Source organism: Canis lupus, chromosome 36 (assembly GCF_003254725.2).
Source record: "Canis lupus dingo isolate Sandy chromosome 36, ASM325472v2, whole genome shotgun sequence".
Taxonomy (NCBI): Eukaryota; Metazoa; Chordata; class Mammalia; order Carnivora; family Canidae; genus Canis; species Canis lupus.
The window spans coordinates 29,828,381-29,900,469 of record NC_064278.1 but is presented as its reverse complement, the minus strand read 5'-3'; the positions used below and the strand labels follow the sequence as shown (position 1 = coordinate 29,900,469).

The 72,089-nt window shown below is 37.8% G+C and overlaps 2 long non-coding RNA genes across 8 annotated transcripts in view; one reads left to right on the top strand and one right to left on the bottom strand.

The window, feature by feature from the left end:
* The window catches only part of LOC112668297 (uncharacterized), a 21,263-nt gene extending 6,368 nt beyond the window's left edge, over positions 1-14,895 (bottom strand). Inside the window, exons 1-2 of the long non-coding RNA XR_003141631.3 lie at positions 13,823-14,895; positions 8,201-8,265 (exon numbers count right to left, since the gene is read on the bottom strand). This is a non-coding gene — a long non-coding RNA (uncharacterized LOC112668297). The remainder of the gene's footprint in view (positions 1-8,200; positions 8,266-13,822) is intronic.
* A 17,030-nt stretch (positions 14,896-31,925) lies between these two features.
* Positions 31,926-70,183, top strand: LOC125754444 (uncharacterized). Of its 7 annotated transcripts, XR_007408693.1 has the most exons (8): positions 31,933-32,013; positions 41,165-41,294; positions 43,499-43,736; positions 44,476-44,593; positions 54,728-55,005; positions 56,741-56,875; positions 63,642-63,762; positions 69,448-69,702. It is a non-coding gene; the product is annotated as an uncharacterized LOC125754444 (long non-coding RNA). The 7 variants fall into 7 exon arrangements; XR_007408694.1 differs by lacking the exons at positions 44,476-44,593; positions 69,448-69,702 and adding an exon at positions 69,773-70,183; XR_007408692.1 differs by lacking the exon at positions 44,476-44,593 and having other exon boundaries at positions 69,448-69,698.
* Positions 70,184-72,089: the final 1,906 nt, after the last annotated feature.

The following is a 72,089-nucleotide window of genomic DNA, read 5'->3' as shown; positions in this document are numbered from 1 at the left end:
CTAGTTACTAAGTTTAACTTCCAAAGGAATGAATAGAAAAGAGCAGTCATTCCAACATTAAAAAAAATATATATATATATCTCATGAAGAAATAAAAGCTATCTGAGATGACTACCATGAAGGCAAATAAGACTAATCTTTTTTTTTCTTTTAAAGATTTTATTTACTTATTCATGAGAGACACAGAGAGAGGCAGAGACACAGGCAGAGGGAGAAGCAGGCTCCATGCAGGGAGCTGGATGTGGGACTTGATCTGGGGACCCCGGGGGTCACGACCTGAGCCAAAGGCAGATGCTCAACCATGGAGCCCCCCCAACCCTAAAGAGCCTTGAAAGACATCACGATGTAATTTCATTTATTTTAAGAAACAGGGGGATCCCTGGGTGGCGCAGCGGTTTGGCGCCTGCCTTTGGCCCAGGGCGCGATCCTGGAGACCCGGGATCGAATCCCACATCGGGCTCCCGGTGCATGGAGCCTGCTTCTCCCTCTGCCTATGTCTCTGCGCCTCTCTCTCTCTCTGTGACTATCATAAATAAAAAAAAAAAAAAAGAAACAATTTTTAATGTCATAAATTATAAAATAATTTTATATATAAAAAAACTTCTTTATTTTAATCATTTTAAACCTTTAAAGATTATTATCTTTTCACATTTAGGATAAAATTTAGACTCTGTACTGACAAATTCCTTCTCCCTTACAGCTCTACTTTATGTGTTTATACTTTCTGATTTTATGTAAATATATTTATCATCTTTCTCAAGCTGAAACTTATAAAAGAAATGAAGTTATAGACTGAATTTTCGTAGTTGCAGAACATACATTTTTTTTTCTGAAATGAATAAACTTGCATATTTTTAAGCTTCAGCTTCTATTTTCCTCTTCTTAAATTTGATATCTTAGTCCTTGAGAGGGAAATGACAATGTTATATAGGTTTGAAAACCGGCATCACAAAAAAGATACAAGTTAATGGGTGATTTTAGTTAGAACTCGGTTGAAATGCATGATGGCAAGTCTAAACTCAATAGGAAAATAATCTGTTGTCAAACTCAGATAAATTTATCTGAGCCCATTCTGATTCAGAAAATTTGGAGTGGACTTTAGGAAACAAATTTACCAAAATATTTTAATAAGAAAGAAGAGAGAAAGTTTCAATATCGTTCTCAGCATTTAGATTATATTTAACCTTTAAAATTGCTCTAGAAAGGAACCAGGACTCCTAGGAGAGGTGCGTGATTCCAGGACTGGGGTATAGGAAATATACGAATATAAAACATCTTTTTGGTGCTGGCGAGTGACAGGATATTCAAGGAGTGATGGAGACGCGTCAGAAGGCTACAGGAGCCTGAGCGAGCAGCCACTGGCCAAATCAGGGACATTTTGAGAATCAAACGGGCTGCAAGGAGCAGACTCAACCTGCACAGGGCTGAGGAGTGGAAAATGTTTGGGATGGGCCACTTTTAAAAAGGAGGCTGGTGCTGCTTTGTCTTGCATTAACTCTGTGTCCCTGGTCAACTCAGTCTGAGGTAAATGCCTTCCTTTCCAAATGAAAATCTTCGTCTGAGTTTACACCCAGTTAAAAATCTCTAAGTAGAAACAACTTCTAGAATAAAGGGGCGAGGAGTGCACTAGAAGCTCTCTCATCAACATTTTAACTAAACCAGACAAAATTACTAAAAGCCATAATTTAAAGTCTCCGGAAATTGTCCTATATAGCAAATGTAGAAACATTCATCCAAATAAACCGTCTAAATCTCAGTGGTCTATAATCTTTGAGCCGTTCACCCTTCTCCGCCTCCTTCCCACCCCAAGCTACATCTTACAGGAACTATTCCAGCTCTGACACAGGAAGGTGCAGCCGTGTGAGTGAGTTTTCTCTCCTTCCTCACGTCCCACTCAGGTTTGGTGTCAAACTAGGAAAACTCCTCACTCTGGGGTGAGGAGAAGGGAATGGGCGGCCTTTAAGAATGCCTCCCTCTGTGTCTCTGCCTCTCTCTCTCTCTCTCTCTCTCTGTGTCTCATGAATAAATAAATAAAAATAATCTGGATAGATAAAATCTTAAAAAAAAAAAAAAAAAAAGAACGTCTCACCCTACCCCAAGCCCCGTGCTCCAAGAAATTCTCTTCTAAGAAGGGGTAGCTGAGAACCAGGGCAACCTTACTGCAACCACCTCTTACTCCTGGGACACAACCAGTCAGAGCAGGATGTGGAGAAGAACTGAAAACATTCCTAAGCCACAAAGAGATTGATCAACAAAAGGCAGAAGTTGCAATGGCACAAGGGACTTAGGCACGACCTTTGACCAACAACTGGCTGAGCAATGAGCTCTGACCTAGGCTGTAGGGACTGAATGTTTGTATTCCTCCAAAATTCCTCTGTTGAAACTCCAACCCCCAAAGAGGCTATATTTGGAGACAAGACTTATAAGGAGGTAATTAAAGTTAAGGAGGTCATAACTGTAGCGTCCTGATCCAATAAGATTGTTGTCCTTATAAAAAGAGACACCAGAGATTATTATTCTTTCTCTCTCACCACTGCGAGGACCTAGTGAGAAGTTGGTCATCTGCAAATCAGGAAGAGAGCTCCCACCAGAAAGTGGGCATACAGGACCTTGACCTGGGGCTTCGAGACCCAAAACTGTACAAGAAAAAAAAAATCTGGGACGCCTGGGTGGCTCAGCGGTTGAGCATCTGCCTTGGGCCCAGGGCGTGACCCCGGGGTCCTGGGATCGAGTCCCGCATTGGGCTCCCTGCATGGAGCCTGCTTCTCCCTCTGCCTGTGTCTCTGCCTCTCTCTCTCTCTCTCTCTCTCTCTCTCTCTCTGTCTCATGAATAAATAAATAAAAATCTTTAAAAACAAAAAATCTGAGCAGGGATATCCAAGGTCACATGGTCATACTCAAGAGGGAAATCAACCTCACAGAATCAGTTCAACCAAGTCACTAAGCAAATAAACAAATGACCAGTCCAAAAAACAAGATGACTCAGAAGTGGAAGAGTCAGCATCCTGTGTTGCTGAGACATGTTTTCTAAAATATCTCATTTTCAAGAGGAATATATCAAGTCATGCAAAAAAAAAAAAACAGAAAACTGTGACCATACACAGAAAACAGACAACAGAAACTGCTTTTGAAGGGACCCAGATGTTGCAGTTAGCACACACAGGCTGCAAAGCAGCTATTACAATTATATTCAAAGAACAAAAACGGACCAAGTCTAAAGAATTGAAAAAAGGTATGGTAACAGTATCTAATTAAATAGAACATATAAAAAAAGATATAAATTATTTTTTAAAAAGAACCAAATGGAAATTCTTTAGCTGCAAAATATAATAACCAAAACGAAACATTCACTAGGTGGCATCAATATTAGATTGAACTGGCAAAAAAAAAAAAAAAAAAGGAATCGGCAAAATTAAAGATAGAGTAAAAGAGAGTAGGTAATCTGAAAAACAGAGATAAAATGAAAAGGAAAAAAAAAAAACAGCCACAGAGCAATGTGAGGTACCAATAAGCACCCTAACATGTATAGTGGAGAACCCTAGAGGAGAGAAGGGAAAAGGGGCAGGAATTATGATAGTATAGGTATGAAGTGTATTTTCATAAATTAAGAGGAAATACCTAGAACTATCACTAGGTGATAATAGAAAAAAATAACTAAGATTATTAAAGCAATTGCAATTTTGGACTAGAATATCCACCAAATTGAACAGAAATTGGGTAAGAAAGAACAGAGAGACAAGAAAAAAAAAAAGAAAAGATATGAGACATAGAAATAAAAGGTAACACGGCAGGAATAAGTGCAACCACACCAATAATAACATGAAATGTGAATGGATTAAATATTCCAACGAAATACAAGACTTTAGACCGGATAAGGAAAAACAAGAGCCGATCTGTATATTGTCTTAAGAAGATAAACATTAGATCTAAAGATGCAAATAGGTTGGAAGGAAATGGATGAAAGACAGAGACCATGGGAAGAGCAAACCTCGGAAGCCTGGAGAGCTTGGCGAGTACCAGGAAAAGGGACTGTGGACCAGAAACGTCCCGTTTGTAAGGAGGGACCACGAAAACCTCCTCCATCGGGAGCGAACATGCATGGCCCTGCAAGACGTCCCACCACCCATGAGGAACCTCGACGGAAGAGGGGGGGACACAGCCAATTCCAGGTGATAACTGGAAACCTGCAGACCCTGTTCCTACTGTTCCTAGGGTTGGGTTAAACCCTAGTTGGGGGATGGAGCCCACCTAGAAACCAGTGACTAAGACAGAGGGAAAAGATCACAAAGAAAATCAGAAAACACTTAAGATGGGAGACGGGCAAGCTGGCAGGGAGCAGGGTCCTCGCCACACCTGCTCCCCGCCCAGGCGACCTAGGGGACATCACGAAACCCGGACACCTACCAGTCTGCCCTGAGGTGTAGACCGAGGCCAGCCCCACCTACAGGGGGAAGGTGTTCGCCTCTAACAGGTAGGAAGGAGGAAAAATAGAATATACAAGAACCCAGGGTGGGGGGGGAGGACCAGGCTGGAGGGGGGATCTTGGGGGCAGAAGAGCCCCAAGGGAGACGGGGGAGCCTGGGGACAGGAGAGCCCTGAGGGAGATGAAGGGACTTTTCTAAGCCATTAGAAAGGACAAATACCCACCATTTGCCTTGACATGTATGGACCTGGAGGGTATGATGCTGAGTGAAGTAAGTCAATCGGAGAAGGACAAACATTATATGGTCTCATTCATTCGGGGAATATAAAAAATAGTGAAAGGGAATAAAGGGGAAAGGAGAGAAAATGAGTGGGAAATATCAGAAAGGGAGACAGAGCATGAGAGACTCCTAACTCTGGGAAACGAACTAGGGGTGGTGGAAGGGGAGGAGGGCGGGGGGTGGGGGTGACGGGCACTGAGGGGGGCACTTGATGGGATGAGCACCGGGTATTGTGCTAAATTGAACTCCAATAAAAAAAATTTCCAAAAAAAAAAAAAAAAAGAAAGAAAGAAAAAACTTAAGATGACTAAAAATGTGAACCTGATACACCAAAACTTATAGAAAAGCTAAAACAGGCTCAGAGGAAAATCTATAACTACAAATTTCATATTTTTTTAAGTACCTCAAATCAATAATCTTTCCATCCTGAGATATTGGGAAAAAAACAAAGAGCAAACTAAACTCAAAGCGAATAGAAGATTAGAGTAGAAATGAATGAAATACAAGCATAACTTATTTTATTGCTGTTACTTTGTGTTTTGCAAATACTGCACTTTTTACAAATTGAAGGTTTGTGGCAACGCTACAAGAGCAAGTGCATCGGTACTCTTTTTCCGGTAGTATTTGCTCATTTCATATCTCTGTCAACTTCATAATTCTTTAAATAGTTCAAACTCTCGGGCAGCCCTGGTGGCCCAGTGGTTGAGCACCTGCCTTCAGCCCAGGGCGTGACCCTGGAGTCCCGGGATGGAGCCTGCTTCTCCCTCTGCCTGTGTCTCTGCCTCTCTCTCTCTGTGTGTCTCTTGTGAGTAAATAAATAAAATCTTAAAAAAAAATATTTCGAACTCTCTCATTACTATCGTGTTTGGCATGGTGATCTGTGATCAGTGTTCACCGATCTTACTACCATACGTACTTTGGGGCTCCGTGAACCGTGTCCAAACGAGATAGTGAACTTAATTAATAAATGTTGCATGTGTCCTGGCCAGTCCACTCAGCGGCGGTTCCCCTGACCCCCTCTCCTTGGGCCTCCTTATTCCCTGAGACCCAACAATACAGGAATTGAGCCAATTAGTGATCCTACAATGGGCCCTAAGTGTTCAAATAAGAGAACGAGTTGCTCCTCTCTCACTTTAAATCAAAAGCTAGAATTGGTTAAGCTGAGCAAGGAAGTCATGCTGGAAGCCCAGATGGGCTGAAACCTAGGCCTCTTGCACCAATCAATTCTCCAAGTTCTAAGTACTAAGGGGAGGTTCTTGAAGGAAGTTGGAAAAGTGTTACTTCCGTGAACCCGGCAAATGATAATAAAGCAAAACAGTCTTTTTTGCTGATCTGGAGAAAGTTTCAGCAGCCTGGAGAGATTAAAGCCACCAGAGCATTCCCTTAAATGCAAGCCGCACCCAAGGGAGGCCCCTGGTCTGTTGGGATGTGGGCAGGCTGACAGCCGGGGAGGCTGCAGAAGGCAAGTCGGAGGCCAGCGGAGGTTGCGTCGTGAGCTTTGAGGACAGAAGCCGTCTCCACACCACGAAGGTAGGTGCAAGGGGAAGCAGCAAGGGCTGACTGTAGAAGCTGCAGCGAGTGACCCAGAAGGTCTGAGTACACGTAGCTAATGCAGGCGGCTACACTAGACAACAGAGTCTCAAAGTGGGTGGAACCGCCTCCTATTGGAACACACGATGCAGGAATTCCTACCCAGCAAGAAGTCGGTTCCTAACGTCAAAGTTTCAAAGTCCAGGCTGCCTCCCTTAGTAGGGGACGATATAACCAGCGACTTTAAGTTGAAGCCCACGTGCCCTGACCATTCGGAATCCCCTATGGCTCCTAAGAATTACGCTCAACCTCCTCCACCTGTGCTCTTGCACGGAGCGGTGAAGTCTGGGTCACAGAACATCTGTGTGTAACAGGACTTCCTGGATACTTTTTTTTTTATGGAAATATAGTTGACATAGTGTTAAGTTTCAGATGTACAATAAATATTTTAAACCCACTGCTGGGACCTACTGTTCAGAAAATAAAAGTTTGTTTCAAAATATTACCCCTAACTGACAAAGGCACCTTGTCACCCAAGCGTTCTGATGGAGACGCACGACATTAGTATCACTTTCATACCTACTGACACAACATCCACTTGGCAGGCCATGGGTCAAGAAGAAATTTCAACTTTCAAGTCTTATTTTTTTTTCTTCTTTATTCAGCTGTATAAACATGGGACAGGGGGCCAGCCCAACCCGTCCTACCATGTATCACTTTGTGGAGACTAAAGCACCCCACATACACTGCCAAAAAGCTGCACCACCTGTGCCCCTGTACCCTGGATCCGGGCCTCCTCAGCCCCTTGCCCCTCCAAGGTATCTGAATGGGACAAGTGAGGGTCGGCTGAGCATCCACAGGGAAGAAACAGGCATTGGAGGTCAAGCCTGGTTATTTAAGAAATCTGTCTCATAAAGCTATAGCTGCTATGGACAGTGATTCCTTTGACGGATCTGGGCAAAGCACATTAAAAACCTTCTAGAAAGATTCACCGTCTTAGATGCCATTAAGAAGATGTGTGTTTCGTGGGAAGAGGTCAAGATATCAACATTAACACACGTTTGGAAGAAGTTGATTCAAACCTCATGGATGGCTCTGAGGGGTTCAAGGCTTCAGTGGAGAAAGCAACTGCAGATGTGGTAGAAACAGCAAGAAAACTGGAATGAGAAGTACAACCTGATGATGAGACCCAAGTGTTGCAGTCTCATGATAAAACTTTTTTTTTTTAAGATTTTATTTATTTATTCATGAGAGACACAGAAAGAGAGAGAGAGAGGCAGAGACACAGGCAGAGGGAGAAGCAGGCTCCATGCAGGGAGCCCAACCGGGGACTCAATCCCAGGTCTCCAGGATCAGGCCCCAGGTCGAAGGTGGCGCTAAACTGCTGAGCCACCCAGGCTGCCTGTGATAAAACTTTTAAAAGATAAGGAGTTGCTATCTATGGATGAGCAAAGAAAGTGGTTTCTTGAGATGGAAACTACTGCAGGGGAAGATTGTGTGAAGACTGTTGAAAAGACCACAAAGGAATTAAAATATTACATGGATTCAGCTGATAAAGCAGTAGCACTGCTTAAAAGTCCAATTTTGAAATAAGTTCTACTGTGGGTAAAATCCTGCCAAACAGTATTCCATGCTACAGAGAAACTGTTCATGAAAGGAAGAATTAATTGATGCAGCCAACTTCTTTACTACGTTGGTTTAAGAAGTTGCCACAGCCTACCCAACCTGCAGCAACCACCACCCTGGCCAGCAGCCATCATCATCAAGGCAAGACCTTTTACCACCAGAAAGATTATGACTTGCTGAAAACTCAGATGATAGCTAGCATTTTTTTTAGCAATAAAATATTTTGTAATTAAGGCATTTACATTGTTTTTTAGACATGACACTGTTACATAATAAACTACAGTATAGTGTAAACACAGGTTTTATATGCACTGAGAAACCAGAAAATTCATTGGACTTACCTTACTGCAATATCTGCTTTATTGTAGTGCTCTGGAACCAAATCCACAATATCTCCATTGCACACCTGTAGAAAATAGAAATACAATGAAGAAGGCCAACGAAACCAAAAGTTGGTTCTCAAAAAAGGTAAAATAGAGAAAATTATAGGTAAAAATAGACAAGTTAATTAGAGTCTCAAATTACCGATCCTTTACAAACTTCCAAATTATAAAAAAGGAGAGAGCACTTCCCAATTTATCCTATGTGACCAGTATTATTATGACACCAAAGTTAGGTCAATATATCAAAGAAAATAAAACTACAAGTCAGTATCCTTTTTGAGTATATATGTAAAAATCCTCAATAAAATACTAGAAAATTGAATCCAGGAAAATATATAAAACATTATACACCGTGACTAAATTGGAGTTATCCAAGAAAGTGAGCTCAGTTTAAACATATGAAAATCAATCAATGTAATACATCATCTAAGTACAATAAAAGACAATCTTCATGTGGTCATCTTAATGAGTACAGAAAAAGCATTTCATGAAATCAATGCCCTCTCTGAATAAAACACTATACAAATTAGAAATAAAAGTGAATTTTGTCAACCTGGGAGAGGATATCTATTTAACACCCCCAGCTAACATCATACCTGATGCCAAAGACTAAATGATTTATCCCCAACACTAGGAAAAAACAAGAATGTTCTCTCTTTTCACTTTTATTCACCCTTATTCAGGAAATTCTAGCTAGGACAATCAGGTAAGCAAAAGAAGTAACAGGTATCTATATTGGAAAGGAAGTAAAGCAACATTTGCAGATGATAGGATTTTATTTATAGAAAACCCTAGGTAATCTGTTTAAAAGACTATTAAATAAATGAGTTCAGCAAAGTTTAAGGACACAAGGTCAATATACAAAACTCAATTATGTTTCTACACACTAGCAATGAAATTGAATGAATAATCAATTCATTTTTTATCATAAAAAGGATAAAACCATTCGGCATAAACTTAAAGGAAATACATTTCTTGAACACTGAAAACTACAAAATATTGCTGAAAGGATTAAAGAAGATCTAAGAAAATGGGAAGTCAATGCATAGTCATGAATTGGAAGACAATATTGTTAGGATGACAATACTCCCCCAAATTTATCTATCTTCAGTATGCTTCCTATCAAAATATCTGCCTTTTTTTTTTTTAACAAAAATTGACAAGGTGATCTTAAAATTCATATGGAAATTCAAGAGAATCATAATAGGCTAATGAATCTTGGAAAAAAGAACTCAACTTAGAGGACTCACATTTATGCATTTCAAATTTTAGTAGAAAAAACACTTAGTACAGAGGTGTAGTGATCAGGATGGTGTGGTGCTGATATACGGACAGATACAGGTAAGTGGAATAGAACTAAGAGTGCAGAAATAAACCCTTACATTTATGGTCAACTTATAGCATTAAAATTATTATGACTTTATAGTACTAGTAACATCTATCACCTCAGGTATGAGATCATGGTTCGCTCTACTGTAACAGAAGTAGCATAAAATAAAAGCAATCTAAGCTTTGTCACAGAAGCTTAACTTGCCATTCACAAAAGAAAATAAAACTAGAGAATAGACAAGAAAGGAAAAAATAAAATGAAAATTTTAGTTAATACAAAAAAAAAAGTTTGTTTAGTTACAACTAACACAGAAAAGTGTTTGTTCTTAGAAAAGATTCGTAAAATCGAAATAAACTAATAAGCATGACAGAGGAGAGAATAAGAAACCCCGAAATTATATTCTGCTCTGAAATTAAAAGGAAGATATCACTGCAGATACTCTAGCTATTAATAAGGGGATTAAGAGAATATAATGAACATTTTTAACCCAATAAATTTTTATAAATTAAATTAGATGATTTAAATAAATAAATTTACCACGTGGGCACAGGAAGAAATAGAAATAATAATCTTAGAGCCCTCCATGCAGCACCGATCCATGGGAGGATCAACAAGCCGCAGGCGGAAGGCTGGTTACACTGAATGTCTTCCTCTCTGAAAAGGGCAGTGTCCCCCCAAATGGGATGTATTGTGGCTGTAAGCTTCCTTCCTAACCAGCAGGGCCTCAGCCAGCACCACCTTCCCCGAGTTCACGGAGTTTGCACACTACCAGTTTGGGATCCCACACAACCTCACCTTGGGCCAAGGGATCCACTCTAGGGCAAGGAAGGTAATCACGGGTAATAATTATGGTTCACTGGTTCTAATACACACAACATCGCCCGCAGGCTGCTGTCCTTATAATAAGGGAACGGTTTCTGGAAATATGCCTAAATATCTACTTGCCTGTGAAACCCTGAGAAGATGGTACACTATCCTTCAGTTCCATTTTCTAATATGTAGGCCACCTATGGACAGAAAACAAGGGGTCGAAATAGGACTCCCCATGCTCTCCAACATGCCTGTTAATGTACCTGGGGAATTTGGGCTTCTTTTCCCTATAATATGAAGTTCTGTGCTTCTAGAGGATTTGGTTGGCTGAGCATTTTCATTAGGGGGTCTCAGTAATGGTCTCGTTAAATTTAAAGCTATTATGGCCTCCTCTTTACCCCAAACTCCTCGTGACTATTGATTAGCAGGCAAAGAAAAGAGTTAACACGTTGGCAAGATTCACGGACTCTCATCATCAGAAGAGGTAGGTGTGTTACTATATAATGAGGGCAAAAAGAAAAACAGTAAGTAACTAAGTGATAAGCCAGGATCTCACTCTATATTTATATAGAATATATTCTATTCACTGTTATGGCTTTAAATGGACAGGAACACCAAAAGTGGCTCTATACAGGCATGATAACTAGGGATTTGGTCACCCCAGGTATGACTGTCAGGTTCACTCCAGCAGGCAAGGCTCTCAAACCAACAGTGATTTTCCTTGAAGAAATGGAAATGTGGAATTTGTGGTAGAGATAGAATGGGTATCAGTAACAGGCTTATTTAAAATCAGGGGTATTATGTGTTCCTAAAACACTCCTCTTCAAATTTCCCCTAGAGTATGTCTGAGGAATCCTAGAGAAATTGTGCCCAGATGGAATGAATGAATGTAAGGAGCAAGATGGCCTGAGCAATGTAAGCCCCAGACTACAGGGGAAGCTGTTGGGGCCCTACCCGCACAATCCCTTCGTTACCAGGGCAGCCATAGCCTAGCCACCCGCACCTGATGGCTCATAGCTTTACTCTTCTAGGAAAACTACTCATGTCCAAAGAAAATCACTTTCCGAAGAAAGGCATGAAAACCCACGTCCTTTACCTAGGAAGTGGCCTACAGACAGTGAGTAACTTGATACTGAATACACACAAAGTTGTGCCTCTTGTCTCAAGTTCGGGCAATTTTATGACTTAGGGCTACTCATGTGGTCGACATAAGAGTAGAATGGACTGAAATATATCAATTATTAGCTCCCTGCCCCACTTCTATCCTGTTTCCCTCATTTCCTTAATAGGATTCTCCTAAGAACATTTCCTCAATAAACCGCTTGTATCAGAATTCATGTCAGGTTCTGCTTCCAAAGAATACGGACTAATTCCACTCAAAAGAATGAGTCTCTGACTTAGCAAAACAAAGAAATTGTAATATTTTATGTAGTAAAGAAATATTTTAAACCAATGAATACAAAGTAGTTAAAAATACGGTGATGCAAAAAGGTATATCTGATAAATATGAGCCCCAAAAAGGATGTTTCTGTAACAATATTAAACAATAAAAGGCCAACAGACATGAAAGGATGAACGAAGAATGGCCTATTTACACAATGTTCGTTGGGCAATAAAATACTTCTCAAGTGGACGTGTGTATGAATAAAGAACCAGGGTAAGAACAGCTGATTCTCTGTTTATTTGTCAAACGGCCTCGGCCCTAATTCTTTTATTTTACAGACTTTATTTTCTCCACTTTCACCATGTAAATCTCGGGATTTCCACATATCTCTAAGCACATACTAAAAGCAAAGAGCAGAATCTCTTCATTCTCAGTGATTCATGAATATGTTAAGACAACTGTTTCATTCCAGAGGACAATGTGAAATGTGCACAACCCTTTTTCTTACTAATTATCTCAGCTGGGGCTAATTATTTAATTTTTTGAGTCTTACTTTAATCACTCTTATAATGGGAAAAATTCCATAAATTGCAAGGCATTAAAAATCTCGAATGTCGTCTCTCAAAGGCATATATTATAATCTCTCAACAACCGATACCTCTTTATCCTCCTTTTTTTCTTTTGTCCTTTCAAAGTAGAAAAAAAAAATCATATCATTTGATATTTTCCCCTCCCTTAGACCAATTAAATTTGAATTTCTGTGGGTGGAGCTTAGGCACTGCTTTTTTTTTTTTTATGCCAAATTGTTTGTATAATTACAATGCTACTCTTCTGAAACTAATATTATACTATATGCCAACTAACGAATCTACGTAAAAACTTGAAACAGAAACAGAAAACCCCACAAGGTTACATTAGGTCCAAGTGTACAATTTACTGATTCAACAATTCTATGAGTTACTCAGTGCTCACCATGATAATTGTAGTCATTATCTGTTGCCATATAACATTATTACGATATTATTGACTACATTCCTTCTTAATCCTGAAATGTTTTTAACCCTAAAATGTTAATATTCTAAAACGATTTTCTAATAGGGCAATAAAAAAGAATAAAATAATGAAATTTTATTTCAAAAAGAATCTCATTATTTAAAAATGTCTTCACTATTATTCTTACTATTTTAGATGCTCACTGAAATATGAAAGGGCAAAAATTAGATTTACGAATGGAACAGAAAAACTTCGAGTTCCACATTGTCAAAGACAATGTTTAAATTGTATTGTAATATATTCAGAAAGATAATAAGTTATTTTCACATGCCAATAAGAACACAAAGGGGTATCTCTAGTCTGCTCGTACTATAATTTTGTTTCCTCCAAACTCAGTAGAGAAAGAGAGAGAATATATCACTTCATATTCCACATGAGATGGACTTATGCAAGCTAACAGAATAGAATTCCTCGTGTTGTAAAAAATGCATGATCACATTCTGGAAAAATCCTCTTAGGAGACAGTGTTTCTCACTGCCCCCGTCCCCTGTCAAAAATAGCAAGAATAGCAAATACCAGCCCTCCAGGTAATTGTAATAATAAACAGTACCAGAATTTTGATCAAGGAGTTAATTCTTACCTTGAGGAATAACGTAAGCCCCTAAAATACCAAGTTTCTGTGTTAGAAATAAGTAATGGCTACTAGGCACAGTCCTTATGTGTGTGGTTTTTATTTTTATTATTATTTTTAAAAATTTTTAAAGAGTTTATTTATTTATTCATGAAAGACACAGAGAGAGGTGCAGAGATAGAGGCAGAGGGAGAAGCAGGCTCCACGCAGGGAGCCCGACGTGGGACTCGATGCCAGGACCCCGGGGTCACGCCCTGGGCCGAAGGCAGGTGCTCAACCGACGAGCCACCCGGGCACCCCTGTGTGTGGTCTTTATTTTAAGATAATCAAACGTACTTGCTAGACTCTCTGAAGTTGTAGGCAAGCTAAAACTTATAAAAATTAGTCATGAAGAAAATACATTCTCAGGAAGTAAATGGAAACGCTGCTCACCTCATACCACCGTTTCATCAGCTGCTCCTAGAAAACACTTAGGGGCTGCACTTCAAGGTAGTCCTAGCTTCTAGGAAGGGAGGCTACTTCACCAGCTCCAGGTGGGCCCGTCCTTATAGCAACATCACTGTACCTGCCTCTATTCTGGAGACGATTTACTGTTACCGTTAACTCTCACGAAGGAAGAAAAGGAAAAAAAATATGTATTTATATCACGGGGGTATAAAGAGAATGGTTTTAATAACAAAAACCTAAGCTTGAATCCTGGTTCTGCCCCTTACAATACGAGGGATCTTAGGACAAATTTAATTAGACTTTTAAGTCCCAGTTTTTCCATGTGTGAAATGTAATAACTAAACGTACACAATCATTGAGAAAAGAAAAAAAGTAAAACATCTATTTGTGTTTTCCATGACCGTGAGTCCTTATCTCCCTGTTCCATATGATACTCAAAATAGGGCACCCTACTGGAAAGAGCTCGAACGATTGATATATTATGCTAGATCATATTTGCAAAGTAAATCATTTAGACATATGTAAGATGGCATTAAAAAAACTCCCCTCTAATGACCTCTCATTAGCTAAAACCCTCTTCCAAGCTCCATACTTGGGTCTCTAACTAACTTTCCACACTTCCACTTGGCTCTTCCTTAGATATTTCATAATTAATACAACTATGCTGGACTGTTGATTTGTTCCCTTCCTCCCTTTTGTTTTTAAGAGCTTTTATTCCACAGACTTTTCCCAAATCAGTGACTGGCCTCATCCACCACCCGTACACGTCAGCACTGGGCTACTCCTGACTCCTCCTTTTCTTTCCCAGGAACCTAATCTGTCCAACCCGAGCCACTTGGATTCTATTTTGCAAAAAGTATATATCATCCATTTCTCTTCAGTTTTGGTTCAGATCACTGTCGTTTCTTCACCTGGAATACTGCGGTAATCTCCTGACTACGCTCGTCTCTAATTATCTTGTCACTTTCCATTTCATTTTCCACAAAGTAGCTAAGGTGATAATTTAAAAGTACAAATTGCTTTGTTACTCTTGCCTACAATTATCCAATGGCTTCCTTATCCACTTAAAAATTATATTATAATATAATATATTAAACATACCATAAATATATTCATATTTGATATATTAAATATTATATAAATATATAATATCATACAAATATAACATATTAAATAATATATAAATATATATATAATAAATATATTATAAATATATTTATATTTAACATATTCAATATTATATAAATATAATAGAATAGAAATATTATAAATATATTTATATTTATATATTCAATATATAAATATATTAAACATTATACAAATATAATATATCAAATATTATATAAATATATTAAATATATTATAATATATATTTATACTTAATATATTAATATAAATCTAATTTTTAAAATTATATTTTATATATACATTATATTATATATATATATAACATTACATAATATATATATATATATATATATATATATATATATATATAACTACCAGGCATTTTATGTTCCGACCCCTACCTCACTCCCCACACTCTTCTCATGAATGTCTTCTCCCTACTGATTGTCTCATCCTTAAGAGTCTCTCAGGTAACTTATATATGCTGTGTCTTTCCCACCAGGTGCCATTTATTTTACTTGAAAATCTTCATCACTCCAATTTTTCACATAATTGGCTTCTGCTCATTTTTTGAGTCTCACATTAAATTTCTTCTCAAAAACCTTTATGGCAACTCAAACTAATATCATATCCTCTTTTACTTCCTCTGAGGACACCTGTTCCTTTTCTGCTATTACTTTTCTGCAATATATTATTATATATATGAGGTGGGATTTTACTTCTCCTTATTTTCTCTTCTAGGCAAGGAAGGAATTCTTGGTGTAACATGGTAAAGAAAAAAAACAATGGCATCATATGTTCATTCATTCAACCAAAGAACACATGAAGAGGTAGAAGGTAATGGTTGTGGCCAGGAGCAGTAGCTGTCTGTCCAGGTTACTTGGGGGGAGACCTAAGATGCAATGACATTTAGCAGGGACAAGAATGAAGCGAGGGAGGACGCCAAGAGGAAGTGCCCTGCGGGCGGGAAGCACAGGCACAAAGTTCCTGGGCCCGGTACTTACTGTGTGTCTGTGGAGCAGGAGGGAGGGCAGGGTGAGAGGAGGCAGAGGGTGGAGAAGAGGGTTAAGCTGGGTCTCGACTGCATAAGGAATCACAGATCACGGCGTGGGCTGTTTTTATTGTAGCATCACCATCATTTTCTTATTCGAGGCAATCGATTTTGCGTTTCTTGTAGATTCTGCTGTTTGGAAAGTCCCAAGGCCTGATATCCCCCCCGCGAGGAAGGGCCACTGCTCCTGGATGAGTCAAGGGGGAGACCCAGAATAGGAGCACGTCCGACCTGGAGCTGGGGGCGCAAAGGGCGAAGCCCAGAGAATAAAAGACCGAAGGGATGATCGAGGGAGGATAACAAAGGAGCAGACTGGGATCCAGAAGAGGACTTGTCAGGCACCGTCTGGGCGGGCCTCAGTGGGTCTGAGAGAACCAGCGGCCACAGGGACGAGACGTTTTGCACCATCCCTCCAACTCCTTGGGGGCCCACAATCGTCTGAAAGCAGTACGTCTCTCTAAGTGTCCAGACAGTGCATCGCGTCTAGACAATGCAAGAAAAGCCAAGAGCTAACTGTGAAGGGAATCATCTACGTATTTATCGATCTGAGATGTGCTGTGTGACCTTGCATGACCCGTGACAAGCCCTATCACTAGAGCAGGACCCTAACACCACGCTCCCTCTCCTACAGGTGGAATGTGCAATCACCTGGTGGAAGGAGGGGCGGCCTGGAGTCAGAGGCCCCCTGTCAGGTGGAGTCCAGCGTGGGGCAAACAGATGGGGAATTACACTGTAAAACAAAGGACACTTGAGACACTTCCAGTTTCGGCACTGACATTGAAAGAGCTCGCTTAAAGGTTGTCCCTTCCTTCCTTACAACTAGAAAATAACTGAACAAACTGAAATGATTTTTCCTGGAAACATCAGTGCATTGAGTTTGCAGCCAAACCACCATCCGCGAATCCAGAGAGACAAGTGAATACAGAGAGTCACCGTCTACCGAGACTCCGCGTGCAGGGGGCCGAAGCCTCGGGAGTCACATTTTGGAAGAAACACTTGCAGAGTAATTCTGCTGAATCGCTGGAGGCACAGTGCCCATTAGAGTAAAACCCGACAAGTTTCTCACTCTCAAAAGGGAAAATCGGTGAAATCAAAAGCTGTTGTTTTTTTTTTTAAAGATCAATACATTTCATAAACTTCTAGCCATATTAACCAAAGAGAGAACACAAGTTATTAAAATCAGAAATGAAGGAGGGGTCATCACTACTGATTGTGTAACAAAAAAAATACGATGAACTCTATACTCACAAATTTGATCTTTTAGATGAAATGGGCCCTTTCCTTGAAAGGCACAAACTACGAAAAGCTCATAAGAGGAAAAAGAGATAATCTGCGTAGGACTGTATCTATAAAAGAAATTATTTCATTGTGACATTGCAAAATGTAAGCCGGTAAGCCTGTATGATTTTATGGTGAATTCTTCCAAACACTTAAAGAAATGACACCATTTCTCTAGCCTAGGACATAGAATAAGTGAGGTATTGAGACTTCACTATTTATTGAAGTAAAAACGATAGGAAACGGAGTGGTTTCAGACAAGGAGGAGAGTTTTCTGGGAGAAGCCATGTATACTCACATTGTGATTAAACTCAGGTTTCTCCGGAGTTTCAACATGCTCTGGGAAACTCTACACTTTTCAGTTAATTTGGGCAGAAAGAGAAGAAAAGAAATATATGAGGTCATCAGCAAAAAAAAGCTGCTAATCAGATAGAGCAGGTTATAATGGAAACCAGATGGCAGAGAAAGACTCATATAAAGTTTAGTGGGAAAATGTGAAACTACGGTTGGTGATGAAAGAAAAGGGACAGGTCCAGGGTGAAGGTGGTTCCCTAACAGAGGAAATACATAAGCAGTTTTGCCGTTAGCGTGACTGTCGCGCACAGGAAATGACATAAATGATCACTAATTGTTGGGGAGTATGAAAGAATAATAGAAACCCACAAATTGACTGTGGATGAAACTAATATGCCCTCAGAAATCACTGAAAAATAATGTATGGTGAACTGAAAATTTGCAGAAGGAACAGGTGTTATAAAATGTTATAAAAATTGTTGATGTTACTCAATTTTGTTCAGCAAAACCACTGGCCCCTAGAAGCCTATGAAGACAGGATTCAGACCTTCAAAACTAATAGCAAAATGCATCAAGTCCTATACAGGACAGTCAGAACTTAGGAAACTATTTTATTGTTTATAAGAAAAGAAAAAAAAAAAAAAAAAAGCATTTCACATGTTTTTCTCTTAAAAGTCCTATCTGGGGCCTGGAAGCCCTGAGAGGATCCTGCAAGAGAAGCTGACCGGCAGCTCTCTACCCAACTTCCACTCTGAGCAAGAAAGAGATTTTGAAAACATACTGTTCCGGCATCAATATTGAGACAGACCAACACCATGTACCCCTCATCTGATGCACTAGAAGGAAACAACATCGTGCCACTGGGATTCCTTCCAGAAACGCAGGACTTGAATCTCATCATAAGACGCAACCCAGCTGAATAAAGATCTGTAAAATACGTTTCCACTCTTCAAAAATTAATTGGTAAGGGCAGGAAGCTTAAGAAAATCTAGATATTATTTCACAGAAAAGAAGGCCAAACAAATATGACAACTAAATAAGTTTTGTAGCCCTAGACTGGTTCTTGAATCAGGGAAAAAATAAGTCACAAAAGATGTCACTGAGACAACTGATAACCTCTGAAATACGGAATACGGATTATACGAGGGCATATGTTAATACTAAAATTCTCTGGATTTGATCATTGTATTGTGGTTATGGGAGAGAATTACGTCCTTTGTCTATAAAACAACACATAGTGGCAAAAAACACAGTATCTCCAACTTATTCTCAAAAATTCAGGAAAAAAATCCCATCTATTTATTTCTATGCATACAAGCAAATGGGGCAAAACGTCAACAAATTATGAATCTAAAAGAAATATGTACAAGTGGCCTGTATTATTCTTATACTTTCTCTGTTGGAATTATATAAAAATTAAAGTATAAAATTAACTTAAGCATTATATATTTCATTAACCTTAGGAATGATATGGTGCTATGAATTTTCAATAATTAGGTTCATCTTTTTTAAAGATTTCTTCATGAAAGAGTGGGGACAAACATTTGAAAACTACAAACATAGCCTAAACTTTGTTAACGATGAAACACCATTCAGTTTATACTTTTTTTCAGTTTTACAGTTTTTTGCTTTTACTTCCTGACTATACTGAAGTAATATATAAATGTTGACATGAAGCAAGGATTTTAATCTTCATCATCCCTCTATTTACCTCTCACACTTTCTTTTTCCCTGCCTTTATCAGCCTTGACATTTTTTGACAATTTACTTCCTTCTAATGAGAGATAAAAATAGGGCTTAATAAACCTTGAACTTAATTTCTAGAAGTTTTGGCTTAGGGTTAGGTTTTGTGTTCAAACCAATATCCCTAGGATTCCTGTCATTACTCTTGCCTGACAGCTTTCTACTCAGATATTTTATCTGTTCATATTGCATTTTATAAAACATACGTGAAACCCCCCCTAACAAAATATTAGAAAAATTCGTTTGATATCGTGTCAAATCAATAAAAAATAGCACTTATAATTAATGTGGGAAATAAAAGAGTAGAAGAAAACTATCATAAAACTTGATTGGAACTACATCTGCTCACCAAAAGAAAGGAATCTGAATAATTTTGATGTATAAAATCAGCTTTAAAAATCAATTAAGCTACTCTTTAAAAAAAAAAAAAAGGGGGGGGGGATCCCTGGATGGCTCAGTGGTTTGGTGCCTGCCTTTGGCCCGGGGCATGATCCTGGAGTCCCGGGATCGAGACCCACATCAGGCTCCCTGCGTGGAGCCTGCTTCTCCCTCTGCCTGTGTCTCTGCCTCTCTCTTTCTCTCTCTCTCTGTCTCTAATGAATAAATAAATAAAATCTTAAAAAAAATCAATTAATCTAATAAATAAAAACTAAAGACTAATTAAGCTCTTTCTTAATCAGGTTTCTATTTGAAAAACTAATATTTAAATAAGCACGTGTGATCATATTGCAAATAGAACATAAAATTTTATTTGTAATATCTGTGGCAAGTTATTTTTAAAGATTTTACTTAAATTCCAGTGAGTTAGCATACAGTGTGATATTAGTTCCAGGTGTACAGTAGAGTGATTCTACACCTCACATGACATCCGGTGCTCATTACAGGTGCCCTCCTTCATCCCCATCCCCTAGTTCCCGTCACCCTACCCACCTCCCTTGGGTTTACCGTCAGTTTGTTCTCTTATTTCTAATAAGATGCTAATCTTATTAGATGCTTCAAAAGCAAGCATCATTCCGTAAAATCTAATGACTGTAATAAAATCATCAGCTTTCATAGTGGTCATTCTGCAGTATATGCAAATATTGAGTCATTATGGTGTATGCCTGAGACTAATAGGTCAATTGTACCTCAATTTTAAAAATCAGGCTTTAGAGGCTGTTCTGAGATACACGCACCTGCACGTGTGTGTGATTTGATAACCAATGCTGTGTGAGAACTTTCAAACTACTCATTAATACATTTTCTAAGACGAGATTTTTTGAGATAACTTCATCATTAGAGTGGCTGAATAAATTACGATTTTCGTTCATCTTGCCTCTTCACCTTGGGATACATCTGTTAGGATACAAAATATAGTTTCCGGCTGATAGGCTGAGGCAGAAACTTGAAAAGCAATCAACTAAATCTGCAAGAAAGTTCTCATCTTAATTGCATACTTTCAGATGTAAACAGGAAAATTTCTGTTCATGAATATTTCTTGCAAAATATGACTTTCTTAGAATTCAATAAGCCGACATTAATATAAACTCGGTAAGCGTGGCACAGTACATGGACGAAGGTGTAGTGGACTTAGACTTCATCAGACATCAGTTTGTTTTTTAAATTTTTTTTAAATTTATTTATTTATGATAGCCACAGAGAGAGAGAGAGAGGCAGAGACACAGGCAGAGGGAGAAGCAGGCTCCATGCACCGGGAGCCCGATGTGGGATTTGATCCCGGGTCTCCAGGATCGCGCCCTGGGCCAAAGGCAGGCGCCAAACCGCTGCACCACCCAGGGATCCCCCATCAGTTTGTTTTTAAACTTCTATTACTGCAGAGAAACTTGTTTGGAGACATGATGAGGATCAAAAATTATGCCTTCAAATTAAGTCATAATTAAGTCGTAAATTAAATTAAGTCCTTATCCACTTTCACCACATCGAGGCTTACCACGGAAAACATACCAGAGCAGTGATGACTCTGGGGCTACATAGGGTCACTGATGGGACTCTTGAATCAACACGTTGACACGGACTCTCTTTCCATTTACCTCGCCAAGGAAAAGACACCGAATCTTTCTCTAAAGGCAAATTAAATTTTTCTCCTAACTGTAACTGAATGAGCATGTTTCCAAAAGCAAAATTAGCAGAATATCGAATAAGCTACGGGTTATATTTCTGTATCAACGCTGACTGGCTGTATTTCATATTTATGATCCTATTGTTTTATTGATTTAAATGCATGCATTAGCTTAGATAAGAAAGAAAACGAGACTAGCTTTGTAGAAGAACATGTTCACTAGCGCTTTAATCTGTCTAAAGATCTAAACAACAACAACAACAAAAAAAACCCACACAAAAATAAAAATAAATTAAAAATAAATTAAAAATAAATTAAAAAAACAAACTTTTGTCTGAAGTTTCAGGAACCTTAAAAAGAAAATAATTTATCAGTCGGGGGCATCATCTGATGTCCAGGTAATCTGAAAATGACCACACATCACGCCGGGGCCATCGGAGTCCTCTGAAGAGTTACACAACGGACTTCCCCACTCTTGGCCTTCTCTCCTCCTGGAGGAGGCCACATGACTACAAAACCTCCTGAAGCTGCCGTATTAACCGTCTACTTTCTGGCCCCCACAGAGTTTACGTTCAGTCCCCTCGTATAGGATGCATCACCTTTGCCCCCACATGGTGCCCAGCGTGGGGCTCGCGAGGGCCACCCACAGTTATTTCCTATTACGTTACCCAGGGATGCACCCCAGCCTGCGACCATCTCATGCTTGTTTCCTTCCTTGTTTTTTTTTTTTTTTTTTTTTTCTGTTTCTTCCTCAATAATGTGAGATTCATATTTCCTCTCTGGCTCATGTGTATATATCCCTGTGTCTTAGCACAGTAACAGGTGTTCAATAAAAACCTAAATAAGAATACAGCAGGAGTGGTGAGGCTCCAATGGTCCGCCGCTGCCTGAAACACAAAATGCGAATTCCTTAATGTCGAATGGCGCTGTCTATGAGCTAACCGTGACCTACCTCTTGGCCTCTCTCAGTCATCAAAGCAAACTAGACACTGCTTCCCGAGCATCGCCGCATTTCTGTACCTGCAGATTCCTGACCGGGATGATCGTCAGGACATGTCTGATGGATCATTCAAAGTTCCGAGCAAAAGTCTCCTGTTTTTTCTTTCTTTTGAAGAATCTCTGCATGCATCAAATAGAATTTATCCCTCCTCACCTTGTGATCTCCCAACACGTTATTTATCTACCACCTGGCCAATAAGCATATCTGCTGTACTTGTGCATACTTCTACTCTCTTCACCAACCATGGTGTGAGATCTGTGAGGACGGAGACCACGTAGTCTCACCTGCCTACATGCAGAACCGAATCCAGTAATTAACACACCATACTTTTTTGAATGAATACTTTAATTTTTACTAAGCAGTTAATTTTCCCTCCTAAAATAATACTAGTAAAATTTCTCAGATTCTCCGAATGCGATAGAACATAATGAAAGGGAGTATCTGATGGACCTTGATGGTCAGGAACACGCGTAACCGAATGGTAGGTTTTGGTGCTTGTGGGCAGCATGCTCACCAAGGCGGCGGCGGCCAAGGACGGTGATCTTCTATGTATCACATACCACCTGCGATACTTTGCATATCAAACCGTAGACCGTAGTGTTTGAGCGTTGGGTAAAGGTCACAACCACCTGAGAAATCATCTGTGCAGCTGCATTAATAGAACTGAGTCAGAGGAAGGCAAAGTATTTAAAACTCAGTTATAAGTTTATAGATGAATAACTTGGGTTTCTGAAGTCGCATTTCAATCTCTTTGTTTTTTTTTTTTCATTATAGTTAAATTTGCTAAGAAATCAGATCTCAAATGTTCTCACCCCACACGCAAGGTATTATTGCTGTTATTAACTAAGCCTATTGTGGTAATAATTCCATATTATGTGTATCAAACGCGCATGTTACACACCTTAAACACATGCCACGTTATAATTCGATGATACCTCAATAAAGCTGGGGGAAAAAAAGGTAGAACATACTTAGGAAATTAGAGAGAGCAGGGCACATTATTGGGGGTATGTGAGGGAAACCCCGAAGCTTCCTTGTTCCTCCTGCTTCTTTTCACTGGGGGAAAAGCTGAGCCGAATTAGCAGAGTTCTTTCACACGTGTTTTTAGCTCTTGGAAAAGATTCCTTTCGTGTTCTCTAAGGGCTCGTCAAAGGACAGCATTTCTCAGGAAGCTCACGTTGGCCATTTTCGCTAAGGGCCTGACCAAGTCCTTCTGTCGTGCGCTAGTTGGCTTAGACCCGTTACTGGGACACGTAGCTCCGTGTCCATTTTCGGAATGTCCCAGGGCCTCCTGCCAGATTCCCTCCAAACCACCGTTTTGACGGAAGTAGTGAATTTTGGGTGAAAAAATTAATTCGTAAAAATTTAATTTCCGGATATCATTATGGATGTACCCCCCCCCCTTAAAGCAAATTCCTTAAAGAGAGATTTCTAATTGTTAATATTTAATTATTAAATTGCCTACTTGGGAAGAATGATCTCCTGCCAAAAAGCTAGACTGAGGTCCCAACCCCAGGTACCGGTGAACGGGACGCTATTTGGAAATAATTTCTTTGTAGAAATAATCAGGCAGGCTGGGGTGGTTCAGGATGAGGGTGAGCCCTAGGTCCAGGGGCCGGTATCCTTGTGGAGACACGGCCGGGGGCGCAGAGGCCACTGGAGGCACCTGCAAGCGCTGCGGGCACCACCTACAGCCAGGAAGACGCAGGGAGGCCTCTTCCCTCTGCGCTTCAGAGGAGGCACGAGGCCGCCGACGCCTTAATTTTAGACTTAGCCTCTAGGACCACGGGAGGATGAATTTTTGTTTTTTAACTCAGCTTGTGGTAATTTGTTGGAGTAGCCCTAGGATCGAACACGGCGGGATGGCACCAAACAACTGCTGTTTAGACGCTGGTCTGCCTTTCCAGGGTCTTTAAAAATTCATCCAAGGGACTTCAGTAATGACTCAGTTACCTGGGCTAACTTCTCTTTCACCTGTACCTCCTGGAAAGCCAGATCCATTGTCTGTTTTATGATGTTTGTTATGATGGTTCACGACAGTCCCGGAAATTCTCATGCGTTCATCCCCTTGGGCTGAGTCACAGGAACTGCGGATGCCTGTGGGACTGTCACACTGGCCTCCTCCTGGGAGGGGGACAGAGCAGGTGCCCACCAGAGTGGGGGGAGGAGCAGGACAGGGAACGAATCCCAAACCCGCCTCCCCCTCAGTCCAGTCCCGGAGCCTGAGCCCAGGATCTGAGCAGAAGCCAAGGGCTGGAGGCCCAACCGGCGGGGCCACTCCGGGGCCCCTGGACCTGTGTGTAGCCTGTCAGGAGGTCGGTGGTGGTCGGTGGTGGTCGAACAACGTCTCCACTTCCATCGCACGTGCCGCCCTGGAAACCTCAGTCTTTCTGCGTCTCTAACCAAACTGAGCGATGAGAAGCAGTAATGGATATCTAGCTTACATTTACTTACCATGAATTTCACTTTTTGAAACGTTGGCTGGAACGTTTATATATATATATATATATATATATTTTTTTTTTTTTCCAATCAGGTTCCTTGATTATGCCAACGATCTTGTGTTCTGGATTCTCAAGACCTGAATCTCTAGCCTTGTGATCATACTCAAGTCACCGAATTTCTCTGTCTCAATATCCTTATCTGTAAAATGGTGAGAAAATACACCTCTAAGGGATGCCGCAGACCGGAGGACACCTGCAGGGAGTCATGGTGCGAGGCAGAACAGATGCCGACACGCCGTAAGCTCTGCACCGTCGGTGACCGAGAAGAGCCCCCGGCGATGGTACAAACGTTGGCTTAGGCTGGCAACACGTGCAATCAAAGAAACGTGTCCCTGATGTCAATCTTTGCGAGTCAAATGGAACTGAATTTAACTCTACTCTACACGGTTCTTCACGTGCATGACTTTGCCCTGCTCACGCTACCTTTTTAAACCTCAGTCCTCTCACCAACTAAAATACAGCCGCTATACCTCCGGTTTAAACCACCAAATTAATCACATGCACCTGGGTTTATACCTTAGCTCTGGAACTTCATTTGGTGATTATTGACTTTTCCGTGCTTTTCATGTTTCTCATGTATGTAGACAGAAATAATACTGTTAAGGTAATTCTTAGGCTGTGAGGAGGATTAAATTAAATAACTATGTACAGATCTTAATACAGCCCCCGGCACACACGGGTCCTCACTCTTTGGTGACTACCACCACTGCCACTATCGTTGGACGGCTTAACGTTCCCAGTGGATCACACACGTGAACTTTTAACAGGGTGAATGATAGCACAAGCGTTTATTAGGGGCTTCTGAGAGTGGGATGGTGGCAGAAGAAGGAGGGAGAGGCAATGCCACGGGGGTTTCGTTTACGGAAACGTTTCCAGATCAAACTTGGCAATCATCCTACGTTCCGGGAACTCGGTGGGCATGATTCTCGATCCATATACAGGCTGGAAGACATCCTAAGCTTTTATTCTGTGGGGAGAAGCGTCACAGGGACTATGTTGGTCCACCTGTGTGGACAGGCCGAGGCTTCTGGTCAGGCACCTGCGCTCCTTAGGCTCCTGCCACTTCACAGGGGATGTTAATCTTACCTCCTGCTCCCCTGCTGGTGGCACCATATGGCCCTGCGCAGACTGGCAGCGCCCGAGGGCCGCGCTCCAAGCACTCGGCAGGGAGTGACCTTGGCAGAGTGGACTGATGAAAACTGAGTTAAAACAAATATTATGTTCAATTCTTTGGGGAGACATATTGAAATCTCTCTTTAGATAGACTAAAGAGGCCTATTTTTAAAATGTTAGCATAGGATTTTGCTTCAAAACCATCCCCTCAAATCCCTTTCATATAGTTTATTATTATTATTATTATTTTAATGAATCAGACTTAGAGTTCTTTGAAACTCATCCCCATATTTACTCCAAATTTATTGTTAGAGATAACGTTCAGTACATTGCACATTTTTCGTTTTTTGAGGGTGAATACGAATTTTTTTCTGTGGTCTCTGACCCAGGAATATTTGCATTACTCTGACTCACAATTCATCTTCAACTCATGAACACTGTACAACGTGTGTTTTTAATTTTGCATTTTTAATTTGGGTTGCTAAAAAGTTTTTTTTTGTTTTTGTTTTTTGTTTTGTCTTTTGTTTTTTTTTTTTTGCTAAAATGTTTTAAGCCAATTTTTGCCACCCATCCCTGCCACAAATATATAGACTCCGATAACAAGCATTTTGTGTGATGCATTAACATTACTTCTGGCCTTATGTTATCTTTAATAAGCTAACCTTTTCAAAATTCTTTATGAATTTCACACTGACTTAGTCTTAAAAAATAAACCTTTTATTGAAATATGATATATACGAAGAAATATAATCCATAAATGGATAATTTAATGCATTAACACAATGGGAACGTATCTGTGGAATCACCACTCAGAATGAGAAATAAAACATCACCAGCAACACAGATGCCCCACATTCTCCTTTTCAATCCCTATCATCCTCATCGTCACGGTCAACCAGCACCCTGACTTCTAACACCATAGTTAACTAAGCCTATTTTTGAAGGGCATGTGAGTGGACCTATAGATACTATAATTCAGAATTACATTTCAGAGATTCACCCACACTGTTGTATGTAGCAGTGCATTTACTCTTATTACTTAAAAAAAAAAAAAAAAGTTTTAAAATTGTTTTTGGAAAGCTTTCTTTTGATTAATCTTCTTTGCATATATCTTTTCTATACTTTTATTTTCAATTTATTTGTGTTCTTATAAACAATATATATTTAGGTCAACCTATTTCTTGACACTAATTTTTAATTGGAATGTTTAAATTCCACTTACATTTTACGTAATTACTAATATAATTAGGTACCTCTGCTATCTTGTTATTTGTTTTCTACTTTCCCCGTCTGTTCTTCCTGTATCTCTCTTTTCTTGCCATTTACGTTTTTTTTCTTTTTTTTATTATTTTTTTATTATTTTTTATTTAGTATTGTCTTTTCCCTCTCTTTCTAAACTATTTTTACAGCCACATGCACCCTTTAGTCAGTAAGTCTGACTTATATACTTATAAGTCATACTTATAAGTACTTATATATTAGTACTTTCCATCGTGCACAAAGGACATCAAAACTCTTCAACTCCATTTAATACTTTCCCATAGTTCATGCTATTATTTCCCTGTGTCTTAGCTCTTTATATATTTTTAACAGCCTATTGCATTGTGTTTTGAATTTACCTTTTAGTTTCATTTTCTTTAACCCCTTCTAAATACATCATCCGTAAATACTGTGTTGGAAAATGCCCTTAGTATTTCCTTTAATGTGAGTTCACTGGCAATAATATTTTTAAAATTCTCGCTTGCCTAAAATGGTCTCTATTTTGCCTTAATTTATGAAGGGTAATTTCTGTTCTAAACAGAAGTCTATGGTGGAAGTTATTTTCTTGCCCCATTTGGAGCTATCATTCTATTTTTGCTTTCCACAGTTTAGTGTGAGAAAGAATCTGTCCGTGTTAATGGTTCTCCTTGGGAGCTTATGTTCTCATCCTTCATACTCTCTTTAAGATGGTCTCTATCTTTGATTTTCAGCAGCTTTACTAGGGAGTAGCTAGGTGTATTTCCAGATGAATTTACAATTCTTGATGTTCATGTCATTTCTTGATATCTATCATCAGTTTGGGAAAACTCTGAACCCTTCATATGTAAACAGTGCTCTGTCCTATTCTCTATCTCCACTATTTCCGGCCCTCAGTTAAATTAAACTGAAGTAATTGTGAACGTTCAACATATATTTATTATACTATGATGTTTACCCATCAATTACTGAAGGCCATGCACTATTCTGTCTTAGTGCACCTTATGTTTAATGACTATATGACCAGAAAATAAATTTTGATTCTCACAAACAACATTTATTTTTTTTTTATTTATGATAGTCACACACACAGAGAGAGAGAGAGAGAGAGAGAGAGAGAGGGAGGGAGGGAGGGAGGCAGAAGGAGAAGCAGGCTCCATGCACCGGGAGCCCGACGTGGGATTCGATCCCGGGTCTCCAGGATCGCGCCCTGGGCCAAAGGCAGGTGCCAAACCGCTGCGCCACCCAGGGATCCCCAAACAACATTTATTTGCGTCTGATCCATAGAGTGTGAATGTCACTGAGAAGCCAAAGGAGAACAAAGTTACAGCTTCTAACGTTGAGAGGCTCATCATATAACTAACATCTGAGACTGTAATTTTTTAATTCTTAGATATGTATTAAGAAAGGTATCCCGAAAGTAATGAGAACCATGAAGATGCAGAAACTAACTGGAACCTAGAAGAAAAAAGAAGACTACCTAGAGACAAAAAATATTAGATGTCCTGAAAGAAATATTGGATTTGCCCAACAGATAAGATGGAGTGGGAAAACATGCCAGGCTGAGCAAATTTCCAAAGGAAAAGAGATTTCACAGAGCAGATTGTGTTAGAAAATTGCAAATACGCAATGCAAGGACAGAGATTATAAATTTTGTGTGTGGGCGTGTGTATATATGTGTGTGTAGCAGGGGGTGGTATGTATGCATGCTTACAGAAACTGAATGGGACCCTGAGGCAAATGAGAGATACAAGTAAAATATTTGGCCAGACTATACCATTAAATGCTAAGAGCTTCAGACTATCTTGTAAGTAATGGGAAATCTGAGAACTTTTAAGGCAAAATGTCATAAATTCATGTTTTCAGAAATCTAAATTTTCTATGATGGGATAAAGTGGAAATTTTTCTTAACATCTTACAATGCTCCTTCCCCAAATTTATCGTACAAGCCTGACAATGATGAATACTGCCTTTCACAACCATTTCAGGCAGCTTAATGATATGATTAGTATCTCTGTTTCCATCCCGTTCACATCACCAACCAGCACTTCTTGTCCTGTGATCATTGTTTATAGGACCAGTTTCCCTTAAGTCTTGCTCACTCTTCAGAGATAAAATTGTCAGCAAAGAAATAGCAGCATTTATCAGATTTCCCATTTTAAGTGGAACATGGACTGTAGCACTCATCTAGATTGAGGCTCTTATATATAGTATGAGGGCACTGATACAAGGTGTTTTTCAAGCACTGTGTTATTAATGACAATGTTATTTAGTATATATTAGTATTCATATATTACTTATTTATGTATGAGTTTGAGAGTTCTATACATAAAATAATTTATAGGGATCCCTGGGTGGCGCAGCGGTTTAGCGCCTGCCTTTGGCCCAGGACTCGATCCTGGAGACCCGGGATCGAATCCCACGTCGGGCTCCCGGTGCATGGAGCCTGCTTCTCCCTCTGCCTGTGTCTCTGCCTCTCTCTCTGTGTGACTATCATAAATAAATAAAAATAAAAAAATTAATAATTTATAATGACTAAAGGTTATCCCTCTAATCATATCAGTTTACTCATGTTCATATATGGTTAATCATTGTAGGAGAAAACTAGCAAGCTGGGAATTGTACAATGTCTGCAGCCAATTTTATCCAAGTAAGAACTAGATCCCAGAGTAATTCATCATTAGCAGATGAAACGAACACTAACTGTTATATTGTTTAACTCACCAAGAGCATTCTGTGGGGTTTATTAAAATATGATAGGGTTCCCTAAATCCCTCACTACTCTTACACTTGTTAGTTCTCAGTTTGTTATGGGAGAGTGCTTTCTCTTCTTTGAATTTATTTATTCAATTTGAATTTATTTATCAATTTGAATTTATTTATTTAATAATTTTAAAATCATTTTACGTGCTATAATCTGTTTATTATTATATTTTGGCACTCAGAGTTCTCACAACTTGGTCACTGCCGTGTCCACTTGCTACGCCTCCATCATTCTTTGAGCACTTCCTTATTTCTGGCGTACAAGATTATTTCGAAGTCTTTCCCAGCAGCAGGCCCGAAATCAGCAATTTTGCCAAGAAATCTACTTGCTTTTAGTTGGTTTAGAAATCAAAGATGGGTTCTGAACGCCAAATATATTCCTTGCTATGGGAATGTCAGTGATTTGAGACCCTGTAAGAGACATGAGTCAATAAATACGTGTATACGTGTGTGTGTGTGTGTGTGTGCACGCTCGCGTGTGCACACAGAGGATACGTTTGATCTTCTTCCCTTTCTGTATCTGTAATTCTCTGAAAGATGTATGGATCCTAATACAGATTATGTCACTCCTTGTTCTCTCAATATTAGAACGCTCATGGGTTCGGAATTGCTTATTCGTAGCACCGTGAAAATAAACCAACTTCAATCCTGTCGTATTCCTGTAAATATTTAGCCTAACGATATACATGGTTAAATACTGTTTGACAACCATCACAGTGATAATACTTTCAAGTAAAAAATCATCAGAGAGAAATGAAATTTTGATGGGTTTACTGAGATATTTACATAATCTCAAAGTATCTCCTGCAAGATACTTAGTATCCACAAAGGGAAAAGTAGTAACTATTAAAGTAGAGAGATCTGGCAAGCGTCGCTTTAACCAAGTGATCAAAATTAAGGTGTCCAAGAACGAGAGTTAGACATGTACTTTCTAGTGTAATGCCCTGGGAGCACCAGAATTCATTTCCATGGCATTTCCACCAAAGAATACGCAGCACCACAATCAAATCAAATATTCCAACAAACCAAATCTGAGGAACAATGTATGAAAAGAAACTCTTTACTTATCAGAGTCAAGGGCATGGACAAACGAGAAACCCCAAGATACTGCTTTAGTTTAAATGATAGGAAAAAGATAATAATAAAATGAAAAATAGGAATGGATGAAGAAAAGAAGGCCTGGAAGGAGAAAGGGGGGAGGCAGGAAGGGAGAAATGGAAGGAAAAAAGAAAAGGAAAAGAAAAAGGCGGGGAAAAAATGTGACAATTGAATGGAACGAGTAATCCTAGACTGATCCAAAGGTCGACTATTTTTTTTTTCATTTAATATAGGACTTTTGTGGACAAGTGGAAAATTTGAATAAGGTCCGTATATTAGATAATACTGTATTAATGTTTCTAATTTTGAAAATTACAAAGTGGGTTATGTAGAAGAACACATTTGTTTTCAATAAATATACACTGAAGTTCTTAGGACTAAGGGAGCATGATGTGTGTAACTTACGTTGAAAAGTCCCCCTCCAAAAATGAAAATAATAAGAGAGGTAGGGAGAACGATAAAGCAAACAGGATAAAATACTAACACTTGGGCAATGTGGGTTGGTGGCTTTCAATATTTGTGGACAGTCTGATGCGTCTTCGTTCCAGAAGTGAAGGTAAATCCCTCGTCCTTACTTTGGGCTGGATTTAGTGATATACTTCCATCAAAATCAGTAGGACAGAAATGGTAGAGTAGAAGTCTGACATCATGACCCTATGAGCCTCTTTCTCAGTCTTCCTCCCCCTCCCTGGAAAGCCCTGGCCCTGCTCTGTGAGCCTTGGGGAAGGAAGCCCACGTGCTGAGTCAGGGAACCAGTGTCCCACCAATGCCACCATGAGTTCTAGAAGCAGATCCCAACACCTTGGTGACTGCAGCCCCAGGCAACAACTTGACTACGGCTGCAGGAAAAATTCCAAACCACAAACACTCCACTAAAGTGTTTCCAGATTCCTGACACTCAGATGCTATGTAAGGAAATAAATCTCTTAAGGTACAAAATTCTGGGGCTGATAAACTATATTTGGTAATTAATATAGTCTGTGAAGGGCTTATAGAAACTCCCTGAGCAATTTTTATCTTTTTCTGTAAGTCTGAAATTATTTCCAAATAAAATGTTGAAAAAAAAAAAAAAGAAAAGAAAAAAAACCCGGAAGAGTGTTACATATGGCAGATTTTTCCAGTCACCACGTCATGGTAGTAAAAATGGTTCATTGTGCATCTAGAGACTGGCTGCTTTCTGCCAATTTTTCCTCGGCATTTATGGCACGTCTAGCCTTTATTTCATGTGTAGAGCAGCACTGACGAATGTCGCCTCCCATGAATGTTCTTTTTCCTTATTCAAATATATGTATACATACATTTCAATGTGTGAAAGTGAAATATGCTATAGACTTTAATTTTTAGAGTTTCAGTTATTACTTTCAAAAGTATAGGAAACCATATTATTCCCTCCATACTGTGAAAAGTTTACTTAGTACACGAAGTGAGCTATTGTCTCCTGACCAATAAAAGGTAAAAATGGCCCTTGAGAAAAATTCTCATACAATCTCTGTCCTGACAATATGGGACAACCAAAAGAGAAACATTCCCTTTTTAATGGATTAACGTTTGTGTCCAGGAATCTATCACAGTACACGTGTACCCGAGATGCCCAGTAAAAGTAGCTTGAATTGTTTAAACTACGTCCAAGCACCATTTCATGCTGAGTCCTTTGCTTTCAATTACAAAACTAAACTCGGAAATTACTTATGTATTTTATTATTGTAATTTTGAAAATTATTTTCTTGCTATTTAAGACTCACATGGTTTCCCCAGTTTTTTTGTTTTTTTTTTTTTTGTTTGTTTTTTTTGTTTTTGGATATAGTCCCATCATGAAACCCTTTATGAATTCTCCGGAACTTGAATATATCATCTTGTCTGGCTGATTCTCCCCTTTCTACTGTGGCTTTTGTTAGAAACACTCCCCTATCAACACTGTCAGGACAAATAATGTTCTGTAATTCTACTTTCAGAGACTTTCCCGTCTAAGTTCTGTACTGAGAAGCACTTGAACCTCTTTGCTTTGTTCTTTTCTTATGGATCTTTTTTCTACAGAGACCAAATAATGAGAACAGTCCTATTCCTTTTCTTTTTCTTTCTCAAAACAAACTTCTCAAAATTTAATGTTGTCTGGATCTTTAGAGATGGTTTGAAGGATCTCTATTTCTGCTGCAGTAATGATTTTATATACAACATGAGAATTATTTTTCCGTTCAGTTTTCACACTTTGTCACTGCCTTGCATGTCGCTTACTTAAGGTCCTTCCCAGGTCCCTTGTTCAGATACAAACATGCAGGCCAGGGTGAAGTCTGATTTACCGTCTGACAAGTATCCATCCATTGAGGGGTATGCAGGACACATTGAGAGGCTTGTCAACCTTTGTAATTATGCTTCACCATTTTGATGGATGAAAAGTATTTTAAAAATTGCAATCCTCAAAAGTCAATCCTATAAAAGTCATTTATTGTATCTGAGACCATAAATACTGTTAATCGTAGAGCAGTTACACGATATCACTTTCTCCATGTTCTCCTTTCAATTTTTTCTATTTGTTTGTTTTAGTTCATGGAATGTTATCGTAATAAATCTGCGGAAGGCTTTATATTGATGTAATTTTATTATATTTATCATTACCATTAATATTTTGTTTGTACCAGTACCCTGATTATGCTCTACTATTCACTCTTTGCTAAATGACATCGCCTCAATTCATCTTTGCTAAATGACATCTACTCAATTCATATATTTTTTTAAGATTTTATTTATTCATGAGAAACATAGACACAGAGAGAGGCAGAGACACAGAAAGAGGGAGAAGCAGGCTCCCTGCGGGGAGCCCGATGTGGGACTCGATCCATGGACCCCAGGGTCACGCCCTGGGCCGCAGGCAGACGCTCCACTGTTGAGCCACCCAGACGTCCCTACTCAATTCATATTTAAAAATATATGTGAAAATGTATATAGATGACCTTAAAAGTCTCATTTTTTTATTTTTATTTAAATTATGCTTTGAGATTTCTATCAACTACAATACTTTGCTATATATTTTATCATTTCCCTAGTGATAAATTCTTACAGCTTTATTGATGCCCTCCTTTCACTTAGTGGGGAAAACATTCAAAATATCTAGATTTGAGTACATATTAGACCTGATGATTCTCTATTTTAACCATGCAGTTTTGCATATTTTTTGTATCAATGGACTATATTTAATTACTAAGTAAAAGAGGATTTAACGCTTACTCTGTCCTCTCATAGAAAATAGGAAGCAAATTGGTATTTTAGTACCTGATACTACTTTAGGTATATATATCCCAAAGTCAATAGTAGAAATCAGTCTATACCATTTTATTCTGGAGTGTATTGCATAAAGCTGTAAGTCATTCTCTTGTCATAAAAAAAGTTTGGGAAAAGGAGACAAAGAAAAATGCTACACTAATGTCGAAAAACACTAATGCTGAGGAAGAGCATGCTTATGCCACAACCTTGGTGTCAGGAACTTTAGCTTATAAATATCCAGAACTAAAGTAGAATGTGTTCTGATCTCTGAGAATAAATTTAATAGAATTATCCTTTAACTTGCATGGTGCTTCCTGTTATTGGGTAAAAAGTACAGTTATAACCTTGTGGCTGTATTTTCTGCACCGTACTGCAGATTAATAGGAAAAAGACCTTAGTATCTATTAGTATAAGAATATGTCACTTTTATATGTGTCTGAGACCATTGTAATATAAAGTGAGTAGACTTGATCCTCCTTGAATATTATTTTAAAAGCTAGGATAATTTACCTTTCTCTTTATTCCTTTAAGGTTAGGAAAGATATGGATGGCATTTCAAATCCTTGCATGTTTCTTTTGGGAAAATTATGTGGGATTTAGAAAATAATTTACTCAAAACTGCCAATAACAAAACAAAAATCTAGACATCGGGAAAATATTAGTGCCAAATTTGTCATTAATCTACCAAATTGGGGGCACCTGGGTCGCTCACAGTCGGTTAAGTGATCGACTTAGGTCATGATCTCAGGGCCCTGGGTTGGAGCCTCTTGTCAGGCTCCCTGCTCAGTGGGTGGCCTGCTTCTCCCTCTCCTCCCCATTCATGCTCTTTTTCGCTATCTCTGTCTCTCAAATAAATACATAAGTAAAATCTTTAAAAGAAAAAAATCTACAGGGCAGCCCGGGTGGCTCAGCAGTTTAGCACCGCCTTCCGCCCAGGGCGTGACCCCAGGGTCCCAGGACCGAGTCCCACGTCAGGCTCCCTGCATGGAGCCTGCTTCTCCCTCTGCCTGTGTCTCTGCCTCTCTCTCTCTCTCTCTGTGTCTCTCATGAATAATAAATAAAATCCTTTAAAAAAATCTACAAAATTGGACATAGTACATGCTATTAGCACCCAAACCCTTCTAACTACAAACTGAACTAACTTGTCGCAGTCTTTTCTAACTCTTTCCTATGGGATGAAAAGAAAATGAATAAACATAATAAGATCATATCAACATGTTCTTTGTTGCACTTATAATTAAATGAAACAAGTGTATCAGTGGACATTTTTTTAAGTAAGTTTCAAATATCATTTCTTTATTCTTAATACTTTGGGATTCTGGGACTCAGTTTTTATATAGGATAACCAATAATTAAAAATCAGTTTATAAAGTATTCTATTCTCAGAGAAAATAGAGTTATATAAAAAGTACTAAAAGGGGGCACCTGGGTGTCTCAGTCAGTTAAGTATCTGACTCTTGGTTTGGGCTCAGGTTGTGATCTCAGTGTTGCGAGATCGAGTCCCACCTCGGGGTCTGGCTCAGTGCCGCACAAAATCTGCTTCAGATTCTCTCTCTCTCCCCCTCTACCTGTCTGCCTTCCTCCCCCTCTCCCCACTCTCCTGTGCACTCTCTCTCTCTCTCTAAAATAAACATTTAAAGAAAAATAACTAAAAGAACTATAGTGTGATAACATATTGCACTGCCTGAAACACAAAGTTGTATTATTAATGAATAACTCTCATTTTTCATTCAGTATATACTCTCACAAGAAGCAAAGAGTGAAGATAGTGATGCATTTACATGAATGAGTTAATCCCCAATCCCAAACTACCCTAGTCTGTCCTCATTTGACTAATGAACTGATAAAGACCAAAAGCCAAAAGCCAACTCTTACCACAAAGTTGGATTATCATAAAGTGTATTACTGCAGGGCTTTATTGGAATTAGACAGACGCCTAGTGAATTGCACACCTAACTAAATATTTCTTCATATACTTCCAAAATGTGCTCATTGTAATTAAAATATATAAATTTCAAATGTATAAATGCAAAGCAACTTTTCAAAGGCATTCATTTGAATACAGACTTTGTGTTTTACAGTAATGAAAGGAAGCAAAGACCTGAAAGTGGTTGTTAGTGTATCAGTGCTAAACTCTTTGTGTAATCAGTCAGTGGTTTCAAGACTTCCAACTAGAGATAATTCCTAACTCATATATCAATGTGAAAGTCCCATTAAAGATTTTCAGAATCCAGGAAAGAAAGAAAAAATTAAATGACTAAAGGAAATAACCATGTGAATAAAGCATATATATATATATATATCATTAGAGCTCTGACCTAGTATTGATCCTTCCTTAATTTGTTTAAAAGTTGTAAAATATTTAGGAAATAGATGGCGTCCATCTAGTATATGTATCATTGACTGTGTCGATTACTTATAATGCACCTCAATTATTTTAGAAAACATTTCAATCTAAACTCGATCAGCATGCTATAAAGATCATTTAATATGGTAAACTTTACAAATTATATATACTTTTTTGAGATGGTTATATATTAAAAGAAATGATAGGGATCCCTGGGTGGCGCAGCGGTTTGGCGCCTGCCTTTGACCCAGGGTGCGATCCTGGAGACCCGGGATCGAATCCCACGTCGGGCTCCCGGTGCATGGAGCCTGCTTCTCCCTCTGCCTGTGTCTCTGCCTCTCTCTCTCTCTGTGTGACTATCATTAAAAAAAAAAAAAAAAAAAAAAAAAAGAAAGAAAAAAAAAGAATTAAAAAAAAAAGAAATGATAAACACTTACTTGTCACTGAGTTAAAACATGAGGCAGAGTCAAAGGCTTATTGGTGTTTACTCTTTTTTATCAACTAGCCTAATAATAAGCTTCTAAAAACGTTTTATCATAAATATCCTTACAAAAATGCATCCCTCAAAGTCTAAGGAAATGGTCTAGACAGTTTTCCTTCTTTGTTAACTTCCCTGAAAATGAAGATTTAGTCTCAATGGGTCAACACACTCCTACCTGTCAGAATGTTATACAATTCTGTGATCTAAACATGTAAATCTTCCTCCAGTCATTACAATTCTCCAATTTTTAAAGACTCAGAATACATGTATATTTTCTTAGAAAAATCAAAAGCAGAAATTAACTAAGAGCTTAAACTGATGAATTAAAGCACGATGTTCTGCAAAATTAGCTTAATCACATAAGACGCGAATATATCTTACTCATTTAAAAACTGAATCAAATTACTCCTTTTTCATCTTTAAAATAAGTCATACACAATCCTGACAACATTTTATAATGTATCCACATGGAGGCTATGCTTCTTTATTAATTTACAGAACAAAAAAACTGATTCATAAATTCAGTCTTTATTTTTAATCATGGGAGCACTTAACATCAATACATTTCTCCTTTTAGGTGCAATTAAAAAGTAATTGCTAATTCAAAACAAATTTTTCTACATTGATTAGGAAAAATCCCAATTGTAGCACTGCCGTCCCTAAATACATGAGATACGGAGTATTTTCCTATTACTTCCAATTTTAACATAATGACTTTTTTTCCTGTGCCATTATTTAGCTTCTAGGAAAATCCTTTTAATCTTAAATTATGTTCTTTATTTCAAAAACACAGGGGAACCTGGGTGGCTCAGGTGGTTAAGTGTCTGCCTTGACTTAGGTCATGATCCCAGGGTCGGTCATGCTCAGCCAGGAGCCTGCCTCTCCCTCTCGCTCTGCCCCTTCTCTGCTTATGCTCTCTTTCTCAAAAAATAAATAAAATCTTAAAAAATATAAAAATAAAAAATGTGTCACAAATTTTTGCCACTATTTCTGCTCTGTTTTTCCTTAATTGTGTTTAAAGTTAAAACATTAATATTAGGGACTCCTGGGTGGCTCAGCAGTTGAGCGCCTGCCTTCAGCCCAGGGTGTGACCTCAGGGTCCTGGGATCGAGTCCTGCATCAGCCCCCCCGCAGGGAGCCTGCTTCTCCCTCTCTCTGGGTCTCTCATGAATAAATAAATAAAATCTTTAAAAAATAAGAACAAATAAAACATTAATAATAAATACAAATTCATGTGTATTCCCTGATGAATTCTAACAAATAAAATATAAAACTTAATTCAGAGTAAAAGCAACAGTAGTCTGGAAACAATAAGGTAAATAAGTTTACCATCACTTATGTCCCGCGTCATCGTAACAGCCTTCTCATGGTTTTCCTTGCTTCCCCATGTCTTGCTATAGACTATTCTCTGGATACGTGATGCCATTTGGCCAGTTCTTTTCTTTCTGCACTTAAAACGTTGGCCACTTCTTTCTGGCCACCACGATTTCAGATAAGAAAAATACGCTTATTTCAATTGATGTTCCTCCACATGTGTCGTTTTCTCTGGCTGTTTTTAAAATGTTTTGTCTTCAAAAAAAAAAAAAAAAGTTTTGTCTTCAGTATTCGTGAGTTAATTAGGATACATCTTCATGAGTATTTCTTTGGATTTATTCTATTTAAATTTCTCTGGATTTCTTGAATCTACAGGTTTATGTCTTCTTCCAGATTTGGTAACGTGCATCATTATTTATTTGTTCAGCCCCAACCTCTTACTCCTACCTTAGGGATTCTGATAATTAAATGATCAATCTATTATTATTATTATCTCACAAGTCCCAGAGGCTCTGTTCACTTCTTCCAATCATTAAGCTCTCTGTTGTTCAGATTAAATAAACTATCGATCTGTCCTCAAGTTCACTTACTCATCCTCTGTTGTCTCCACTCTACTATTGAGCCCATCCAGCAGGGTTTTTTTTTTTCTTATTATTTTGCTTTTCAGTTATAGTTGCCATTTGGCTTCTTTTATATAATTTCCTTCTTGTTGTTGAGATTTTCTTTTATTCATTTATTCTAAGAGAACTTGTAATTATTTGTTGAAGTAGTAAATAATTATAAACAAAGCCTGAGGAATACTTTAAAAATCTTGATGGGTAATTCTAACATCTAATTAATTATGGTATTAGTATGAGTTGATTATTTTTTTCTTATTCAAGATGTTTTTCCCAATCCTTGATATTTTTTAAAAACATATTATATATGACATATATTATGCATGGTGTATACAAAATACATAAAAAACAAAACGCACAAAAATTGAAATATGAAATAATTTTTATTATATCCTACACATTTGGGGTATTATGAATTTTCAGTGAGAATTTCATTTATGCATGTTTTATCTGTTAATACATATACTTATTTCACTGCTAGTCAATGAAGTCTTTGATTAAAGATATTAATGAATGACTTACTTCACTCACCCCTTCAGTATGTAACATATCACTTTTAACAAAAAATATACTGGAGAAAATTTAATTTGTTTTACTGAAATCTACATAATCTTTAATGAACATTTTGCTTTATAAAATCCCAAATAACCTTTTCTTTAGAAATTATTTAAAATGTTGGTTTAAAACAAAAGATTATTTATTTATTTATTTATTTAAGAGAGACAGTGCCATGAGAGGGGCAGAGAGAGAAACTTAAGCAGACTTCAGGCTCAGCGGGCTTCAATCTGACAACCCTGAGATCCGGACCTGAGCCAGAACCCAGAGTCAGACGCTTAACCAACTGCAACACTTAGGCACCCCGAAAATGTTTCATTTTGTTTTCAACTAAGTAGTAACATGATCCCACATAATGTGAAATTAAATGTATAATCAAATGAGGTACTTCATAAAAATATGTACTTGATTTGAGTCAATATTCATCAACGAAAATGGCATTTATGATAACTATGCAGTGAGTTTACATTTGGTCTCTTTTGTATTAAAGTAGTATAAAGAGAATGTTTACTGATAATTTTTAATTGCACACCCTTGAGAGAAGTTCAGTGGTGACATACGGTTGTTCACCATCACAGTGAACTTGAGCACCATGACATGGACAAACTATAGTTCTGTGTTAAAGAAACAACGTTAAACCAAGATATGCATTTGTTTATACATATACAAATATTCACATATACATCTATACATACAAATATACACATTTTTACAGTCATATTATGTAATATATACATATATTATTATATGTAATATAATATATAAAATATATGGGGAGCCTCGGTCGTGCTGCTGGTTAAGGGTCCGACTCTTGGTTTGGGCTCAGGGTCGTGAGATTAGGCCCAGAGTTGGGCTCCGTGCTCAGCATGGAGTCTGCTGGAGATTCTCTCTCTCTCCCCCTCTCCCTCTGGCCCTCCTGCTCATGCTCCATCTCTAAAATAAATGAATAGATCTTCAAAAAAATAAAAATATACAGAATACATATACACACGTGTGTGTACCAAGAGAAACTCCCTTTAAGAAACTAAAATAAGTAAGTTTGATTAAGTAAAGTTATATTCTAAAATGTTTTCTCTGTGCCCTATGTTAGTTTGGAAGAAAATTATGTTGTTGCCCTAATTCTTACATAGTATAAAACAGTATTTGAATAACTATTTAGCATAAGAAAACCTGTCAAGTCATTTACATGGTTGAAAAGAAAACCACTGAGAGCCCCCAAAGTCTAAAGAAAAAAAAAAAAAGCAGAAAAATAATAATAGTTCAAGACTTTATATAATCACTTGCTTTTTAAAATCATAATCCTCTACTTGAGTTTCATGATGCATATTTATCAATGAGGGGAAAATAAGTGTATACTAAAGGCCTACTCACTCAGGGTTTACTTTAATTTGAATTCAAACTATTGAAAATAATTTTTTTTTTAAAATAATTCTTTTATGTGTCATGCTTTTTTTTTTTTTTTTTTTTTTTTTGCTGACTTACTTTAAGACATCTAACTATCAGTTCATTTGTGATCTGCTGTGAGAAGAAAGTAAAATTTTCCTGAAGCACCTCTTAAGAGAAAGCTCGCTAACCTTCCACAGGAGCACCTAATGAAGATAATCACCATGTAATGCCGGTATGCACTGGAACCCGGAATCCGTATCAATGAGAATTTCTGAATTTCTGTAAAAGATTAATATATATTTAGAATAGATTAAAGTGTCATAATATACCATTCTTTATTATAAAACTGGCATAATGATGTGTAGAGTTGTAAATCAAATATATGTGTAGATTGTTGTCCCAGCCAGACGTCTATCTGCAGCAGGACAAAACAGAGCACATTTAATAATTTATCCCTTGTTTATTCTAAAGCTGATGTATTTTTATTAGATCTCTTACTCTCATCAGAGGCATTTATTACCTAATGTGCAGATTAGGAAAAATATGTAAAATTCAAGCATACTCTTTAAAACTTGCATTTATTAAGAAACTGCAAATAAGTTAAAACTTTTCCTTATGTAAAAAAGAATCTGAAATTTGTATTTGTTTCTTTTTTTAAAAAATATTTATTTATTCATGGGAGACACAGAGAGAGGCAGAGACACAGGCAGAGGGAGAAGCAGGCTCCATGAAGAGAGCCCGATGCGAGACTCGAACCCAGGACCCTGGGGTCACACCCTGAGCCAAAGGCAGACGCTCAACCGCCGAGCCACCCGGGCGCCCCTGTATTTGGTTTCTTATTCCTAAACCTATTCATATATCTATAAACCAACATTTCCCAAAGCATGGCTTGCAGGAAACTAATACTACTAAATCTTTGAAAAATCATTGAGTGGATGATAAATACTGAGCTAAGTCGAGCAGGTTTTCAAACTCCTGAAATTCTTGGAACCTCTAATATGCTAATGGATTTGTGAATATTGAAGAGTACATCATATTTTCCAAATGCATTTGGCCAGAGAAACATTCACTTTCTTTTTCCTCTCACACTCCCAATCATTATCTCAGTGGATGAATATTCTGGGAAACCAGTTGCAGAAATGCTGCCCTAGAAAAATAATTTCCTTTAAATTAGCAAAGGTTATTCTTTTGTTTTGTTTAATGATTCACTCTGGACAGTGTAAGAAACCTTCCAATCACACACCACATCCCTTCATTATCCCCCAATCCTCACCGTGCCATCTTTTTTCCGGGCTTTATGTCGGGGTGTTATTGGTTTTAATCTTGTTTGGCATCCAGCAGAAAAACCTCTTCTCATTTTAGACTTTATCCCCTTGATCGGGAGGAAATTCAGAGCAATTGACTTCTTTTATAACTATTAGCACATTCTTTCAAAAGCAGCATTCTGGAGCTTCTCTGTAGATAATTGAGTGTATAAAATTTGATGTTAACATTGAAAAGGCAAGCTAGCTCTAAAGAATAGCTGACTGGAGGTCCTGACTCCACCTCTCTTTATAACCTTGAACAAATATTTAACCTATAAAAATGTTATCTTCTTCATTTTTAAAAAGACCATCATGATCGTAACTACCTCACAGCATGAGGATTAAGGGATACGCTGCATATAAATTCTCTTTATATGGACACCGTGCAGGCCACAGAGCAAACATCTGATACTTGGCCATTATTAGTACTGCCACTGTCAATATTTCCATTCTTTTAGGGGGTACAGCCGGATTTGTCACATAACTCCCAGTAGCAAGGCCTTCCTGCAAAGCCCTAGAAAACTTGCTCAGTCACCTGTGCATATGTGGTGTTCTATACAAGTAATATAATGCTTATCAAATGGTTGTTCATATTTGTATTGATGTGGGAGCCAAAGGCAGAAGAAAAATTACTGAATCTCCTTACTACTTATAGCCCATTGACAAGCCCTCAAAACAGGCAGAGGGACCTTCCTCTAGGGGCTCAACTGCCTGGAAGCTGACACTGTGCTAAGGGCCAAGGCGATCCTGACCCCCAGGATCCTGTAGGTCTACTTTAACATATACAAATTCCTTTGGAAACTTCCCTTCTCTCTCACCCCCCAAGATACACTCTGGCAACCATCCCTCAAGTATATGGCCCACTGATACACATCTGGAGGGTCTCACTGAGCAAGGGACAGGTGAAACCCGGTAGGAAGAAACAGGTAGGGGACTATGTGATTAGGCTCATAAAAAAATCCCAGAAATGCTGAGGCTTAACAAAACCAGAAATAAGGGAACAAATCATCTCTTCCCTGGGCGTCAGAGGTGGGGTCTGTTCATGGCCGTCACCTTGTGACCAACGAAGAATGGCCAGACCCCAAGGAGAAGCAAGCCATTAAAGATGCTATCACCGTCCTCACTCAAACAGGACGTGGCAAGAACGACAAGGCCCCAGGCTCCCTGGTCAGCTCCAAAGAAAAGCCTGTGGGTGGAGGCGCACGTTGGCTACGTGTCGGGACCCCCTCACTCCTGAGAGCCCTGCCTGTGACCTCGCTGAGGTGACTTCCATCCCTCTGCTCGCTGTCCAGTGTCCCCGAGATCCAGTCTCCGGCCCCGTGAGACGAGAGCCCTGCTCCCACACTTCAGTATCGTCAGCATCTATCACGGTACTTGCCCTACAGTAAGCGCTTAAAACTACTGGAAAAAAATAAATGACCATAGATATAAATGCAAAAAGTGATGCAAATCTTGTGAAAATATGCTACACATTTGCGAATGTACTATTATAACCACATCTAATATCATTTTTTTTCTTTCTCAACCATGTAAGAAACAGGATTATCTGAAATCCAACAATTTCATAAAGTTTGGTTAAATAGAGAAACATTAGATATTTAGTGTGATATTTTCATTAGCAATAACATTTTTGCTTATGGTGAAATTCTTTTGCTTAAGTGTCAAAATCATACATCTGACATTTAATTTGTAACTTACATTTTAAATTACTTTGTATTTGAATAATAAACTACAAAGGAGGCTTTGATTTCCTGATTCGTATGTTACTTGTCTTATCTGTCATCATTTTTTGGTAATTTCAAGAAATCTCCCTTTTATAACATTTATGTGCTTTTTGACCCTGAAGTTAGAGTTTAAGATAGTGTTGTCTGTGCCCCTACTATTTGCTCATTATAATACAAAGTTACAAAGGAGAGAAATAGAAAACAGAAACCATGTTATTAAATAGCTAAAAAAAAAAAATCTAGCACTTTATAAGCATTTTCATTTCAGTGTTAGTAAAGCTCACCTAATAAAAACTATCAGGGACAATCTGTAGTCCAGAAAGTTAGGTTTATTAATGCCTAACTCACCACCATAAATCAATATATTCATTCATATCTTTTATAGGTGACCTTATAAAGTCAAAGACTTGTGGAAGATTGGACCGTTTTATAACATTTCTGAGAGTCATGAGGGAAAATTAGCAATGGCTTTATTTTCTGAAGTTGCTTTGTCTGAGAAATAGGTGAGAGGCCTTTGTAAGTTATGAGAAAGCTATCGTGTTAAGATACTGTAATATACATCTTTTAAAACCCTGGATCTTTGTAGTATTATTGAATTTCCAGGTTTGATTTGACGCCCCTCACATTAATTGGAACACCTGCATTTTCTGATCAACAGCAAACGTGAAAATCTTCTGTTGGTTCCTGTGTTGTTAATTTTAGCCATTCTGACAGATGCGAGGTGGTATCTCATCATGGTTTCCATTTGTGTTTCCCAGATGATAAGTGATGTTGGACAGCTTTTCATGTGTCAGTTAGCCATCTGGATGTCTTCTCTGGAAAAATGCCTATTCATGTCTTCTGCCCATTTCTTTTTTTTTTATTTTTATTTTTTTTTATTTTTTCTTCTGCCCATTTCTTAACCGAAATAATTTTTTTGAGGGGGGGGTGGTTATTGAGTTTGATGAGTTCTTCATAGATTTGGATACTAGCCCTTTATCAGATATGTCATTTGCAAATATCTTCACCCATTCTGAAGGCTTTTAGTTTTATTGATTGGTTCCTTTGCTGTGCAGAAGCTTTTTATATTAATGGAGTCTTAATAGTTTATTTTTGCTTTTTTTTTTTCTCTTCCCTGAGGTGATGTATCTAGTAAGAAGCTGGTATGGCCAATGTCAAAAAGGTTTCTGCCTATGTTCTCCTCTAGGATTTTGATGATTTCTTGTTTCACATTTAGGCCTTTCATCCATTTTGATTTTATTGTTGTGTATGGTGTTAGAAAGTGGTTGCTTCATTCTTTTGCCATGTTGCTGTCCAGTTGTCCCAACACCATTTGTTGAGAGACTGTCTTTTTTTCCATTGGATGTTCTTTCCCACTTTCTTGAAGATTAGCTGACCACAGAGTTGTGGGTCCATTTCTGTGTTTTCTATTCAGTTATGTCACAGGATACAAAATCAACATACAGAAATCTGTTACATATTTATACACCAATAATGAAACAGCAGAAAGCGAAATCAAGGAATGGCATCCAAAAACTAAGATAATGGCACCAAAAACTAAGATACATAGGAATAAACCTAATCAAAGCAGTAAAAGATCTGTTCTCTGCAAACTACAGAACACTTCTGAAAGAAAATGAAGGGGACAGAAGGAAATGGGAAAACATCTGTGTTCATGGATTGGAAGAAAAGTACTGTTGGAATGTCTGTAGTACTCAAGGCAATCTACACATTCAATGCCATTCCTGTCAAAATATCGCCAACATTTTTCACAGAGCTGGAATAAACAATCCTAATATTTCTATGGAACCACAAAGGACCCCAAATAGCCAACGCAATCATGAAAAACAAAAGCAAAGCTGGGGGCATCACAATGCCTGGCTTTAAGCTGTATTACAAAGCTGTAGTGATCAAGACAGTGTGGTCCTGGCACAGAGATACACAGATCAATGGAACACAATAAATTTAGATCTAAAATGCTACACAACAGTGAAGGCAAGATCCTTTGACAGCAGTTTTTAAGATGCGTATCATCTTTTTATATTGTCTTCATTCATTTCCTAGAATCACTGAAACAAATTCTATAAATATTTGATAAAACCTTCAACTGTAGACTACTTGCCAGAAAATGACTGTTTCAATAAGCCAATTTCTCCTTAACATACAATTGTCTTACTCAAGAACATTTTATTTAGGTAACAAAGTTCTAATTCATAGGTACGAGAGGCAAAGATCCATCGTGAGGCAGTCTAGGCAAAGAATCTAGTTTACATATCAACAAATTTATATCGGTACATGGAATAAATGTGGAAAAAGCGCACGTTGTTGGCTTTCCACCCTAAACTTAACTCTGGAAACAATATAAAAGAAAAAGAGAGAGAAGTATTCTAAAAAACTAATGCTAAACTCTGAGAAACCATTCTGGTGAGGAAGAAAGCACAGTCTGAAGCAGGGGCAGTACAGAGGTTATGTTAGATGCAGTTTTTGTGCATTTTTCATTTTTTTCTCCCATTTTTTTCTCTCTTTGATCGTTTGACCTTCAGTCACTATATAACAAAAACCAGTTATTATAGCCAAAGCCACCCAGGTTTTGTTGGAGTAACATCAAGACAGCACCAAAATCTGGCCAGGGAGGGAATACAGGTAGATCAGATAAGCCTAAAAATTCCTATCTTCTTCCCTCCATCCTTACATTCCCAAGATTGGTAGACTCAAGTAAAAGGAGATTATCACCCTGGATTGCTTTATAAGGCTAAGGTTTTTGAAGTTTAAGACAGTACTCTGAGAGTGAAATTGCAGAGTTCTCTGAAGGACGAACGTGCACGTCAGGGTGGTAGTAAGGTGAGTGTCTCGCTATTGATAGCACTCTTCCCCCACTCTTCAACTTTTGTCAGGGTACAAATTCTGGTCTGGGCAATATTCTCTCTTGAGAAGTCTACCCAGCTTCACCCTAAGCGATATCAAAGGGAGAATAAGCTCCTGAAAAAAAAATATATTTCACATCTGTTTTATATCACTGCTATGGAGTGTGACAATACACAGAAATCTGCATACTGTAAAAAAAGAGAATAAATAGAACAGAGAGCTAAGGAATAATAACCACTCACAATGAAGGGGAAGATTTAGTAATTAGGAAAGATACTAGTAATATGAATTAAGATCATGAAGTCAGAAAGAAGAACAAGATGGCAATTACTAGTATAAAAATATAACAACAAAGGTTTTATAAACAGATGGGACGGCCTCTGTCTTCAACTTTGAAATGTAAAGTACTTAGAAGCTGTTACTTATCTACAACAGGAAAAAGCTAAAAACTGAAAAATCAATGACTCTTCTTGTATCCATCAGAAAACTAAGGTCACCCAGCAAACAATCACTTTAAATCTGGAAAAGCAGTTAAATCCATGGAGGCATAACCAAGACCTACATACCTGGAGCAGAAACTGGTAGGAACACTTAAATGCTAATTTCAATAAATTTCAGGAGCCCGATGAGGACTAGTGTGAGTGACAAACTTTTGAAGTCTATAGTCTTGGGGGAAACACAGATTTCTGGTCTGTCCCTCGCAGAACCCCACCAGGTTCTCAAAGTTCTCTTCACAGCTCTGACAGTGAGAGAGGAGAAGCTGCCTCGAACCTTCCAGTCATATCCCAACTGAGGGAATGGAATTTCTCAGACTCTAAGGCCTCCTGTCTTCCTGCCCCACTGAAGAGGGAAAAAAATCACAGTCAGCAGGGGTGAGGACTCCAAGCAAACTGACTAGAACTCTGCAGCCAGGAAGGAGGAGAGGAGCCTGGGAGGAAAGAAAGATATACCAGGCGAGAAACACTTGTGAAGGTTACATCTCCAAGGCATGGGCCCACCAAAAGACTGAGTTTTTGTTTTTTTTTAAGATTTTATTTATTCATTCTTGAGAGACAGAGAGAGAGAGAGAGATACAGAGAGAGAGAGAGAGGCAGAGACACAAGCAGAGGGGGAAGCAGGCTCCATGCAGGGAACCCAACATGGGACTCGATTCCGGGACCCCAGGATCATGTCCTGGGCTGAAGGCAGGTGCTAAACCACTGAGCCACCCAGGGATCCCAAGAATGAGATTTGATGACAAGATTATCCAGTCCTCCCTCTCTTCCGTATAACAGCACATCACACCAAAATAACGTAACATATGGTAGCATGTCATCTGCAAAGAGGGAAAGCCTTACTTCTTACATACCAATTTGGATGCCTTTTGTTTTTTTCATATCTGATTGCTGTGGCTGGGACTTCTATACTGAATAAACATCATGATAGTGGACATCCTCGTCTTGTTCCTGATCTTAAAGGAAAAGCTCTCAGGTTGTAACTACAGAGTATAATGGTTGCTGTGGATTTTTCGTATTTGGCCTTTATTATGTTGAGGTGTGTTCTCTCTAAACCTACCTTGTTGAGAGTTTTTATCATGAATGGATGTTGCACTTTGTCAAATGATTTTTCTGCATCTATTGAGGTGATATGTTTTTTATCCGTTCTTTTGTTAACGTGATGTATGTGCTAATTGATTTGCAAATACTGAACCACCCATGCATCCCTTGAATAAATCCCACTTGATCATGGTGAATGAGTTTTTTGATGTATTATTGGATTTGGTTTACTAGTATTTTGTTGAGGATTTGTTTAAACGATAGCATTAGGACTTCTTATGCTGCGCCCTAATAAGAAGGCTCCCCAGGGTGCTCTAATGTATAAGCTAGGGCATTTTGCCAATTCTTCATGGGCAATGACACCAGGAAACTGACAGCTAAGTGGATGCTGGACAGAAGCTCATTATCTATCATCTTCATATGGCCAGACACTGTACCTTCTTCACCTGGAATTTGACTGTAGGCTTCACTTTGACTTTGGCCCCATGTTCTCATTGCGGGTCAGCAAAGAAGGAATTTGCCAGCCCCTCATTCAGGCCTGGGCCCAGGATCCATGGGGTCTGCTTGATCAGAGGTTCTGAAGTCAAAAAGGCCTCATACTTCTTGACCAGCTTCTTGACCAATTTCTTACTCTTGTTGAGTTTCTTGAGCACCTCAATATCCATGTGGGCCATTATCCATATGGACCACATAAGCCAAGCCATATTCTTGACTTCATCACAGAGCTGCAGGTCCCCCAGAACACATATGGGGAATTTGGGGCGGGGGGGAGAGGACTTGCCTGACAATGCCTGAGAAGTATTTGTCTTTCTGTGGATCATAGTTCTTCTTCTAGTCAGTCTTCAGCACAAACATCTCCAAAAACTTCCAACACGATACACTAATTCCCATGCAGGACTTCCTGCACCACCTTACAGAGAATGTCATAGGATACTTTGCTGGCCACGGTGACTAGAGCTGCAATAACTGGAGAAGAGACTTGTTGAGAATTTTTTGCATCTATTCTTCAGGTGTAAGTTTAGGTTGCTTACTTGAGATTTTTCTTTTTTCTGGAGTTAAGTCTGTACAGCTATAGACTTCCAACTTAATTCCGCTTTTGCTGCATCCCAAAGATTTTGACCATTGTGTTTTCATTTTCACCTTTCCACATGTATTTTTTAATTTCCTCTTTGATTTATTGGTTAGATTCACTCATTTTTTAAAAAGATTTTATTTGAGAGAGAAAGAGTATGAATGAGGGGAGGGGCAGAGGGAGAGGGAAAAGTGGGGCTCAATCTGAGGACCTGGGATCATGACCTGAGGCGAAGGCAGATGCATAGCCAACTAATCCACCCAGGCACCCCTAGATTCACTCATTCTTTAGTGCTATATTATTTAGCCTTGATGTATTTAGGTTCTTTCCAGATTTTTTTTTTTTTTGTGATTCATTACTATTTCATACCCTTGTCATTAGAAAAGATGCATGACATGATTTCAATTGTTTTGACTTCACTGAGACTTGTTATGTGGCCTAACACATGATCTACTCTGGAGAATGTTTCATGTACACTTGAAAACAATGTGTAATCCACTGCTTTTGAATGGAATGTTCTGAATATATCTGTTAAGTCCATTTGGTCTAGTGTGTCATTCTATTCCACTGTTTCCTTGTCGATTTTCTGTATGGGCATATCCATTGATATAAATGGCGTGTTAAGATCCTCTACTATTATTGTATTACTGTCAATTTCTTCCTTTATGTCTGTTAGTAGTTGCTTTATGTATATAGGTGCTCCACCAAAAAACTGTGAGACTGATTAATGAATTCAGTACAGTTGTAGGATATAAAATCAATAAAGAGAGATTTGTTACATTTCTATACAGCAATAATGAAGTAACAGAAAGAGAGATTAATAAAACAATCCCATTTAAAAGTGCACCACAAATAATAAAACACCTAGGAATAACCTTTATCAAGGAGGTAAAAGACTTATATTCCAAAAACACTATTGAAAGAAATTAACGATAGCATAAACAAATGGAAAGATATTCCATGCTCGTGGATTAGAAGAACACTTAACGTTGGATTATTAAGATACCCATACTAAGAGCAATCTACAGATTTAATGCAATCTTTATTTAATAAAATATCAACAAAATTTTTCACAGAGCTAAAACAAAGTATACTAAATATGTATGGAGCCAAAAAAGACCCTACATAGCTAGAGAAGTTTTGAAAAGTATGAACAAAGCTGGAGTTACTACAATTCCAAATTTCAAAATATACTACAAAGTTGTAGTAATCAAAACAATTTGATACTAGCACAAAAACAGACTAAAAAACTAAAAAGAGCAGAAAAGAGAGCCCAAAAATAAACCCATAATTATATGGTCAATTAATCTATAACAGAGCATCAAGAATATAATGATACTTGTGATAAGCACTGAGTGTCATATGTAAGTGATGAATCACTAAATTCTACTCCTGAAACCAGTATTACACTATGTTTTAGCTAACTAGAATTTAAATAAAAACTTGAAGAAAAAAATTAGTCAGTCATCAAAAAAAGAATGAAATCTTGCCATCTACAACAACATGGATAGACCTAGAGTATATAATAATAAGTGAAATAGGTCAGAGAAAGGCAAATACCATGCGGTTTCACTCATAGGCAGAATTTCAGAAACAAAAGAAATGAACAAACAAAAAAAAGAGACAGAGAAAACAGACTCTTAAATGCAGAGAACCAACTGGTAGATGCCAGAGAGGTGGTGGGGTTGGGGTATGGGTGAAGCAGATAAAGAGGATTAAGAGTATACTTATTGTGATGAGGACTGAGTAATGTATGGAATTGTTGAATCACATGGTATATGTGAAATTAATATAAAACTCTTGATATTATACTTCAATACAAAGAATATACACCATAAACTCCCAAAATAGTCTTCAATAAAGACTTCTGTATAACTTTTACATTGATTAAAAAAGCGTATAGTAATAGTAGATGAAGGGGCACCTAGGTGGCACAGTCAGTTAAGTGTCTAACCTTTGGTTTCGTCTCAGGTCATATCTTAGGGTCATGAGACTAAGCCTCAAGTCAGTCTCCACATTCAGCGAGGAATCTGCTTGAGAATCTTTCTCCCCCTCCCTCCATCCCTCCCACTCATGCTCTCTCTCTCTCTAAAATAAATTAAAAAAGTAATAATAGATTAAAGCTGAAAGAAATGTATAACACAAAAATTCTCTGAGCCAGTACAAAGGGAAGCTCAAAATCAGGGAAGAGAAAAAAACAAGTCCACTACAAGAATGTGAAGCTTCTAGCATTTATAGTTTAAGAAATATTAAACAGAGTGCAATTGCTACCCAGAATTAACAAGAATCCTCACATTAAAGGCTGATTTGCCTCAATCCATGGTATCTGGTACAATATATCTGACTTTTAATTAAAAATCAGAAATCATGACGAAAGGCAAAACAACAACAACAAAACACAAACAAAAAAAAAAAAACAGGCTGACTAGATAAAGCAAACAGCAGAACCAGGTTTAATAGATACTGGAATTATCAGACAGAGGATTTAAAATAATTATAATTCATACATTAATGATTTTAATGGAAAAAAACATTAAAATGTAAGCAGAGAGATGGAAACTGTGAAAATATTCAAGAGGAAATTGCAGAAATTAAACTTACATTAGCAGAAATAAAGAATGCCTTAACAGAATCATCAGTAGACTTGAAGTTACTTGGTAAAGAATCAGTGAGAGTGGTCAATAGAATATTCCCAAACTGAAAGACAAACAGAAAAAATAAAAATAAAAACAAAATAATAGAATCAAGAACCATGAAAAACAGCAACATATAAAATAGTACAGATTAGTGTACCAGAAGAGAACAAAAGAATGGACCAAAGGAAATATTTGTAGTGATGATATCTAAAAACTTTTTCCAAGTTAAGGACAGACTCTGAACCTTAGATTTACAAAGCCCAGAGAACACGAAGGACAGAAAATGCCAACACACACACACACACACACACACATACACACTCAAAGAAATTATATTCAAACTAGAGAAACAGAAGACAAAGAAAATCTTGGAAGATGCTGAATAATAAAACAGCTTCCTTGAAGAGGAACAAGGGTAAGAATTATGGCAGACGGCTTATAAGATCAGAAACCATGCATGGAAGAGGAGAGTGGATCTAAATATTTTGAGTGTTGAAAGAAAAAAAATCACCAGTCTAAAATTCAATCAATTTTGAAAGATAATTCAAAATCATCTTTCCAAACTCAAAGAGGAATGATTTCTCAGAAAAATAAGAACTGAGGGAATTCATCTTCAACAGACCAGGCTCTGAAAAAAAATGTTGAAAGACGTTTCTACATTAAAAAAAAGTTCTATATATATAAAAAAAAAGTTCTATATAAAAAGAGACTTACATAAATAAAAAGGGTTGGTGAGAGAATAATAAAAATAAAATGTTATTTTGCTTATACTTACATGATTTAAAAGATGACTCTTTAGAGCAATAATAGTAACAATCTATTGGGCAAATACAGCATAGGATTAAGTAAAATAAATGAGAGCAATGTTACAAGATCAAAGAATGGAATTGAGAATACCTTAATATGCATGAATTGGTATAGTGTTATTTGAAAGTAGATTTAAGTTTGAAGACAACTATTTTTTTAATGGAGTTTAATTACTTTGATAAGAAAGGAGAATGAAATTACAGACCAAACAAGTCAGAAAAAAAGGATAAAGGCACAGAATAAACACCATGCATAAAAAAATTATAAACAGTAAATATTAAGTCAAAATATATAAATAATAATTATTTTAAATGGGAATAGTCTAACACCAATGAAGAGACAAAGAATGTCAGAGTGAATAAAACATAAGTCCTAACAATTTGCTATCTACAAGATGAGCACTTTTTAAATATAAAGACACAGATTGGTTAAGGGTAAAGGTATGAAGATATTCAATGCTTAAAAAAAAAAGAAAAGAAAAGGTAGAATAACTCTTAATTTGAGACAAAGCTGCCCATTAGGAACGGTGCACTGTATCAGGGACAAGACCAGCAGGGCGTTCCGTGATGACATATCCTAAATATGTCAAAATATATGAGGAAAACTCTTAAGAGAAATAGGGAAACTGGTCAATACGGTTGGAGACATTAACGCCGCCCTCGGCTAGGAGGATGTGGGAAACAAAGGCAAAAGAAAAATTACATTTCCTTACTATTTTTAGCCCATTCACAAGCCCTTGAAACAGACACAGTGAAGGTCCTCTAGGAATTGAGCTGCAGGATGTTAATACTTTGCTAAGGACCAAAGGATCCCGTGAGTCGATTTTAACACATAAAAATTCCTTTAGAAACATCCTTTATCTCTAAATCCCAAGATACATGTTAGGGGTCATCCCCCAAGCGTATGACCCACCAACACACATGGGAAGGTCTCATGAGGAGGGTTTTACCAGACGGGAATAAATGACCCTTTCCCAACAATAGCTCGCCCCTCAAGGCCCTGGATCCCTCACTCTCACATCGCCACGCAGCTCCTTCTGCCCTCAGGTTCCTGTCCCTGTACTTGAGTAAAACCACCTTTTCCTACCAAAGATGTCTCAAGAATTCTCGCTTGGCCACCGGGTTTAGACCCCAACCTCTCTCCTACATCAAGCAGCTGACAGACCAAGCGGACAGAAAATCATCAAGGATACAGATGACCTGACGGGCACCGCCAATCAGGGTGATATAGTTAATACCAGGGTGATACCAGCATCTTAATGAACTAGGAAGTACTGCTCTGCTCTTATTTCCTGGAATAGATTATGGAGAATCTATATCATTTCTGCCTTTAATGTTTGGTGTAATTTACTAGTGAAACCATCATGGCCTAGTGATGTCTTCTTTGTAAGGTTTTGATAATTGATATAATATTTAAAATGAATATAGACTTATTAAAATTATTATCATTTTGCAAATTTTGTATATTTTAGGAATTTGTTCATTTTACCTAATTTATCATATTTGTAGGCATACTAATATTCCTTTATCCTTTGAATTTCCATGAATAGCCTCTTTCATTTTTTTTTACACTATTGATTTGTGTCTTCTCTCTTTTTTCTTGATAAGTGTTGCTTAAGGTTTATTAATTTAATCGTCCTTTCATGGAAATAGCTTTTGATTTTTAAATTTGCTCTACTGTTTGCCTGTTTTCAATACTATTCACATCACATCTTTCACTATTTCTTTTCTTCTGCTTTTTTAGGTTTAAATTGTTCTCTATTCTCCTAAAACACAAGCTTAGGTCTTTGATTTTAGATATTTCTTTTTTTTTTCTGATATGACATTTAGTTCTATAAACTTCCATCTACACACTGTTTTCACTATATTCCACGGATTTTTATAAGTATTTTAAGTCGGCTCTGCACCCAGTGTGGAGCCCAACACAAGGCTTGAACTCACGCACGACTCTGAGATCAAGATCTGAGCTGAGATCAAGACTTGGATGCTTAATAGACTGACTGAACCAGCCAGGTGTCTTTGGTAAGTATTATTTTCATTTCCACTTAGTTCAAATACTTCAATTTCTGTGGAGACCCCTCTGACATATGGGTTATTTAGAAGCGCATCTTTAAAAATTTTCAACATTTGGGGCTTTTCCAGCTATCTGGAATGCAGTCTATTTGGTGAACTCTCCATGTAAGCTTGACAAAAATGTGTATTATTCTGAGTGAAGTGTTCTATAATGTCAATTAAATTCAGCTATGTCAAGAAGTCAATTTTATCTAATTGATACTCAAATAGGCCACATTCTAGACTTTAACAAATTTAAAGGGATAGAAATCATACCAAAGATGTTCTCAGATCACAATAAAATTAAACTAAAAGTCAGTAACAGGGCAGCCCGGGTGGCCCAGCGGTTTAGCGCCGCCTTCAGCCCGGGGTGTGATCCTGGAGACCCGGGATTGAGTCCCACGTCGGGCTCCCTGCAGGGAGCCTGCTTCTCCCTCTGCCTGTCTCTGCCTCTCTCTCTCTGTGTCTATCATGAATAAATAAATAAAATCTTTAAAAAATAAAAAATTAAAAAGTCGGTAACAGAAAGACAACTGGAAAATCTTATAAACATTTATAAACATTTAAACTATATATTGCTTATTTTCTATTCTATTTTACTGCTTCATTTACTTTTTCCTTTCCAAATCCCCTAATTCTAGTTTGAATCTATTGAAAAAGTTGATGAGGCTCTTTTCACACTACAGTTCATGGCTCTACTCCTAAATAGTGCTTGAAAATTTCCTGAAGTGTCATTTTGAAGGATCCTGTTTATTTATTTTTAAAGATTTTATCTATTTGGGGGTTGGGGGGGAGAGCGAGTGCTCAGGAGGTGTGAGGAGGAGCAGAGGGAGGGGAGAGAGAGAAGTATAGTCTCTACTAGCAGGGAGTCCGGGAGCCCTCAGATCAGGGCCTGAGCCAAAGGTAGATGCTTAACGGATGGAGCCACCCAGGAGCCCCTGGAGTCTCTTGTGTATTTCTCTTCATTTTGTTAAAATTTTTATGCCATTTTCATGTCTACCCTTAAGAAAAAGACTTTTAAAAAAGGACTTATGCCGTTCAAATCCTACTTTTCTTCACTTCTCAAGATAATTTTAAATTTCAAGGAGTTATTACTTAAATCAATCTACTTTTTCTCCTCCTGCTATTAACTATTAACCATTTTCCCTAACAAGATAAGTTAAAAATTAAGGGCAGTAGTTGTTGAAGGTCTGGCTGTTAAGGAAAAATGCATGCTAGCAAAATAGAGATCGCTTGCATATTTCTATCACTCTACCTCTGAGAGAATCCTTGATTAAAATCTCTAACTTTGCTTTAAACCAAGTTAAGAATTCAGTTTCTGTAGATCTGCTTTCTGATCTAACAGCTTTTCAATGGAATTATTATTTTTTTTTCCTGAAAAAATGGCACCCATATATCCAAAGTTGGGGGAAGGAAGCAATGGAAGGAAAGGGTTATGAGCAGGTTATGGAGACAAAGCGGGCATATGCAGGAAGGGTTTCCAGGGAGGGTTTATCAACTTTGAGAGAGAACATCTTTGAGTTAGAATCTGTTTTGAAATCTCATTTATAGAAGTTAAAACTGGCTGACTTTTGAATGTTTGTTACTGTCTTTTTTTTTTTTAAAAACTCTTCTTACAAATGTTTGTGTGTTAATCAACACAAACGGATCCATGGAGTAGTGGACCTCTAGCAGTCAATTCACAAAACTGGTTTGTATCCATCAGATTGTGAAAGTATTGGGATCAACCCCTTTGTTGGCCATGTGACACACGATGATGCATTCCACAGAAACAAGACAGCCCGGGACAGAACAGAAACAGATGACCCGATACACTCGTCTCATCTAAATGATGCTACAGGTAACAAGGATAATTTATTTCCATACAGTAGTGAATTGGAGTTTGATTCAGATATTTCATTTGGTTCACACACCAAATCCCAATCAATATAGGGCTTTGTCTTATGTTATTGTTTGTATAACACTTGCTTTAGAATATCAGTTTCTCGGTTTTGTTTTGTAGATCACTACTAATCATGTCGTACTACGGTAATAAGATATAAAGCAGCAATGTCCTATTTTAATCTTGACATTATTCAAATAACTAAATCGACAGAGGGATTGACAGAAATATAAGAGAACTTTCTGGATGGAGAAAATTTCTGTATGTAGGTCACATGAAAGCATGCATTTGTAACAAATTTGTAAAAGTTCATTACATGAAACATTTAAGATCTGAGCGTTTCATTATAATTATACTTCAAGGATGTTCTTCTATTATATGATGTGGAAATGTTGGGATTCAGAGCCGAAGGCCAAGAGAGAATTCTTGAGATGTTTCTGATGCCAAAAAAAGGTGCTTTTTATTATAGCTCGGGGACAGGACCCTTGGGCGGAGAGAGGTGCAGTGGGTTGTAAGGAGAAATTATACACTTTAGACTTGGGGAAGGTAAAAACAAAACAGTCTCCAAAAGGACTTTCCTCTGCTAAAGAGGACTTGCAGGATACTGGAGGCCTGACTACGGTCAAGCTAGGTTGATTTTCCCTCTAGCAATGCACTGAGATTGGGAGTTCTGGAGGAATGTTCTACTCAGCCTGCCCCAAGTATTTGACAGTGGGCTCCAGATCATAAGAAAATTTAATTTTATTTACATTTCTTTTGCTTTTGTTCCCCACATCATTATATTTTGGTAATATGAAGAAAAATAATCCTATAAAATAACGGTACTCATACCTTGGAAAGAAAACATTCTCTTCTATTTTAAATAAAAGGGAAAAGCGAAGACCTATCTGTAATGAAATTATGCAGCTGCTACTAAAAATACAACCCTCACATTTATGTCTTATTCTTGATGAGAGAGAAACAAATTTTGGAAGCTGGGTAATGCCTACATATAATAGAGTCATTGGCTTTAAAAAAATATTCATATTAAAAATTCCATATACATTCCAAGTCAAATTACAGGGTCTCTGTTAGAGAACATCTCCAAAAAATATTTTCATATCAACTCATATATCAAAAAGAGATGTACCGAAGACATACTTTTGAAAAACTCTACATGTACTTTTGATTTTTTCTTAGACATAAATATCTGAGGGTAACTTCAGAGAACATGTATATTTTAGACATTTCTAAAGCTTGTGGTCTCTTTGCTGTGTAAGTATTCAGAATGTACCTTTTTTTCCAAATCATTTGAAAAGAAAATTTCATATTTGCTCTTCTGAAGAAAGCTTTCACAGCTGGTTGCTTTGAGTATTTCCAGATATGGTTTTCCAAATAAAAATATAATATTTTCTATTAAGGACATTTTCTCCTGGAGTGCATCAGCTTTTTTCCACAGTAAGTCATTATAAATTCCCATTGAAGTTCCCTCACTAGTTTCCACACAGATACAAATCCGAGCGTGGTAGGATGCTATCAAAATTAACCACCACAATGTCATCACCCATGTCTTTCTCAAATAATATTGCTTGCAAGTTCCGGTCAGGCATAAGAATTCTAAAAACAAACAAAGCTCCTACCCTTTTCTACTTGGACTAGATTTCAAATCATATTTGCATAGAAGGGACAGTATACATAATTGGAAGTTATTCAGTGACTTAAAAATAATTCATAGTAAGAGTGAAGTGGGAAACAAAGGCAGAAAAAAAAATTAATTAAATTTCCTTACTACCTACAGCCCACTGACAGACAAGTCCTTGAAACAGGCAGAGGGACCTTCCTCCAGGGACTCAACAGCCTCAATGTTAATACTTTGCTAAAGTCAAAAAGCAATCTTAGCCTGACCAAGTCCTTTAGAAATTTCCTTTATCTCTAACCACCCCCAAGGTAGGTGTTGACAATCATCCCCTAAACATGGGCCCACTGATATACATCTGAAAGGTCTCAAGGCTGAAGTTTTATTAGACGGTAATAAATCACCTTTTCCTAACAATAGCTCGCCCCCTCAAGGTCCTGGAGATCTTGCTTCCAAAATCCCTTAGAGATTTATGCTATTCCCTGAACCCCTCCCAACTTGAAAGTATATACTAGGCCCCTCCTCATGACCCCAGAGGCGCTTTCTGCCCCTAGGCCCTATTCCTGTGCTTTAATCACCTTTTTGCACCAAAAATGTTTCAAGAAATTCTTTCTTAACCGCAGGCTTCGAACCTTTACCTTCTTTCCTACATCAAGAGTAAGTATAATGTGAAATGACACAACTTAACCAAAGATTTTAAAATAATATATTGAGGGATCCCTGGGTGGCGCAGCGGTTTAGCGCCTGCCTTTGGCCCAGGGCGCGATCCTGGAGACCCGGGATCGAATCCCACATCGGGCTCCCGGTGCATGGAGCCTGCTTCTCCCTCTGCCTGTGTCTCTGCACCTCTCTCTCTCTCTGTGACTGTCATAAATAAATAAAAATTAAAAAAAGATAAAATAAAATAATATAATGAGGTCAACCTGCAGCAAATATTTTATTATACAGAAAAAAAATAAAACTCAATTTCAATATTAGGAAGTATTTTAGTATTTCATTTGCTAATACTGAAATGATTATTTATTTATTCATTCATCTATATGTATTGCTCCTCCTACGAGGCTTATAGTTATGGTTTTGATATTTTTCACTAATATTACAGTGGGCCTGGGAGAGATGAGTGACTTTTTAATAAGAAACTATTCCATCTCTCTCTTTGAGAAGACATACTAATCCATAACGAGTCATTGGATACCCCTTCTTGGGCAGAGACCCAGGTATCTTACCATTGCATGTTTTCTGGGAAGAAATGGGCACTAAAGTTTATAGTTTGCAGAGATGGTATTTTGAGTCGTATAAATAAATGTGATCTCTACAAGCAACTGCTGTGCTTTGAAATACTCGACAAGGAGGAATGGCCAATAAACCTCGTGGTTATCTCAATCTGTGCTATATCTGCATCTTCTTGATTTAAGCTTCCAAAGACTGAGCGCTTAGTGAGAGACAAAGGGAATGATTCATTCTCTTTCAAGCTCAAGATATGCCCACAGTGCCTACCGAAATGATCGTGAAGAAATTATTTTCCAGATTTTTACCTTTAGCTCCACGCCATTATGCCAAATAATCATCAGGCTGATAAAGAATTTATTATAAATTCACTCGTGCTTTGAGACTATGCGTGTGCAGACAGTAAAGCCTTTATTAACTATTGGTCCATTCACTTTCCTCTGAAACGTTCCTATGTATTCCTTTCTCTATGACTTTACTTACATACCATTTGCCCTTGTATTGAATGATTTACCTTCCCCATCGTCTGAAACAAAGCTAAATGTTATCCAGAATCAGAAACCTTATTGAGAAAATAAGAGAATTTATTTTTTTATTTTTTTTTAATTTTTATTTATTTATGATAGTCACACAGAGAGAGACATAGGCAGAGGGAGAAGCAGGCTCCATGCACCGGAAGCCCGACGTGGGATTCGATCCCGGGTCTCCAGGATCGCGCCCTGGGCCAAAGGCAGGCGCTAAACTGCTGCGCCACCCAGGGATCCCAAAATAAGAGAATTTAAAACAAACAGACTGACTTGGCCTGACGCCTACTTCTCCCAGTGAGTAAACTGGGATACATTTGGTTTTGGATTATCTCACAAGTGACTAACGTGAAGAGAGAGATGGCAATGACGGAACCAGTGACATCTTCAATGGTTCATAACCCATCTCTCCTACCTTTTCACTATAATTAAAGATATTCTTGAAAACACTATGTATTTAATAATAAGGACATGAACGCACCTTTCGTTACTCAGGTGTTTTTAAAGGGGATATGTATCCCCTCCTCTTCTCCTCAGACCCCTAACATCAAAGCCTACACCACATTCTCTCATCTGATGATGGCTCTTCTATTTCGCTGACAAAACAGGTGCAATTAAATAAATGCTACCTCATTGTCCTAAGGTTCCAGAATTCCTTCCTATACTCTTTGATTCCCTGTTTGTTACAATGGAGACATTCTGCTGATATCAAGACCAACCCATCACTCTTGACCTTGATCCCACCCACTAACCTAGCATATGCTTTCATGCAGCCATTATCCACCATGTTTTTTCTGCATTTTCATTTCTCTACTATTAATAGTTCATTCTTACTAGCATACATACGTGCTTCAAGAAAGAAGAAAAAGCGATCAACACATGAGTAAACCTGACACTCTGGTATTTTCCCTTAATTTGGGCTTCCAGCTTGTTGCAGATATACTTTGCAGGACTCTTACACTGGGCATAAGTTCAGTACTTTGTACTACCAACTGCCCACAGTTGGCTTTTGGACTAAAATTGTGTTAATGAGCCCCTACTCTGGCTCTCATTTGGTCAGCGTGCTACCTATGATGCCACTTCGTGTCAAAGCACCTCCAGGCAGCAGCGGTGGGGTCAGGAGTCCTTCACCTTCTATGTCTTCAGGAGCTAGCATGTAGGACATTAACCAACCCTTTCTCCATGCTCTGTGACGCATGTCAAGTATTTCTCCATGAGTGTCTGTGCCCTATTTCCTCTAAGGGTGCAAGGCCACACTGCTATACAATGCCAACCACCCCTTCTTTCTTTCTTTTTTAAAAGATTTTATTTATTTGAGAGAGAGAGAGAGAGAGAGAGAGAGAGAGAAGGAGGCTCCCCAATGAGCAGAGAACCTGACACAGGCTTTGATCCCAGGACCCTGGGATCATGACCTGAGCTAAGGGCAGATGCTTAACCAACTGAACCACTGAGCCACCCCCCAAACAGGCCTTTCTAACTGATGTCTTCCTCTCTTGCCTCAATCACTGTATTGAAGATGTGTTCTCCCAGGTAGATTTTAAACCAGGCTGGAAGGGGGTTGTATTTTCCTTGTCTCATCTCCCTTAAGCACCCACCCAATATGATGAAAGACACGGATGTGGTCAACATTGTGGGAAATCACGTTCTAGGATTAAAATAGTTCCAGCTAGACTTCAAAAGAATTTAAGGTAGGAAGGTGTGTTTTGCATTTGTACTATACATGTTGAGCGATAATTCAACATGACAAGAAAACAGATTAACATTCCTATTTTCCTGCATTCCCTAAGTAAGATGTGTTTTTGTAATCATCAACTAAGCACAACACCAATCTATGGGAGTCTTTGAAAAATAGTATTCACAAACAACACAATGGGTGATAAAGCATCATGAGTAATAATTCTATTTCCTAACTAGCTTAAATTTTTATCAATAAGCTACTATAATTCAAAGAAGTCCATGAATTTTGCTACATATTTTTAAATGGAACTGTTTATATAAATAGGAAGCCCACAACATAATCCTTTCCCTGAAACCTCGCACATCCTAGAGGAATCCAGAAAGGGTGCCAATCACTACTAAATGAGGCAAAGAGTATGTGGAAGAAATAAAGTCTGGGTATTCAATAGGTCTGAAGACAAATGATTCAAATTGGAGCAAAACAGTAATAAAATACTGGAAAATTTTATGGGAAATCATTCTATGCAAAATAATAAAATATATGAAAAAATAAAAATGGTAGTTTACCATACAGGTTTGATTATATTTGAGAGGACTTTAATGGGACATTTTCGAAATTTATCAGCAGCAACTAAGTCCATGAGGGGGACAAATACTAACTTAAGGAAAAGCACATTACACAAAAGAAATGCAATCATAATATACAATGTGACAGCTCAATTAGAAGCCACATGAACAATAAAGACTAGCTTTCCAAAATGCATGTGATAAAACCATATCTGGAAACGATGGAAAAAGAATATTTAGGGAGTACAGAGACAAGGGAGGGAAACTTCCATCTTCTGTAGTAAGAGGCCATGGATAAGGTCTAACATGGAAAAACCACAAAATGTCAGTGTAAACGTAGCATTTAGCAACTTGGAGGTCGATAGAAGAGTTCAAGGGTCAATGCCATTGTCTCCAGGTATCAGAAATAAGGACTTATAAGGGATAATAAAAGAGGTACTGTTTTTATTATTAGTCACATAGAACAACTTTATTTTGAAAATGTACATTAACTAATTTGATAATATTGACATTTAAAAAGTATTCTAAAAATAAGCATTTGATTTCAACACAAATTCATTTTTCTGATCAGTCTAGCCACCTTTTCTTTTTTTAACTTGTATTTCTAATGGGGTTTTCTATAGCTAGACATGGTAAAGTAAAAATAGATGGGTCATAAATAATTTCCTAAAGTAGCTCTTTTGCTTTTACTCCCTCCTCTAAATATAAATATCTTTGAGATAAATCCATCAATTATCCCCTTCCTGTATTTGTATTTTTAATATGTGATTTTAAGAGATATTGCTAAATTCCACAAAAAAAAAAATAAGTGGCTGGTGACTGGCTATACAGAGAATTACATAAACCTCATTAGAGTATATTTTTATTTTTCAGATAAATATAAAAAATTGCTATAATAATATATTTTGTCAGGTGCTGCCATACTATGAGTGACTGATACTCTTCTCATGAAATATCCTTCAAATCACAGGCAATATGTCTGGTCAAAACACTGATACTACTGTAATTATTATCGTAACCAAATTTTCCTTTGATTTCCTTAATTCTTCAGACTGAGCATCTGATTCTAAAGTATAACCTTGACTTTTGCATTTACCTTGAATCATTTTTTCAGGTCTGCAGGCTTTCTATTCCAATCTGATCTCACAAATTCATCCTTTTCTGTTTTCTCTGGAGTTTCATCTTCACGGGATGACAATTTTTTACTAAGAGAAGTACGGAACATAACAAGCCAGGTAAAGATGCCACAGCAAAAATTGGCCAAATTCTCTGAACAGTTTCACGGTTTGCTCTACTCCCTAGCGGTCCAGTGCATGCAGCTCAGTCTCATGCCTCTGTAAGATTCGAATTATTTCTTCCACTGATCCTGGGATGATTGTGTTTAGTAGAAATTAGGAAGTTAAATAAATCAGCGCTAAGGGAGTCTCTTGTACTCTGCAGGGGAACCAGGTGTGCCCTAATCTCCACATGGCAGGAAATGGAAAGAGCTGATAGGCACAGAAACATTGCTTCCGTTCTTCTAGCTGCTGAAGTATTTAAACAGGAAGGCCATTAGACTGAGACGGTTCTGACGCCTTGGTAACCTATGTAAGCAAACCAAAACAGAGGCCAGAGTCCATGCACTCAACACTGAGAAAATCAAACAAGAACCACCAGTCACAAACAGCCAACCTTCCCAAATAAGCAACTGCTTAAAACTATGATTAATCAAACAATTTCCTTGCTTTGCTGCTTCATCTTCTGTATAAACCCTCCTATCACCACCCCCGCCCACACACACCCAGCTCCTGCTACTGTCGGTGGAATTCTCCCAACTACCTTTGGCCTGATTCAAAGGGACACACGCTCAGATGCACTCCTGGACACCTGGTGCCTTAGTCCACCTTTCAACGTGACCTTTTCTAAGAATTGGCTCTTAAACATAGGTAGAAGGACGTCTCGATAGAAACGTGCCACGTGTGCCTAGAGAGGTGGATGGCTATATAAATCTACACGTATGGAACTTCTCTTCCAACAAGTAGAAAAAATAGTAAAACATACACATAAAGTTCTGAGTTTGCAGAAGTACAACGAGAGATCAATCATTTTCTTCCGAGACTGGGAAAACAAATCTCTTTAAGTGACGTGTTCTCCCAGAGTTTTTAAATTTAGGGGCTTAAGGTTTTTTAAATTTGTCTTTTAATGTTTCTTATCTACAGGAGGGTAGAGCCATAAGGCTTTGAGGAATAATGTGGCCACATTTTAAGAAAATATTTAAATGCGACTTCTCTACTAAAATTAACCATCTTAAAGTTACTTGATATTGGAGGGGTGGTTTATGGTTAGTTTAAATCATTTCCCCACTAAAGGAAAATCCCATGGGCATCTGGAATGTTTCTTTATTTTCTCTGGTAGCTATTTTTATTGTCTGTCTAGACTTTAAAACAGGCTTCTAGGTGTGACTAATAAGCCACACGGAAATACTTTGCATCACATTACACTTTCAGATGTTCTCACACACCTTGCCTTAAATTTGACTAGACTCATTTTCACTGAGACAAGCTTTCCCAGGGTGGCTGTTCAATTTCAATTGAAGTTAATGGGTCTAATTCTGCTGCCTCTACCGAGATGAGATCACCTTCTGATTCAATGTCAGCACCTTTTAAAAAGAATCTCTTTAAGTGCTTTGCTGGAGTCAAGTCTGAAATTAAAGTTTGCAAACAATGGATTTTCATTTCCGGTTATAGAAAATCTAAATTTTATCTGGTAATCAAGAGAAGGGAACAAATTAGAGAAAAGAACAAAATCAGCTATATTCTCACTTCTGATTAAAAATGAGCAGGAAGGGGCTCCTGGGTGGCTCAGTCAGTTAAGCCGCCAACTCTTGGTTGTGGCTCAAGTCATGATTTCATGGGTCATGTCAGGCTCCTCGCTCATTATCTCATGTGCGTGCTCTCGCTCTAAAATAAATAAATACATCTTTAAAAAATGGGACAAGAAGGCCTAGAATGTCAGAGGAGTACTCATGACACTAAAGTATGCTAGAAAAAATTATTTTCAAGTTTCTGAGGTGTTCTAAATCCTTTTAATACCCACTGCAATGTTCTTATTAGACAATTATTTTATCTAAATATTAAAATAGTATTTCCATATACATTAGATTGTAATAACTTTTGTTCTTGCTGATGTGGATACTTTTTTCAAATGTTCTAATTATACACATAATGATATAATTTCTATATAAATGAGAACTGTTTATTGCCTATAATGCATTCATCTTGAATTTCAACATCTGTTATTAATTTTCTGAAAACACAATATGAATTTTTAAACTGCATTAATAGTATGCAAACAAAGCAACAAGCTCCTGGCATTCACCATAAATATATATAAGTGGGTATAAAGCTCGCCAACTACTCTTGTGACAAAATTTTCCAAACTGTTCCATGGTATTCTTTTCAAAATTGTCAACCTTCATTGCATGGTGAAGGTTTTGACGGGTTAAGCATAGGAAAACTATTTGATTACATCTTAGGCAAGTAAAATTATTTTTGCCTGTGTTTATGGATAATAGAAAATTTGCCCAAGAAGTAAAATTGAAAGACTTGCAATTTACGAGACTACAATTTTGCTCTTTTAATTTTTTTTTTTTTTTTTTCACAAATGGTTACATGTTAGATTTGACTTAAGGCTAAACTCTCTGTCACTGATTGAAACAAGGTGTTGAGTGCCTCTTACATAGTTGTAGTTGGTAAAATCCTCATAACCACCCTCTGATGTGGTACTATTTTTAGCTTCATTTCACCCATAGAAATTGAGACTCAAAAGAGATAAGACCCTTGCTAAACATCCTCAGATTAGAAATCCACAAGGCCTGGTTAGAATCAGTCTGTCCATTTGATAGTCCTTAAAGCTTTAGTTCAACCAAATAAATTCAGTTATGGTGGCTGCAAGGTCCTGGCTCTGCCTCAATCACTCAGGGCATAGACAGACTTGTCCCTTCCATCAGATTACTTACAATCAAAGGTAGACAGTCCATCCACAACTGTGCTCGAGATATTTATGTGGTGGATGAAAATTACAAGGTGTCTCCTGATTCTGTCTGGGTCTCAGAGAGGGTCTAGGAAAGGGGTCTAGGAAACAGTCGTGACCAGGCCTTGTCTGACAGAGGTGGCTGCTATTCAGCTCCACTGATTTGCTAAATTGCAAAAAGGCAACTCAACCTTTTTTAAGTTAAAATGTTCAAAATAGAAAAAAAAATTTTGCACGAATGATCACAATTTTTGAGTCGACAAAAAAATTAAAATTTTAAAACCCTGTGAGGCAAATTAAAAAAAAAGGGGGGGGGGGCTGGGTTTGGTTTATAGGCTTCTAGTTTGCAACTTAAATGCAAGTATTTGCTCATTCCATTCCCTCCACTGAGATTCTCTTTAGTCCTTTGAGCTCAGTGACTAGCAAGCATCACCGTCTCCACTCCCACCTAAGATTATAATCAGTGACTAGAATTATTTTTCTGATCTTCTATACTCATGATCTTCTCTACTCACCTCCCCAGTTCCAGGGAGGTGACTTCATTTCTGTTTTTACTATGTTGTGATAGCATTCTCATCATCACCATACCTCAGGCCACTCTTGCCTGAGGGATTTTTCCTAAAACATTGTGTGTGTGTGTTTGTGTGTGTGTGTGTGTTAATGTAACATTCCTTGTTAGAAACTTCTGATGTGTTCCTATTACCTAACAGAAGTAAATTATTCTGATATTAAAGGCCTTCTATGAGCTGATCCAATCTACTTTTAGCATTCTGGTTCAGAATTTCCTATTCATCCTCTATTAATTTATCCTCTATTATTCAGAGAAACTGAACCAAGAATTGGTTTACATGATTATAGAGGCTGAAAAGTCCCAGCTTCTGCAGTCAGCAAGTTGAAGACCAAAAAGAGTTGATGGTATAATTTCAGTCTTAAGTCCAAAGGCCTGAGAACCAGGAGAGTCAAAGGCTGGAAACATTTGAAAATAGCAAGTAGTAGTGTGTGTGTGTGCATGCGTGTGTGCTAAACATACGGCTGAACACCTGCTAAACATATGACTGCAGCAGGAAATGGATTAGAACTAAAAGGAGGATGACAACAGAGAGAATCAAGGGAACAGGAAAAAAAAAAAAGAACAACAAAGTATTTAACCTGAAAACAAGCATCAAGTGTGATTTTTGTCAAAACAAGTAGAGTAAAACCACATGTGTTCTTCTATTCAAATACAGAATCGGAAGACTTTTTGCAAAAAAGAAGCTATGATTCATAGATTTCTAAGTTGAGGCTGGAAAGTTGCAAGTCAATCTACTACCACAAGAATAGTTACTGGTATAAAGTCAGCCGCTCTTGTATATTTGTCTTAGAATTTAATTGAAAACTGGAATTGTAACGTTTCCAAATGATAGAGAGCGGGAATTGTTTCTCTTAAAGAAACATCCTTTTAATACATGTTTAATTTATTAATGTCTTATTTAGATCCACAAAGAGACCTAAAGAGACACTGATTACAAGCCAAGCTTTAAGAAACATAGATTTAGTGTAATCAAATCTGAAAGATAATTTTGTGAATTGAATAATTTTTAGTTAACTTATGCTTCTACTTGGCAAACATTATAGGAACCATGATTATATGACTAGACTCCTCTGATTTATAGTCATGAAATCTATCTGAAAATATATTTGGGTATATTTTCAAATGTGAAATGTATACCCGGGATTACACACTAGTTTGAGTCTTATAATCAACATTTATGATGATACTGAAAAGATACTCTGTTCTTTGATTAAATGAGTTTTCAGTTTTCACTATTTTGTTTTATAAAAATTAAATAACAGTCTGCGGTAATGGAAAATTACTTGTAAAGGCACTTTACAATTTTGAGTATATTTAATTCATCATTTAGCATGAAATATGGTGGGTCCTCAAATTGTGCTTTAAAATGGCCTATCATATAAAGAGTTTTAAAAAAAAATACTGATTTCTTGAACTGCAGGGACTAAAGTATCTTCCTAAAAATATCTCTAGGTTGAAAAAAATATCAGGTGCGTAATGTCCGAAACCTATGAGATCTGGGCAAAGAGAGGATCAACTGGTTTTTTGGCTGTATTAATCAGATGTGGAGGCCTTGGGGGAGGATGGAAAGGATGTGGTAATTGAAGTCCCAGTATCTGTGGTTGAGAGCTAAGAGGACTGCAAGGATGCTGAAAATACACTGCAGTTGACATAGCTGCTGGCAGAGGAGAAAAGGCAGTTGCATCTAATAGATAAATAGTGTCTAAGGCACAATTTGCCTAGAATATCTGTGTCTGGAGAGATGCAGGAGATGAAAAAATGGCAAGAAAGGTAACTCTGGAGTCAGTGTTGGTAACTGGAAGAGAGGATGCAGGATTGCTTAGCAAGAAGAAATGAAAGTGTACTGGGAGGATGGGAGATCAGAGAAGTGAAAGTTACAGAAGAAGGAGTGACTTATGCAGTAGGAGCTAATGGGCACTCCAAAGAACCAGAAGAACCTAGAATTCTTCAATTCATCATTTTTCCAGTGGTATTGGAATTTCCAACGAATTTATTGTCCATCCATCATTTGTCTATGATCATACTGGGGGTGCTACAGTGCCCATCAATACATTGTTGAAACAGAGGCGCCCGGGAGGCTCAGGCAGTTAAGTATCTGCCTTCAGCTCAGGTCATGATCCCAGGATCCTGGGATCAAGCCCCATATCAGGCTCTCTGCTTGGTGGGAGCCTGCTTCTCCCTCTCCCTCCGTCTGTTGCTATACCTGCTTGTGTTCTCTTTCTCTGTCAAATAAATAAATGGAATCATTAAAAAATAATAATAATTAATGAAATGTTAGAAATAAAAATACTGTTTTATCTATGAAAAATAAAAGACTTTAAGTTTTTTTTCCCCACAGGTAATGAAAATCCTTCAAGCAATAAGCAACTCTATAAAAACTACCAATGCATATCTTGCTGAACATGCTGTCAGAGAAATGTCATTGACTTCTTAATGTGTATTATTTAACTTTTGAGATTTAATTTTATTTGCAGCAACAAATAAAAATTTCGTTATTCACTTTCAAAGCACAATGCTATATGCTACCTGCATCTAATCTTTCTCTGTCAATCACAGACACACACACAAAACAATCAAATGTAGACGACTTTTCCCACATGATAGAATAAGGTTCAAAGTTGAACTTTATAATGTCAAATAATTTATATTTATACCTGGTTTAGGTATCATCGCAATCCTACAAAAATACTACAGACAAACACCTAAGATTGTATCTGTAAATTTGGATGCATTTTTTTGCGGAGAACTTTTTGAAACCTAGAAGTGAGTATGAAATGGGCCACTGATAATAAATGACACGAGCTCTCTGGGTAAGGACCAATGCCAGCTTAATGGGTTCATTATGTTATCTGCAGTCTCTGAATTATTTTTGGAGTAGGTAAGGGATGTTTTCAGTTATGCCTCAAAGTATTAAATAAGTAAGCTTTCTAATGAAAACGAGAAAATTTCTCCTAAGTTAATGTATCATCACAAGCCATTCAGGGAACAAGTCTATCAGAATATGTTTTGAGTTAGCTTTCTCTATTTGTCACTTAAAAGTATATTGATAACATCAGTGAACAGAGGGTGCAATCCGAGTTTCCTCAAGATGTCGGCACATCAGCTTTGCTGTAAAATAAACTAATTTCAAAATATCTTAATTGCCTACCAATTATAAAAAGGATGGTTATGATTAACAAGTGAACCCTTGGTAGAAATATAATTTCCTGAGACACTTAATAAGAGAGGTTAAGAAAAAACAAATAAAACCTAAAATTGCCATGATTTCATTTTAATCTATAGAATATAAAGTTAATGGCAAACCTCTCCCAGCTTCCCCAGAGTGTCTGACATACCATATTCAAATGTCTATAAATTGAATACAATGAAAATGAACTTCCAGTCTGTCTCTTTTGTTCAGACTTTTATGACATCATAATTTGATATTGAACTAACCTAATTTAGGGGCTGGCAAGCTTTATATGTAAAGGGCAAGGTAATATATATTTTCAGCCTCGTGGGCCATATGGTCTCTTCTCAAATACTCAACTCTGTTGTTCTAGCATGAAAATCAAAGATAACAAATGAGCATGGCTGTATTTCAGTAAAACTTAATTATAAAAACAGGCAGTGAGTCAGATTGGACCCATGGGTCCTAGTTTGTCAACCCTGTTTCAATTTATCTTCCTGTCTCCAGTCTTCCTGTTTAGATACTCCTGATCTTCTGGTTAAAACACATGACCCAAGGTGCATCAGGGTACCACACGGGATTCACTGGGACACCCCAGCATATTTTAAATTTTCAAGGGATATAGGATAGCCTTTGTTAGAGGCCATGTGAACTATTACTATTCTGTGACTTGGACATAACTACTTAATAAACAGGACCATTAGGTATTTTTTGGCCTGGAAGGGCCTTTAAAAATTACTGATATGTTGAGGCCTGGAACTGAGACAGTCTGGGGCTCTCTGCTCTATTCTAGCCTACTTTTTCTCTAGGATACATTTTCTTAAAATATTGTTTCAATATGACTCTCTGCTGCTCCAATAACTTCCCTTATCTCAATAATTTCCCACTGATTACAGTAAAATGAAAAAGGCAAACAACAACAACAACCACCTGTCCAATTCACAGATCTCTACCTTAACACAGAACCACAATTCAAGGACTAGGTAAAAAAAATAACAATTAATCCAGAAGTCTTGAAATATGGGTGTTTTTAGACAGGCATCAGGAAAGACATATCACAAGATCAAAGGAAGAAATGAAAAAAATATAGTTGAAGGCAGAGTAAATAGATCAATATGATTTATTAGAGAGATCGAAGAAATTTAACAGAGAAGTGAGGGAAGGAAGTGGAATATAGGCAAAGAAAAGCACCAGGCGGGACACAGCACATGTGCAGGAAAGCCCTGTCAGATCATTATACTACAGGGTCGGACGAATGCTGGATGAGTGGGCTGGGCCAAACCATGACGGACACTGTGCCATACAACAGGCTCAGGATATTATTATGTAGGCAATGAAGATCCATGAAAGGTTTTGAGAAGGTCAAGTCTTACTTTTAGATTCGTAATTACAGCAGCAATATGGACGAAGAATTGAAAAGACTGGAGATGGAATCAGGAGAAGGAATGCAAAATAAAAATCAAAATTAATGGAGCCCTTACTCAACTATCAGGCAAAATTCTAAACACTTTACATGTATTCACATCTATTCCTCAGAGGACACCTGTGAAATAGGTACTACAACTTTTTTTTTTCTATTTTAATCTAGGACACTAAGGCACAGACACTGAAGATTATAGAGTAAGGAAGTAGTATAGTTGGAAATAGAACCTAGGTGGGTAGCCTCAGAACTCATGCTCTTAAGAACTCTATTAATTTCCTCTCAAAAATGTAAATGAAAGATGATCTAGGGCTCACTTATGATAGTAGCAATGGTATGAAGAAACTGGAAGTCAGAAGCATTCAACTGATAAGGATTTACTGATTAATCC